General features: G+C 35.8%; 5 protein-coding genes and 2 pseudogenes across 8 annotated transcripts in view; 3 read left to right on the top strand and 4 right to left on the bottom strand.

Annotated features, from left to right (window-relative positions):
- LOC146906199 (uncharacterized) overlaps positions 1-7201 on the bottom strand; it is an 18780-nt gene extending 11579 nt beyond the window's left edge. The window contains exons 1-3 of the mRNA XM_085728764.1: positions 6675-7201; positions 5309-6605; positions 3527-4615 (exon numbers count right to left, since the gene is read on the bottom strand). Of these exons, the coding sequence (XP_085584890.1) occupies positions 3527-4615; positions 5309-6605; positions 6675-7201 (2913 nt within the window). The remainder of the gene's footprint in view (positions 1-3526; positions 4616-5308; positions 6606-6674) is intronic.
- A 558-nt stretch (positions 7202-7759) lies between these two features.
- LOC146906198 (LEAF RUST 10 DISEASE-RESISTANCE LOCUS RECEPTOR-LIKE PROTEIN KINASE-like 2.5 pseudogene) lies at positions 7760-8836 on the top strand (annotated as a pseudogene).
- Positions 8837-9742: 906 nt separating this feature from the next.
- LOC146906197 (protein SAR DEFICIENT 1-like) lies at positions 9743-13552 on the bottom strand. Its single transcript, XM_085728763.1, has 5 exons — positions 13138-13552; positions 12212-12372; positions 11430-11627; positions 11197-11296; positions 9743-10610 (listed from the first exon to the last, which is right to left on the bottom strand). The coding sequence occupies exons 1-5, from the start codon at positions 13550-13552 to the stop codon at positions 10324-10326; spliced, it is 1161 nt and encodes a 386-aa protein (XP_085584889.1). The 3' UTR covers positions 9743-10323.
- Positions 13553-38879: 25327 nt separating this feature from the next.
- Positions 38880-40517, bottom strand: LOC146906196 (protein SAR DEFICIENT 1-like). The gene is made up of 3 exons (XM_085725540.1): positions 40345-40517; positions 40106-40181; positions 38880-39143 (listed from the first exon to the last, which is right to left on the bottom strand). The coding sequence occupies exons 1-3, from the start codon at positions 40428-40430 to the stop codon at positions 38943-38945; spliced, it is 363 nt and encodes a 120-aa protein (XP_085581666.1). The 5' UTR covers positions 40431-40517; the 3' UTR covers positions 38880-38942.
- A 3270-nt stretch (positions 40518-43787) lies between these two features.
- LOC146906195 (RAF-like serine/threonine-protein kinase PRAF) lies at positions 43788-44530 on the top strand. Its single transcript, XM_085725312.1, has 2 exons — positions 43788-44070; positions 44157-44530. The coding sequence occupies exons 1-2, from the start codon at positions 43929-43931 to the stop codon at positions 44489-44491; spliced, it is 477 nt and encodes a 158-aa protein (XP_085581438.1). The 5' UTR covers positions 43788-43928; the 3' UTR covers positions 44492-44530.
- A 15049-nt stretch (positions 44531-59579) lies between these two features.
- LOC146906194 (uncharacterized) lies at positions 59580-64552 on the top strand (annotated as a pseudogene).
- Positions 64553-66593: 2041 nt separating this feature from the next.
- Positions 66594-69106, bottom strand: LOC146906193 (uncharacterized). 4 transcript variants are annotated; one of them, XM_085727428.1, is made up of 4 exons: positions 68477-69099; positions 68230-68352; positions 67930-68141; positions 66634-66986 (listed from the first exon to the last, which is right to left on the bottom strand). In XM_085727428.1, exons 1-3 carry the CDS (start codon positions 68576-68578, stop codon positions 67950-67952), a joined length of 417 nt encoding a protein of 138 aa, XP_085583554.1. In that variant the 5' UTR covers positions 68579-69099; the 3' UTR covers positions 66634-66986; positions 67930-67949. The 4 variants fall into 4 exon arrangements, with proteins under 4 accessions (XP_085583556.1, XP_085583554.1, XP_085583555.1 ...); XM_085727430.1 differs by lacking the exon at positions 67930-68141 and having other exon boundaries at positions 66594-66986; positions 68477-69097; XM_085727429.1 differs by lacking the exon at positions 66634-66986 and having other exon boundaries at positions 67800-68108; positions 68477-69106.
- Between the last annotated feature and the right edge of the window lie 2983 nt (positions 69107-72089).

Below are 72089 nucleotides of genomic sequence, written 5' to 3'. Positions count from 1 at the left end.
ATTTGCAAAAATCATGGAAAAGGGCATTTTAGTCATTTCCTGTGTTCAAACTCATTTTAGTCCCTGAAAATTGTCTCTGAGTCTTTTCAATTTGTTGTATAAGTCTTTGTTTCGATTCCATGTTAAAATCCATTTCAAAAATTACATTTGAGTCATTTAGGGTCAGTTTAGTCCCTAGGGGCATTTTGGTCATTTCACATAAAATTTTGACATAGAGAGGTTTTACTTTAAAGTACCTCATTTTTGTAGTTGGTTCATTTTAGTCCTTCTTGTATTTTTTATTCGTTTCACTTTACGTTTATTTCAAATTACCAAGTTTTAACCAAATTTTATTATTATTTTCATTTTAGTCCCTATTTTACTATCATTTTCATTTTAGTCCTTTTTTCATTTTATTTTCTCTTTAAGCTTTTTTCAATTTACACTTTAGTCCCCTGGATGTTTAAAATTGCACTTTAGTCCAGTTTATCCATTTTGCATTTTGGTCCTTGCACTTTCAGAAATTGCAGAATGGTCCAAACCCCAAATTCAATCCAAAAATATAGCAAGGCCGAGCCAAATGTTCCAGGACACATGTCACAAGCTCATTGGTCCAATGGTACACATGTCAACCTATATAAAGCCATCTCAGCCACCGCAACAGAGGCAATCAATCATTCAACGCCAGCTCAACAAACACTTTTCCCATTTCTCTCTCTTCTCAAGAAGATCAAAATCCTAACTGTTTCCAAAAATCTCCAGAAAAACCTCAAGAACATTCAAACCCTAATCTCAAAATTCATTATCAATTCGACAAATCCATAACAGTTCTCAGTGATTCATTGAAGAATCATCATCATCGAACCTCTAACTTCCGCAATTCAAGCACAAATTCGTCACCGGAGCAACGAATTCATACGATCACGGAGTTCGAGTGAGAGAAGAAGAGAGATCGAAGCTAGGCTTGAACCGGAGAAGAAGAAGCAGCTCACCGATTTATTTTCGGTTTCCGGAGACAACAAATCAAACACCAGAAGAATCAGAAGCAGTTACGAAGTTCTCGAGTGAAATTTCTGTTCGAATCTCCGATTAAGACAGGTAACATCACAAACCTTCTCTTCTTTTCTTTCAAAACATCAACGAAGGCGCGTGAGTGTGTCTAATCAACGAAACGATGTAGATTGGTGAACTTCGAGAAGGTTTCTTTTGAAAAAGTTTTAAGATCTAAAAACATTTTGAAAACCGTAAAGTTTTTCTCCGATCCACAACGTTTTAGTGCTTGCATGTGATTCCTGGCTTTGGATTTGTGTTTAGGAGGAAAAATAGAATAGATTAGGGTTTGTTTCGTTTAAATCGATGAAAGTTTCAACCTCGCCAGAATCTGGAGGTGACGGTGGTTTGGATGAAGATTCCGGCGGAATCATGAAGATTCCGGCCGATCTTCATCTTCTTCGGCCTGTTTATTTCCAGAAACCGTTGAGAAGGAGAGGGAACAGACAGCTAGAGTGAGAGAGAGAGAGAGAGAGAGAGAACCTTCGAGAGAGAAATGAAGGGAGGAAGTGAATTAAACCGGTCCTCCTAGGCATTTATAGGCAGTTAAACCGGACCGGTCTAGCACCGGTCCATTCCCCTTGCATCCTGGCCGTTGGATCTAGGTTTGATCCATCTGGATCAATCCTATGGCTCCTGTAACTTCCTGAGATCCAGATCCATGTTAACCTTGGGCTTGGGCCTAACTTTGCTGTTGAATTTCGTTTTGCTTTATTTTTTTGCTATTTTGGCACTGTTTCTTGTTGATTACACCCCTGTTTGCCTCAAAATGCATGATAAAATTCCTAAAAATTGGTTCAATATTTTCTTGTTATTTTCAATAAATTTTGATATGTTTTACATATTAACCTTGATTAAAAATACATGAAAGTAGTTTGTTCTTTGTTAATTCAATTCTTTTTCATTTCTTGTTAAAAATCTTGTTAAAAATTTCTAAAAATCTTGTGAACTTTCTTGCAACTATTTTTGAAGTTTAAGATTTGTTTCTCATAATATTTTGACATGTTAAAAAAATGGATAAAAATATAGGTGATTTGTTTGTGATTTTAGTGCCTTTTGTCAATGTTTGTGAAGTTTTTGCATGATTTGATTCCAATATTTTGTCTCATGATGATCGATACTTGATGATTAAATTTTGTGATATGTTTGTCTTTAGTGTAGTATATTTAGGTGCTGTTTGTGATGTATGGTATTAGTTTCTTGTTTTACAAGTCATGTAAACAATTGTTTGTGAAAATAAAGTGCCAAATGTATCTAAAAATATATCATAATCCTTGACTTGAATATGTTCTTATAATTCTCACATTATTGATGCAATAAAGCCTTTGAAAAATTATTATGATATGAGGATTATAGGTCATATACTTGTTTAGATGTTATGACAAATTTTAGGTATATTTTGCCACTTTCATGTTAAGAGTTTTGTTACTTTTTGTCAAGTTTTTTAGTGTTTCTTTTGCTTATAATTTCTATTCTATTATGCCTTATGCTACTAACCCTCTCATTTCATGTTTCATTCATCCATAAGCATCTCATCCTCCATCTTATATTCTTAGCTTTTATTTCTTGCACTTTAAACTTTGCTAAGACTTAGCATGTAAAGACTTAGGGATTTTGTAATGTTCTTTATGCTTTTAAATTCTTGCAAGACCATAGCATGTAAACTAGGGCATATGTAAAGGACAATGGACTCTAATGATGTACACCGACACAAGCACCGACACATGCACACACATCACATGGATACTTTAGATGTATGCTTTAGATGTATGCTTAGGAATCACGATACTTAGAAAAATTCTCTTTTCCAAAAAAACATGAACAACTTCACTCAAATAATTTTCCAAATAAACCTTGGGATCAAAACCCCATTGAATTTTCCCTTTATTTTCTTAAACAAAAACCTTAATGAACTTTAATCATACTTAGACCTTCTTTTGCAAAATAACTAATTCCACCTCACATTTTCCAAATCTTATGCCCTTGAGGCCTCTCTCTTATTCTTCAAAATTCCATTTTCAAAATTAAAATCAACCAACAAAAACAAAAAACATTTTCTGGAAGAGAACTACATGGAGTTTGATCCCTCACATTGTTGATCCCTCAAACACATTTTTCTCCCTTCAATTCTTAACCTAGGAAACCCTTAGGTGTAAATAACATTTTCAAATAAACATTTAAAAATAAAGCGCGTGCGTAGAAAGTAAAGACGGTTCCTATAGGGTACTATAGTCGTTATGGGTGCCTAACACCTTCCCATAACGAAAACAACTCTCGAACCTCGATTCTCAAGGGTTTTTCTTATTTTTCCCTTCCCAAGAAAAAATGAGATATCAAAGGTTAAAAAGGTTCAAACTTAATCAATGTTTGACACCCGAAAAACCAAGATAAAACAATGATGATGAGCTTGAGTTGGTTTAGAGAGAAATTGACTCAGTTGCTGGGTGATGAAAGTGATGTCTGGTCTGGTAGTATTAAGATATAGCAGTCTACCTACCAATCTTCTATAGGCAGGAACATCATCATATAGAGGACCAGAATCATGATGAAGCTTAACTGATGAATCAGAAGGAGTGGATACAGGTTTGGAACCTATAGTGCCTGAATCATCAAGTAAATCCAAACAATACTTTCTCTGACATAGAGAAATTCCTGATTTGGAATGTACAACTTTAATGCCTAAGAAGTATTTTAACTGACCCAAATCCTTGATTTTAAACAATGAATCCAAAACACATTTGATGTGAGTGAATTCCTGAAGAGAGTTGCCTGCAAGTATGATGTCATCCACATAAACCAAAAGAATAGTAAATGAGGATGATGTTTTCTTCACAAACAAGGAATGATCAGAAGCTGCCTGAATGTAACCATGATTCATGAGAGTGGAAGTTAATCTTTCATACCACTTCCTACTGGCCTGTTTCAAACCATAGAGAGATTTCAGAAGCTTGCAGACTCGATTTAGTTTGTCAGGTTTGATGCCAGGGGGAACTATCATGTACACATCCTCTTGTAGTTCACCATGAAGAAAAGAATTGTTAACATCAAGTTGATGAATATGCCAGTTATGCATTGAAGACAAAGCAATCACAAGTCTGACAGTTGTAAGCTTAGCAACTGGAGAGTATGTGTCAAAATAGTCCAAGCCTTCAATTTGATTGTAACCTTTGGCTACAAGTCTAGCTTTGTATCTCTCAATAGAGCCATCAGCATGAAATTTGATCTTGTAGATCCATCTGCAACCAATAGGCTTGACATTTGGGGGTAAATCCACAAGTTTCCAAGTACCAGTTTTCTCAAGAGCTTGAAGTTCAGCTTGCATGGCATGCTTCCAACAATCATATTTACTTGCTTCAGCATATGATGTGGGCTCAGGTTGAGAGTGAAGGGACAACACAAAAGAAGAATGAGCATTAGATAACATGTGATGAGAAACATAATGGGAAATAGGATATGTAGATGCATGAATATTATTGCAAACATAATCTTGCAAATAAGAAGGAGCATTGATGTTCCTGGTGGAATGTCTGGGAACAAAGGGAGTAGCAGGTGAAGATGGAGGGATAGGTTCAACAATGTGAGGAGGCTGTGAAGAAGAAGTAGTGGTAGAGGGAGAAATAATATCATCAAGAATAGGAGGTTATGAAAGAGATGTATCAACAGAAGGAGAAGGAGACTGATGAGAAAAATATTCCCAATCAGGTGAGGTGGAAGAAGGTGAATGATGATAAGGAAGATGGTTTTCATGAAAGGTTACATGTCTAGAGACAAAAATTTCTCTGGAATGAAGATCATACAAGGTGAAACCTTTATAACCTGTCTTATAACCCAAGAAAATGGATTTTCTAGCTCTAGGTTGTAACTTTGTTCTATGAGATTGTAAGGTGGAAGCATAACAAAGGCATCCAAAAACCTTAAACAAAGAAATGTTAGGCAGTTTATGATGAAGCATGAAATAAGGAGAGTGATTTTGTAATATAGGTGTTGGAACTCTATTAATAAGGAAAACTGCATGATGAATAACATAGGACCAAAAAGAAGGTGGAAGTTTGGATTGATACAATAAGGCTCTACCAACATTCAAAATATGTTGATGTTTTCTTTCAACCCTACCATTTTGTTGTGGGGTTTCAACACAAGATTTTTGATGGAGAATACCATGAGATGCATAAAAGTTGGATAAATTGAATTCAGGGCCATTATCAGATCTTATGAACTTAGGGGTTATATGAAATTGATTTTTAATCATGAGAATGAAGTGCTGGACATAACTTGGTACTTCAGATTTGGTTTTAAGAAGAATAACCCAAAGGAATCTGCTATGGTCATCTAAAATAGTAAGAAAGTATCTGTGTCCATGAACAGAAGTAACAGATAAAGGACCCCAAATATCTAAATGTATAAGCTCAAAATTGATAGAAGCATATGAAGAACTAGGAGTAAAAGGTAAATGCTTGTGCTTGGCAAAATGGCAAAGATCACAAGTATCTTTATTATTAAAGGTAATATCAGGATATAAAAGAGACATTTTGGATAGTATTTGATGAGACAAATGACCAAGTCTAAAGTGCCACAAGGCATCATTAGGTACAAAATGATCATGTTTATTACAACTGAAAGGTAAAACAGCATTACAAGAAGCACTAGAAATGGAATATGACTCAATATTTGAAGCTTTGCATGAAGGATTAAACTTGTATAAGCCATCCATTTGTTTAGCCAAACCAATCATCTTCAAAGACTGTTGGTCCTGTATGATACATTTGTCAAGATAAAATTGAAAGAAACAAGACAATGATTCACATACTTTGGCTACAGAAATAAGGTTGAGTTTAAAATGGGGTGAATAAAGAACATGATGCAATATAAACTTGGAATTGAAAGAGACAGTGCCAGCATGATAAGCTAATACCAAGTTACCATTAGGTAAAGAGACATACATAGGTTTGATTCTATAAAAGGAACTGAAATATGAAAGATCACAACAAATATGCTCATTTGCACCTGAGTCAATGAGCCAAAATGAAAGTTTACTTGTGGAAGAAGAAACAGAAGCAGATATACCTGCAGAAGCATCAGGTGTTGCAATGCTGGTGGAAGTGACATGATTTGAAGTAGCTTGTGAAGGAGGAGATGCTGAAACAACTAAGTTTGATTGTTGTAGCATGGATACAAGCTGAGCAAGCTGCTCTTGAGAGAAACCAGCAGAAGGAGAACCTGCAGAAGCACCTGAACCAGAAGAAGATGAAGCACCAGTTTCTATATCTTCTTGACAAGCAGCATTTGCATTGGCACGAGGCATGGATCTATTAACATTGGGGTAGCCATGCTTCATGTAGCAAAAATCCACAATATGATTTGTACGGTTGCAGAAAGTACATAATCTAGTTGGTTTATTACCATAGGAACCTTTACCACGCCCTTGAGGTTTCCTTGAATCAGAGGCATTAATTTGAACAAAGGAATCTTCAGAAATAATTAATGAAATGAGAGAAGCATGATTACTCTCCTCTTGAACAACCAAAGAGTAAACTTTGTTCAAAGAAGGAAGAGGATCAAGAAGAAGAACTTGAGTTCTCACCACAGAGAATTGATCATTTAAACCAGTTAAAAACTACATTATTTGATCTTCATTTCTATGATACTTGGCAGTTCTAGAAGCAGCACAACGACAAGGATGAACACAAACACAATTAGGGATTGGTCTATGTGAAGATAACTCTTCCCAAAGAGATTTCATTTCAGTGAAATACTCTAAAACACTCTTAGAACCTTGCTTCAAGTTGTTAATTGATGAACGCAAATTTGCAATATGAATACGATCAACTTTGGAAAATCTTTCTTTCAAATCAAGCCATACCTCAAGAGCTGTGTCACAAAACACAATAGTTGGTGCAATAGATTCTGACACCGAATTGATGAGCCAAGATTGAACGAGATGATTACAACGTTCCCAAGCTGAACGGTTTAAGTCATCTTCATCAGGCATTGGAATTGAACCATTGATGAAACCTAATTTGTTCTTCATTCCTAAAGAACGCTCAACAGTGCGACTCCATGCAATGTAATTGGAACTGGTGAGCTTAGGAGTAATAGAAAGAGAATTAGGATTCTCACTAGGATGAACAAAGTAAACTGATTCAGTGTCAGGAGATGAATTACGAGGCGCCATGGAAATTCAGAGAAGAATTCAAGTTGCAGAAAAACAGAGTATGAAAAGCTTCAATGAAGAAGATGAAGAAAAGCAAGAAAATGGTGCAACGGTGAAAGTCAATGGCGTAACAAGGTTGAAACAACCACAAGAAGAAAGAATCGCGGTGGAAAACAAAAATCAACACCGGAAAAAGCAAGAATCAACGATCAAAATGATGATCGGAGAAGAAAAATGCAGCGGAGAAAAACGGTTACAAAACCGTTATTGGATCGTAACAACCTTTCTCTTATGGAGAAAAGGTGTGTGATACCATATTAGGAAACAAGAGAAATGAGAGTAAAATGATTTTTTATTGATGAAATGTGAGTTACAACTGGTATATATACAAGTAGCTAAGTGTATAATAAGCTATCATGTGCATACAATAGAGCATATAAACCCTAACAGCTGTAACTTGCTCAGCAAGTAATAGAAACTAAGTGATATCAAGATCACTGTGTAATAACTTATATATAAAGAAAAATGTAATTCTTTTCTATATCATAATGCATTAACTAAGCCTCCTAACAGGAAGTGCAGGTGCAACATTAGTAGGATTATCGATATGCATCGCTATCTTTTGTTTCAAGTACATGTCAAGAAAGAATAACAAAGACATTGAAGCATTCTTAAAAACTCATGAAGCCTTTAGTGTTAGAAGATACAAATTCTTGCATATCAAGAAAATGACCAACAACTTCAAAGTCAAATTAGGACAAGGTGGTTATGGTACAGTATACGAAGGAAAGCTCCTCAATGATTGCCCTGTGGCCGTAAAGATACTGAAAACGTCTAAAGGAAATGGTGATGAATTTATGAATGAGGTTTCTAGCATTACTAAAACCTCTCATGTTAATGTTGTCGCCCTTCTTGGATTTTGTTTTGAAGGACGGAAAAAAGCTCTCATTTATGAATTAATGTTGAATGGTTCCCTTGAAAAATTCATCTACAAAAAGGGACCTAAGACCACTCCATCTTTGAGTTGGGATATTCTTTATCAAATTGCGAAAGGGATAGCTCGAGGGCTAGAGTACTTGCATAGGGGATGTAGCACTCGAATCTTACATTTTGACATCAAACCACATAACATTCTTTTAGATGAGAATTTTTGTCCCAAGATAGATTTTGGACTTTCAAGACTTTGCCATAAGAAAGAGAGCATTATTTCCATGTCAGACGCTAGAGGGACAATGGGGTATGTAGCTCCTGAGTTATGGAATAGAAATTTTGGAGGAGTTTCGCACAAGTCTGACATTTATAGTTATGGAATGATGTTGCTAGAAATGGTTTGTGGGAGGAAAAACATTAATGCCGATGCAAGTCAAACAAGTGAGATATACTTTCCTCATTGGGTATACAAGAATCTTGATCTACGCAGTGATTTGAGACCGGACGAAGTGATTGTCTCGGAAGAAGATGAAATTGCAAGGAGATTGGCCATTGTAGGTTTATGGTGCATTCAAACATTTCCAAATGATAGACCAACAATGAGTAGAGTAATTGAAATGTTGGAAGGAAACAAGAATTCTTTGGAAATACCACCAAAACCTATTCTTTCTTCTCCTACTAGATCAGTACAAGAATCATCAGCTTCATGAAATTTTGAGGTAAATGTTCCACACTGCATTATTTATCATACTTGTTGTATATGTTATTATATTGTTATTCAGATAATAAATCTATTGTTGCAAATGGAGGGTTAAAGTAGAAATGACATGGATGAAACAAATTAGAATATATAGTAGATAACATATTTTCTATTATGGTTTATTCTTTTCAGGACATTAGTAAAGAAATTGGACAAGAATTCAAACCACTTTGCAGGATTTCAAGATATAGCATGCATCAATTGCTAAATAATGAAGTATTTAGAATGTCTAATATTGGCCTAATCAAAAAAATTATGCACTGTATTGTACCCCAAAAAAATTATGCACTGTATTGTACCCCAAAAAAATTATGCACTGTATTGCACTTTATTGAAATTATCATGAGGATTTTACATATATACTCCAATACATCATGATGGTAACTCAGATTAAGGTCCCTCAAGTCTTTTCGGTATACCAAGTATTCTCTATATGCAACTGTAGGGATTAATTTTTTGAGTCAAGTAAGGTCACAATAGACGGCAAAACTCTCTCTCAAGTTTTAATGTTGCTGCATTACCAGAACTAGATTTGAACCCTAAACTTCGTGCATGTTAAACATAAAGACACGAAAGATCTCATTTAAACGCTTTTGATTATGTTGTTGTGTTACTAGTTATTAGACATAATAGTGTATCATGAGTACTATATACATTGTTAACAAAGTAACAGCTCTGCCCTAATAGGTGGCAGGTTGGTTTATTCCATAACATGATCTCAATTAATTTGTTTCCTTCACTTATTGTACTTGGCTTCTTTTATCATTCTGGTGTTGACACATTATTTAGGGGCACACCACTTACAAGTAAGTGTAAGTTACAAGAATTATAAAAAGATTATATTTGCTAAATAGAAAATTTGTAACACTAAATAAGAGAATGGAATTAGGGAACCATATTATAGAGGATGTGCTATTAGCTACTAGACATAATATTGTTTCATGATTATAAATACATTAATATCAGAGTATTAACTCTTCCCTACAAAGTGGCAGGTTGATTTCTACATCATTAGCCCCTGCCACATTTACACTAATCCTAATTTGTTTTTCTTCAATGCTTGCACTTGCTCTTATGTACATTACAACCCAAAATCAAAGTAACTTCTTTTTCCATTTTCACTTTGACACATTATTTATGGGTACACCACTTGCAAGCAAGTGTATATATGTTACAATAATTATAAAAAAGAACTTATACATACTTTTAAGTAGTTTACCTATTATATTTTCTTACTATAAAATTTGTAGGAATTTAATGGAGTAGGATTTGGTGATGTAACAGCGTCCTGTTGTAATAGATCATGGTCGTCCGATCTCCAATCGGTGGCTTAGATCAAACTATGTGAAAAATGACCAAATAAATCTGAGTTGTTGAATCACTTTCCTACGGCTAAGATCGACTACTGCGTGAAGCAGTTACAACAGGCGATCCTGATCCGCATATAATACATCTAAAGTTGCCTTGTGAACCCATTAATGTCCCTAGGGACAGAACTTGAAGGTGTCATGTCCCCATCTGATTGTGACCGTGTGAAGCCAAAAGGTAATCCATTTGCATTTGGTGTTGTGATATAGGTTTGATTCAATAACCACTCACTGCTAGCCATTTGTACATTATTGCTTGGCACATAGCTAGCAATATTTTCTATAGATGGATCACCATAATATTGATTCTGATGATATGTTGTTGCTACTGTTGCTGGATGATTGTTTGGATATTGCTCCACAGTTTGATCACCTAAAATTAAGTTCATATTAAAATAATTTCATTGTAGAATTAAAATGTCATTAACTATTTGTCAAATTGATAATTGAAAGTTTTTGAGATACTTAATAAAATGGAACTATATATACAATCTAGTTGATATTTTTTTAGATTAATATCAACTAGTTTTGTATGAGATTTGTATTCATTCACCACTCTTAACATGAATTTGTTTTTTGCACATGTTGAATTAGATTTGGATTTGCTGAGGTCGGCAAATTCACACATTCAACATATTAGTCATATCGGTTAAGTTTGAATTGAGATCAGACAATCGATTATATATTTTGATATATATTTCGATTTCTTTTTAAAAATGAAATGCCGAGTTCAAAAACTAATTCATCTGATCAAAAGTCAACGATCACTAACATGCCAACTACGTGAATACATGGATTGTTATCCACTACAACATGTCTTGTGTGGTGCAACAAAGCCAACCAGTATGAGTATCTTATTTCTATTAACAAAATAACAACTAATATTAGTTATTTCAAAAAAAAATATGAATAATTTAGCTTATTGAGAACAAAAGTCATTGATGGTTAATTGAAAATACCTTGAGTTAACAAAGCAATGTTATCATTTAAAACTCCATCAATTTCCTCCAACTCATTCCATTTTGTGTATGCTTCTCCAACCAATTTGTCTATATAACTCTGAAAATTTTGAAATGGTATGGTACCAATTAAAATGAATTAGAGGATCAATATCTAGCATATAATGTAATCCACAAAGTAAAGTAAGACTACAAATGTGAGTCTTGAGTAGTAGATGGTTAATATATTGTACCTTATTCATTTGGCTCAAGTACTCTCTGCTGGAAAATTCTTGTCCATTGATATTAGCTTTAATTAATTTGCATATTGGATTCAGAAGAATGATAAATTGAGGTCCACGGTACCTATAGATCTTGCTCCCCATGTCACAAGTCATTGCATGCTTTATTGTGACTTTCCACATTCTATCAGACATCCCCATGCCCAAAATCTAATTTCAGAAAAATTCATCAATAAAAAAGTAATAAGTTCATTTTGTTTCAGAAATAAGAATCTAATATATTTAACTAAAGGGAAATGCTAGTAGAACATGTTAAAGGGAATATATATAGTGATTCTATCTCAAAAGTAGTCTAATCAATTTCTTAAAAGTACTAAAGCTATTATTTTCAATGTAAAATTTCGACTTTTGAATTCATTAACATACTATGTTCTAAGAGTATAAGTTAGCAGACCCTTAAATAAACAAACGAGTTAATAGGTCATTAAGTTTAAGTTCAAATTTGAGGTCTAACTTAATCTTTTGAAGAAATTGATCTTGTATAATGTTCTATGTAGTTTAATATGTTTAAATTATTGCAAATATTAATAATATATATATATATATATATATATATATATATATATATATATATATATTCAAATATGTTGACCTAATAGAACTAAAAGACTTTTTTATGAACTAAAGTGTGATTTTTTAGATAAATAGATCCTAAACTAAATTAGCATAAAATAGGCTCTAGGAAATGTGGTGTAATCTATATTATTTTCACCCCTAATTATAAAGACATATACCTCTCTTAGCTTTGGAGTATCAATAACTGCTAATTTAAGAAAGTCTTGCACTGTTTTGATCCCCTTAGCCATCATTTTGTGGTGGAAAGCTCCATCTTTCCCTATCTTCTCTAGGCGCCACACATCATCGCCAAGCATTGGTGGATGATGTTTTTTGTACACTTCATGATAATTATGAAAACAATATTAATAAGAAATAAAATTTAGATTTTTAGCATGTAATACTTTCTGCAAAAAGAAACTAGTAATACACTAATCTATGATTCCATTGAGAGGCAAAAATGCTTATATGCAACTCATAAAATTAATACTACATCAAAGTAAGTTTTAAAGTACTACTTGTTGCGACACATTTTTGTAGGAAATAGATTTTCCTTGTGTAAATACTAAATATAAACAATATTTACACATTCAATAACTAAACTACACCAACAAAAATCATTTACCCTATTATACAAAGGCAAATGTTAATGCATGCCCTTAAAAGCACATGTTAAGGAACTCAATATAGAAATATATGTATTAATAGTCGTACATTCAACTTTTTAAAATTTTAAATATTATGTTTTTCAATACAAATTTTTTTAACATGTATTATTAGGACACAAGTTAGCTTGACGTAATTAAATTCCTTAACTAGCAGCTATACAATGATGAATGACTAGTCAAACGCAAAAAATAAATTGCGTTCCTATTTCATAGTCTACAGGACAACTAAAAGTGGGGACCATCTTAATAAGATATTTAAGGGTGTAAGAACAAATTTAAAAAGACCAAAGTTAGTTGGAAATAAGTATTTACTAATTGTCATCAAATATATTCCAATCTATATTGCAATAATATATCATGCTACACAAAAAATTAAGTCATGTTAAAGATATTAGATATAGTTTATAGTATACCAAGTATATAATAATAAAACTTACATTCTCCACGATGATCCTTAACAACAAATGCCTCAGTCATGCCTTCTTGAATCCTAACACTTTGATTACTCCCATGACTCACCTTAATTGCAACCCTAAACTTCCTGCACTTTATCCAGCTAGAATTATTTGTGAACTCTATGTCCCCAATTGGTGCAATTCCACCTCTCATAGTAAGGTTCAATTCTCCAGAAAGTAATGGTCTCTTCCCAGTTCTTTCCTTCACTATGTATTTATTGAATTCCTCACTAGTCCAGTTCTCATTTTCATCATGTGGAAAATCTCCATCAAGTACCACAATCTCTAGCTTTATAGGGTAAGGAAGACTTGTTGGAACAATTTGGTTATTGTTTGTTTTGTCAACAAGACTTATGCTTATAGGCTTACTAATAGAATTTTGTCTGTGATGTTTCATTATACAGTAATGAGTATATATACAATGATGTGGAGTCATGGCTGACTCATCAAAATGATATGCTAATCAATATACATCAATACCTATGATAATGCTAATCAATATACATCAATATCTAACTAAAGGCTAATAATGCTAATCAATATACATCAATATGTAACTAAAGGCTAATAATGAATATTTTTATATTCTAACACGCCCCCGTAGTCGAAACAGGAGGTTGACGAATGTTGAGACTATTCTTGAAATCATCAAATAATTGCTGCGGAAGACCCTTTGTAAAAATGTCAGCTATTTGATAGCGAGACGGGACATGTAGAACACGTACTTGACCTTTAGCAACCTTTTCACGTACAAAGTGGATATCCATTTCAATATGTTTTGTGCGTTGATGTTGGATAGGATACCTAACAAGTAAACAGCACTAATGTTGTCACAGTAGACCAAAGTGGCTTTCCTGATCGGACACTGAAGTTCTAAAAGTAAGTTTTGAAGCCAGCAAGATTCAGCAACAACATTGGCAACACCACGATATTCGGCTTCAACACTAGAGCGGGATAAGGTTGGTTGTCGTTTTGCAGACCAAGAGACCAAATTATCCCCAAGATAGACACAATATCCAGACGTAGAGCGTCTAGTATCTGGGCATCCCCCCAGTCAGCATCCCTATATGTAGTGAGACTATCAACTAGGGAAGGAGAGATATGTAGTCCATGGTGGATGGTACCCTTAATATATCTAATAATGCGCTTCAAGGCAATCATATGTTGTGTGCGTGGATCATGCATAAAGAGGAACACTTGTTGGACGGCATAGGCGATATCAGGTCTTGTGAAAGTTAAATATTGCAAAGCACCTGCGAGACTTCTATATTCAGATGGAACATGATATGGGTTACCTGAAAGTCCACTGAGCTTTGCTTTAGTGTCGACGGGAGTGGAGACTGGTTTGCAAGAAGACATGGCAGCTCGCTCAATGATCTCTTCTACATATTTATGTTGAGAGAGAAAAATACCATCTGAATGTCTAGTGACTGAGATACCCAGAAAATAACAGAGAGGTCCTAAATCTTTCATAGCAAATTCACCACTAAGCTTAGACATGATGGATTGACGAAGAGTATCAGATGAGGCAATGAGAATGATGTCATCAACATATAGGAGAATGTATGCAGTATCATTACCATTGTGATATATGAATAACGAATGATCACAAGTACTATGTGAGAAGCCCAATGTCGCAACAAATTCAGCAAATCATTGGTACGAAGCACGAGGTGCTTGCTTAAGGCCATAGAGGGACTTCTTGAGTAAACAGACATAGTCCGGATGGTGAGGATCATGAAAGCCTGGTGGTTGATGCATATAAATAGTTTCATTTATGTTTCCATGCAAGAAGGCATTCCAATTGATGAAGACACCATGATTTTGATATAGCAATGCTGAGAACCGTCCGTATAGTTGCTGGTTTTACCGCCGGACTAAAAGTTTCGCCACAATCAACACCAGTTTGTTGATTAGAACCATTCCCCACTAGGCGAGCTTTGTATCTTTCAAAGGAACCATCTGATCTCTTCTTATGCCTGAAAATCCACAAACTACGAATGACATTAGCATTAGCTAGACGTGGCACTAAATCTCACGTCTTATTTTCAATAAGAGCATCATATTCGTCTTTCATAGCCATTTTCCAGTTATGATCTTGTAATGCATTTATAGGGTTAGTAAGCAAAGGAGAAATGATGGGTGAAGTATAAGTGTGTAAGTTAAAAAGTTGGCGAGGTTTGTAGAGTAGTGTTGTTTATGGTGGTGATTGGTGTTATAGAAGATGGGGTTAATGTAGGTAAGGTTGAGGCCGAGAAGTTAGGTTGGGGATTGGTGGTGATTTGTGGCGTTTGAGGTGTAGGGATCATGTGATAAGGAAAGGGATCATTGCTTGTATTCAAAAATTCATAGCATGAGGATGCGGGAGCAGGAGAGGTAGAGAATAGAAATACATTTTCATCGAAAGTAACATGCCTAGAAATGATGATTTTACGACTATACAGTTCAAGGCACTTATAACCTCTATGGTTAGAGGGATACCCTAAGAAGACACATGGTGATGACCTTGGTTGGAGTTTATTTCTAGTGGTGGACGGGATTAATGGATAACATAGACACCCAAAGACTTTAAGATGAGAATATGAGGGAAGTTTTTGATAAAGGATTGTAGTTGGTGTTTGAAGAGCTAATTGTTTATTTGGAAGAATATTTAACAAATAAGTAGCCATTTGAAGAGCATGATGCCAAAAGGAAGGTGGTAGGGAGGCATGTGCAAGTAGTGTACGAATGATATTATTTATAGTACGGATTTTTCTTTCGGCTTTTCCATTTTGAGGTGAGGTATGAGGACATGAAAACCTAAAGCTCATTCCATTTTGTTTACAAAAATGATGAAAGGAAGTATTGTCATATTCTTTTCTGTTATCACATTGAAAACATTTTATATCTCGTTCAAATTGTGTTTTAATGTGACTACGAAATTGAAGAAAAATGGAGTAAACTTGAGATTTATTTGAAAGGGGAAAAGTCCATAAAAAATTTGTAAGATCATCAAGAAATAAAATATAGTAACGATGACCACCGGAACTAAGAGTTGGTGATGTCCAAAGATCACTATGCACAATATCAAACGGAAATAAAGTATGCGACAAAGATTCATAGAAAGGCATTTTTATTTGTTTTCCAAACTGGCAAGACCGACAAACATGATTGTTCTGGGATTTATTACATAAAATAAAATTGTTTCGATTAAGAGAATTTAAAACAGCTGCTCTCGGATGTCCTAAGCAATTATGCCATAAATTGTTGGATAAAGCAACGAAAGTAGAGGGTGTTGGACTTTGATGAGTTGATTTTGGAGTTAAAGGATAAAGTTCACCCGAGCTATTACACCTCATTAAAGGCATCCCTGTCTGAAGATCCTTCACAGAAAAACCAAAAGGATCAAATTCAACAGAAACTTCATTGTCAATGATAAATTTTCGTACAGAAACAAGGTTTTTGATTAATTTAGGTGCATGAAGGACATGATTCAAGGTTAAGGGAGTATGGGAATTGGCTAATAATGCATTGCCACGACCAATAACTGGAATATTATGACCATTACCAACAATAATATGATTACTGATATTGGAATAAGACGTAAGAATACCTCGGTTTGCCGTCATGTGAGATGTAGCTCCTGTATCCATGTACCACTGCTCATCAGGAGGAGCCATAGACAGAGTGTGCATTGCAGCCTGAATGTCAGTTGGCATGTATGACGTTTGTGCTGAAGCAACGTGTGCCTGTTGAGGTCGCTGCCCAAGAATGCCGAGTTGACGGTTTGGAGTGACTGGCTGCTGCCAATTTCCAGCTGTGGGATATGGGCAAGGAGGAGTGGCCCAAGGCTGCCACTGTGAAGCCCATGCAGGATAGGCACACGGCTGATTCCACGCCCCTTGTGGATAATTGTGTGATCGTCCGCCACGACCACTACCACGGCCGCGATTCCGTCCGCCACGATGGTTACCTGAGCCACCGCGTCCGCCGCGACTGTTGGTGTTGTTGTTGCTTCGGTTGGCACGAGTAGGTGTAGAATTGAGAGAATTGTTCTCTTGAGAAGCAATAAACGCAGAGTTGTCAGTTGTGTTCTGTGTGCGTTTAGCCAGTGCTGTTTCTTCCAAAACAACCATAGACCGAGCTTTGTAAAAAGGAGGCAGAGTTTCAGAATGACGGATTTGAGTGCCAACTGCAGCATATGCATCGGATAGGCCAGAGACAAGTTGAAGCACCATACGTTCGTTGGACACAGGTGCACCAACATTAGACAATTGATCAGATAGAGATTTGATCAGTTGGCAGTATGCAGAGGCATCTGGAAATTGTTCCATGGTGACACGATAGAATTCTTGCTCTAGATAGAGAGCACGAGAATTCTTGTTATCAAAGAAGATGTTGAACAGACGTTCCCAGGCAGATTGTGCGGTAGAATTACGCTCAAATATTGTATGAAGAAGGTCAGTGGATATGGTTCCGTAAATCCATTGTAGAACAATGGCATCAAGACGTTTCCATAGGGCTGGATCAGTTTCTTTGAGAGGAGGAGAGGAAGAAGTGGAAACGATGCTGGGAATGATATGGTCGAGAACGTCATAGGCTTGAGCGTGAATGGTAAACAATTCAGACCAGGTAGTGTATTGGCTCTTTTCAATATCAAGAGTAATTTTGATAAAGTTTGTGATATTGTTGACAGTGAGGGCAGGATGAATGGAGGGAGTGGTGGTTTTGACAGTGGTTTCGGGTTGTGGTTGTGTTTTGGTAGGAGAGTTTGGGGTGGAAGAAGACATGATTGAGAAGATTTGAGGGTGAGAGGAGGAATGGCGGCGCTGCTAAAAGAATAGGGGGCGGTGTTTTATCTTGGTTTTCGGGTGTCAAACATTGATTAAGTTTGAACCTTTTAACTGGTGATATCTCATTTTTTCTTGGGAAGGGAAAAAGTAAGCAAAACCCTTGAGAATCGAGGTCCGGGAGTTGTTTTCGCTACGGGAAGGTGTTAGGCACCCATAACGACTATAGTATCCTATAGGAACCGTCTTTAATTTCTACGCGCGCGCTTTATTTTAAAATGCTATTTTGAAAGATGATATTAAGCCTAAGAGTATTCTAAGTGAAGAATTGGAGGGAGAAGAATGTGTTTGAATTTTTATTTTATTTGAATTGAAGGAATTTTGATTCCTTGCCTACGTACCCGTTTAAGGGATCAAATCCACCGTAGTTCTCTTCCAAAAATGTTTTTGTTTTTGTTGGTTGATTTTAAGTTTGAAAATTGGAATTTGAAGAATGAGGAAAGAGGGCCTCAAGGGCATAAGATTGGAAAAAAAGTGAGGTGGAATTAGTTATTTTGCAAAAAGGTCAAGTATGATTAAAATTCATTAAAATTTGATTAAGAAAATAAAAGAGAAAATCAATGGGATTTTGGATCCCAAGGTTTATTATGAAAAAAAGAATTTGAGTGATGTTGTTCATATTTTCTTGAAAAGAAGTTTTTCTAAGTGTAAAGCCTAAACATTCATCTAAACATACAATCCTAAACATACATCTAAACATGCATATCCTAGCCATATACCTAAAGTGATGTGTGTGCATGTGTCGGTGCTTGTGTTGGTGTACATCATTAGAGTCCATTGTCCTTTACATCATTGGCCTAGATACATTCTATGGTCTTGCAAGAATTTAAATTGTATGAAAGTAAAGTACAAGAATTCCTAAATGTTACATTCTAAGTCTTGGTAAAAATTTAAATGTACAAGAAATAAAGTGAAGGAGGAGATGAAGTATGGAATGCTTATGAATGAATGAAACATGAAATGAAATGGTTAGTGGCATAAGGAATAATAGGAATTGAAAATTATAAGCAAAAGAAATACCCAAAACTAGGCAAAAGTAATGAAATTTTTAACCTAAAAGTAGCTAAATTCACCTAAAATTTACCACAATATCAAGACAAGCATATGACTTATAATCCTCACATCATGACAATTTTCTAAAGGTTTCATCACAATTAATGATATGAGAGTTATAAGAACACATTCAAGTCAAAATCAATGATATATCTAGGCATATTTAGCATTTAATTTTTCCACATAACTTGCAACACAAGAAAGTGACAAATCACATTCACAAACAGTAGAAAAGAGATACAAATCAGAGGCAAGCACATCACAAAACTACATAACAAGTACATGTATCATTTTAACAAAATATCACATCAAAACCTTAGCAAAAATTCTCAAGAAAAACAAACTAATCACAAGTAATATCATGCACATTTTTATCAACTGTTATTATGCAAAACATTCAAAAAAAAAACACCAAGAAATATACTAAAACATAGGAAATTTTTAGGAATTTTAATAGAATTTTTTAATGAGACAGGGGTACAAACAGCAGGATACAGTGGTGTGGTTAGCAAAAAAACGAAGAAAAAATGAAAAGAGGTCCAGGCCCAAAGGGGAAACGGATCCTGGACTATCCAAACGTATCAGGGACGTTGGATTGATCCAGGATCCTAAAAACCCTCGATCTAAAGGCTCACATCGTGCAGGACACAATAAGGCACATCAGGCACACAGTAACATCACATCCACACCGTACACATCATCACTGCTCGAATCTAATGGTGAAAAACGAAAGAGAGACCGGTCTGGAGGTGAACCAGATTGGTTCAGGCAAACCGGTCTGGTTCACGCTCCTATATAAGCATGAGGACCGGTTTATCTCTCATTCCACTCCTCTCTTTCTCTCTCTAACTACGAAAATCCTCTCCCTCTCTCTCTAAAATTTTCGACGTCTTCTCTGGCGGAATTGACCACCGCCGGTGACGACGAAGCCCTAAACTCATCAAAACCTCACGATCTAAGACTTTTCACCGTTCATTTTTCAATCTAAACACGAATAAAAACACTAGAAATTGCAAACGAAGCTTAGATCTATGCAGATCGGAATTTAAACCTTTCGGTTTTCGGTCTTTCAAATCTCTTCGAAATCTTTTGAAACGAGGCTCTAATCTATGTTATTTTTTCTGCTGATGATGAATTTGAACTCAATTTTGTAAAACGAACGGTGGATTTTTGCAGATCTAAATCTTAGGGTTCGGTTTCAACGTTTTTTAAAAGTTTTTCTTCATATCTTGAAACGGAACCCTAAACCGAACCACTTTATCCACTGATGACGATTATGAGCCTCGTTTTGTGAAATAAACGGTGAATCTTTGAAGATTCACATCTTTAGGGTTTCGTTTCACAGTACTTCGAATCTTTTCGAAGTTCTTCTTCGATTCACCGTTTATTTGTGTTTGTGGATCTTCGTTGAGCTTTTGCGATGAAAACGAAGGGGTTTCTTGAGGATTACCTGGTTTTATTTGGAGATTCGAACGGAAAGATCCTTGTTGAAGCTTCTGGTAAGTTCTGGAACCGAATATAAATCGGTTATCCTCTTCTTCTTCTTCACTGGTTCGAAACTGCTTCGGTCTCTCTTCTTCTCTCCTCAAAAATACCCTCTGTGATCGTCCAGTTCATTGCATTTGTGATGAATTTGGGCTCGAATTGCAGAGGAAGTGATTCGATGATGATGATTCGAACTTGAATCACTGAGAATCGCACTGAATTTTATCCAATTGATGATGAAATTGATTTCTGGAATTCTAGGGTTTGAGAATTGTTCTTTGTGTTCTTGGAACTTTTTGCTTTTTGATCGTAACTGAATGAAGAGAGAATATGAAATCTGTTTGTGTGATGTGGCTCGTTGTGATTGATTCTGACCCTGCATTGAATGATGTGGCCTTTATATAGGCTGACATGTGGACTCTGAGCCACTTAGGACCTGCCACGTGTTCTGGAATGATGACTTGGACAATAACTTGGACAAAAGGGCCAATCTGCAAATTCTAAGACTAAAAGGACCAACCTGTAAATTAAAAAAAAAACTATTCTGCAAAAAAAATGAAATTTCGAAATAAAAAAGGACTTAAAAGTAAAATTTGAAACTAGGAAAAGGACTTGAATGCAATTTTAGAATTTTTTAGGACTAAAATGAAATTAAAGTAAAATTGAATTAAAATTGGCAAAATGGAAAATAATGTAAAGTTAAACGATTAAAATTGACACAACGGACTAAAATGAACCAATTACCTAAATGAGGTACTTTAAAGTAACCTCTCTCTGCCGAAATTTCGTGTGAAAAGACCAAAATGCCCCTAGAAACTAAACTGACTTAAAATGACTCAGATGCAATTTTAAAATGGATTTTTAACAGGGAATTAAAGCAAGAGCTCATACAAGCGAAATTAAAAGACTCAGAGACAATTTTTAGAAATTAGACAGGGTTTTAACACATGAAAAGACTAAAATGCCCCTAGGGGCTAAATTGACTCAAAATGACTCCAAATGCAATTTTTGAAATGGATTTTGACATGAGATTGAAACAAAGGCTTATTCAAACTTATTTGAAAGGACTCAAACAATTTTTAAAAGATTGAAAGAAATTTTAACATAGGAAATGACCAAAATACCCTTTTATGTGAATTTTGCAAGTGATATTGAAATAAAATGCAGAGAAAGATGTAATTGATCAGAGACATATCAAATGACTTGAAATGCAAGAAAAGAAGAATTGAGCTAGTATTTTTATGTCCAAAATTAGGGTATAACAGCTGCCCCTATTTAAGTTTCTTTGTCTGGAGAGTCAAGAGACGAAGTCTTTGAATTGACATAACGAAGATGCTTAAATATTAACATTTGCACTGTTTTTGGACATAAAAATACGCTCTCGGATTTTCAAAATCATGAATGTTATGCAATATTTTGATTATGAATGCAAGACAAGCAACTGGAGTCTATGGAGCATGTCATGTCACTGGGGATTCAGGTGGACACTGACAGGGTAGACAAACCAGGGGATAAAAAATAGGGTACAAGCTGTTCTTTGGATCGAACTAGCCACTTGACCAAGGAATACAAAACAAGAGATAGGTGCAAGCTGCTCTTGGGATCGAACTTGACACTTGACCGGAAACATAGACATATAGACAGATACAAGCTGTTCTTTGGATCGAACTTGACACTTGATTGAAGATACAAGCAGATAGACAGGTACAAACTGTTCTTTGGATCGAACTGGCCGTTTGGTTGGAGATATAGACAAAAGGGTAGATACAAACTGTTCTTTGGATCGAACTTGCCGCTGGATCATCACCACATCATGTAGGTAGGTGCAAACTGTTCTTTGGATCGAACTTGTCGTTTGACTGATAACAAAGCATAAGCTGGGTACAAACTGTTCTTTGGATCGAACTTGTCGTTTGTCCGGAAGTATAGGTATATAAGCAGGCGCAAGTTGTTCTTTGGATCGAACTAGCCACTTGACCAATACCAAGATATGAACTGGAAATGGGATTTAGAAAGATACGAATTGAGAGTAAGTTGATATTGACTTGATTTGGAGACTGGCATGACCATTTTGTTGGCCCAGAAGCAAACTGAGAGTGGATTAACATTGACATAGACATTGAATTGAAAGTTTGAGATTGAAAGAGAGATTGAAAGTTGAGATTGATCAGAGACACAGACATAGACATTGAATTGAGAGTTGAAATTGAATTGAATTGAATTAGAAATTGAAATTGGATTGAATTAGAGATTGGAATTGAATTGAATTTGGAGATTGAAATTGAATTGAATTGGAAGTTGAAATTGAATTGAGTTAAATTGACATTGACATTGAATTGAAGGTTGAGATTGAATTGAATTTTGACATTTGAAATTGAAATTGTGATTGGATTGAGATTGGAGATTGAAATTGAGTTTGACAGTTGGAATTTGGATTGAATTGAGATTGAGATTGAATTGAAATTGGAGATTGAAATTGAGTTTGAAAGTTGGAATTTGGATTGAATTGAGATTGAGATTGAATTGAAATTGGAAGTGGGTTGAATTGGAAATTGAAATTGAGTTGAATTGGAAATTGAATGTTGATTCAAATTGAAAGTGGAGATTGAACTGAATTGAAAGTGGAAACTGAGTTGGATTGAAAGTTGAAATTGGAAATGCAGCATGTATGTATGGTATAACAAGATTATTGAATGTATAAGCACATAAAATGCATGATTATGCATGTATGTATGCTTGAAATGCATGATTGGTTTGTAATTCGACAAGAAAATTTCACAGAGATAGACAAAACATTGGAAGATTGGGCACGTAGTGGCTCGTGCTGCAACATATTCACATAGAAATCCTCTTTGGAGAGACCGTCGTCGAAAGACATATCAAAACCATGGCTGAGGGCAATAAAGCTGTAGAGAAAGTAACTTTGGAAGATTCTTGGATTTAGGTCGCCATTGCTAGGCGTGTCAGTGCTGGGTAAACATTGGATGTTCGCATCTGTGGTCAATGCTTTTATTTCATTTTCATTCTTTCATTTTCAATCCCATTCTTGCCTGAACCGCCCTTTCGGGTTTTCGATTCACCGGGGAATAAATTCTTTTCATTGCCCCATTTTTGCCTGAATTGTCTTCATAGGTTGTCAATCAGCGGGGTGCTCATTTTTGCCTAAGCCGCCCTTTCGGGTTTTTAACTTAGCGAGCTTTTTATTTTCATTTTTTTCCAACTTTTTTTTTCATTTTCATTCTGTTTTTTCCATTCTTGCCATTGACCACTGATCATCCTGGGGAGTAACCTGTTTGTAACTTGTATTGAAATAGACATTGACATTCATTTATTCATGCATGTTTCATTGAAATGTACCCTATTGCTCAGGTTTGCTTTCAAAATAGACAGGAAAAGATGTTTCAATTTTCAAAAATGTTTGTTTCAGATATTGACATTATCAAATGGAAAGAAAATATTTTGTATATAGCATTGAAAGTAGAAAGAAAAATAGAGTTTCAAACAATAGCACAGACTCAAATTAATGTAGAAGAGTGAAAATTAGCCAAAGGCATAACTCCACGGATTTACAAGGCTTGGAAAATGGTAATTTTATTGGTTGGTGATACATTGAACACGATGACCGCTATACTTCATAGAAATTTTGAATTCACAAGTACAGAAGCTTCGGATGAAGACGATCATTGACAGTTGCAGATGCCCCCAGGGGTGATGGTGATTTGCCAGATATAGTTACTTGTCTTTTATTATCAACCTCATTTTTGCATGAACCGCCCTTTCGGGTTTTCGGCTCATCGAGGCGCTCATTCTTGCCTGAGTTGCGTACAATCTCAGCGAGCTTTTTCATATTCATTTTTTTTGTCCCTAACTTTTGCCTGGATCGCCCTTTCGGGTTTTCGATCCACCGGGAAGCGCATTTTTGCCTAGGCCGCCCTTTCGGGTTTTCGACCTACCATGCTGTTCTTTTCTTTTTAGACAAAGTATTTCTTGACTATATCGGCATTAACAGGATTTGGGAGTTCAACACCATCCATGTGTGTAAGAATCAAAGCACCACCAGAGAAAGCCTTCTTGACAACATAAGGACCTTCATAGTTAGGTGTCCACTTGCCCCTTGGGTCGGGTTGCTGACTTACCCTTCTTTTCAATACAAGTTCGCCTTCCTTGAATTCCCGAGGTCGGACTTTCTTGTCAAAAGCATTCTTCATTCGCACTTGATACAACTGTCCATGAGCCATAGCATCCATACGTTTTTCTTCAATCAAATTCAATTGATCGTACCGACTTTGACACCATTCAGCCTCAGTTAACTTTGCCTCCATGATCACTCGAAGAGATGGAATCTCCACTTCTAGAGGGAGAACTGCTTCCATACCATATATTAGAGAGAAGGGAGTTGCCCCGGTGGAACTACGTACCGTAGTACGGTAACCATGCAGGGCAAAAGGTAGCATTTCATGCCAGTCTTTGTAAGTAGTGACCATCTTCTGAACAATTTTCTTGATGTTCTTGTTAGCGGCCTCAACTGCACCATTCATCTGAGGTCTATAAGGAGAAGAGTTGTGATGTTCAATTTTGAATTCTTCACATAAAGCTTGCACCATGCTATTGTTCAGATTGGAACCATTGTCAGTGATGATCTTGTTGGGAACACCATATCGACAGATGATATTATTCTTGATAAACTTGACAACCACTTGCTTGGTCACGTTTGCATAGGAAGCAGCTTCAACCCACTTGGTGAAATAGTTAATTGCCACTAGAATGAAACAATGTCCATTGGAAGCTTTTGGTTCAATTCTTCTGATCATATCAATGCCCCACATAGAGAAAGGCCATGGGGAAGATATAACATTGAGAGCGTGTGGAGGCACATGGATTTTGTCAGCATAAATTTGACATTTGTGGCATCTCTTAGCATGTTTGTGGCAATCACGCTCCATAGTTACCCAGTAATAGCCGGCTCTTAGCAGTTTTCTTGACATGGTGTGACCCGAAGCGTGGGTCCCAAAAGTACCGTCATGTACATCATGCATCAATTTCTCAGCTTCTTGCTTATCAACACATCTCAGCAAGACCATGTCGTAGTTCCTCTTGTATAGGATTTCTCCGTCCAGAAGGAATCTGCTAGCCCATCGTCTCAAAGTCTTTTTATCCCTGTTGGAAGCACCAGGTGGATAGTCATGATTCTGCAAGAACTGTTTGATGTTATAATACCAAGGTTTTCCATCATTCACATCTTGATCAGCTCGATTTGGCATATTTTCAATAGTGAACACATGAGCGGGTCTATCAAGACGTTGTACTTTGATTATGGGCACGTCATTCCAATGATTCACACGAAACATGGAAGACAGAGTAGCAAGAGCATCAGCCATCTGGTTTTCATCCCGGGGGATGTGGTGCAGCTCAACCTTGGTAAAGTATGTCAACAGACATCTTGCATAGTCACGGTAAGGGATCAGCTTCTCATGATGAGTCTCCCATTCACCCTTTATCTGATTAATAACAAGTGCGGAATCTCCATAGATGTCAAGGTGCTTAATCCTCAGATCAAGGGCTTCTTCAATGCCCAGGATGCATGCTTCATATTCAGCTATGTTGTTTGTGCATTCAAAAGTTATTCGTGCAGTGAAAGGAATGTGATGCCCCTGCGGAGTTACAATGATGGCTCCAATTCCTTTACCATAAGCATTAACAGCACCATCAAACACCAATCCCCATTTGCTATTGGGGTCCGGCCCTTCATTGATCAGTGGTTCTTCACAGTCTTTAGCTTTCAAATACATAATTTCTTCATCAGGGAACTCAAACTTAATTGGCTGGTAATCATCAAGAGGTTGACAAGCAAGATGCTCAACAAGGACACTTCCTTTGATTGCTTTCTGAGCTTCGTACACAATATCATATTCAGACAACAAAATTTGCCAACGTGCAATCTTTCCAGTAACAGCAGGCTTTTCAAAGATGTACTTGATTGGATCCATTCGGGATATCAACCAAGTTGTATGATTCACCATATAATGACGCAGGCGTTTGGCAGCCCAGGCTAAAGCACAACAAGTCTTTTCAAGCATCGTATACCCAGTCTCACAGTCGGTGAACTTCTTGCTCAGATAATAGATGGCATGCTCTTTCTTTCCGGTCTCATCTTGCTGACCGAGAACACAACCCACAGAATCATCTAATACTGACAGATACATAATCAAAGGCCTTCCTTCCAGTGGCGGGACAAGGATAGGTGGTTCCAACAGGTATTCTTTAATGCTATCAAAAGCTTCCTGGCATTCATCATTCCATACAACAGGCTGATTCTTTCTGAGCAATTTGAAAATTGGTCCACAGGTAGTGGTCATGTGAGATATGAATCTTGAAATATAATTCAGACGTCCGAGGAAACCTCTGACTTGCTTCTCAGTTTGAGGGGCCGACATCTCTCTGATGGCTCGGACTTTATCAGGATCAACTTCTATGCCTCTTTGACTGACAATGAAGCCTAGCAACTTTCCAGATCTTACACCAAAAGTGCATTTATTAGGATTCAACCGCAGCTTGTACTTTCTCAGTCTTTCAAACATCTTTTTCAAATACACAACATGCTGCTCTTCATCACTTGACTTCACAATCATATCATCAACATATACTTCAATCTCTTTGTGAATCATATCATGAAACAGAGTGGTCATACCCCTTTTTGATAGGTAGCACCAGCATTTATCAAGCCAAACGGCATCACTTTATAACAGAACGTTCCCCACAGAGTGATGAAGGATGTCTTTTCTCTATCTTCAGGTGACATCCATATTTGGTTGTAGCCAGAGAAACCATCCATGAAGGAGAACACTTTGGATTGAGCAGTACTGTCAACAAGCACATCAATATGAGGCAGTGGGAAGTTATCTTTTGGGCTAGCTTTATTCAGATCTCTGTAGTCAACACACATTCGAACTTTCCCATCTTTCTTTGGTACTGGCACAATGTTGGCAATCCACTCAGGATACTCAGCTGTCATGAGGAAACCTGCATCAATTTGCTTTTGTACTTCAGCTTTGATTTTAAGAGCCATGTCTGGACGAGACCTTCTCAATTTCTGTTTGACAGGAGGACATTCAGGTCTTGTCGGTATCCGATGTTCCACAATCTTGGGATCTAGACCCGGCATATCTTCATAGGACCATGCAAAGACATCTGGATAATCATGGAGAAGCTGAGTGATCTTCTTTTTCACCTCTGGCTCAAGTGCAGCACCGATCTTGATCTCTCGCTTGTTCTCTTCAGTACCCAGGTTGATGAGCTCAATCTCTTCCTGGTGAGGCTGAATGGCTCTTCTTTCTTGCTCAAGCAGTCGAGTGATCTCATACGGTATCTCTTCATCATCTTCCTCATCTTCAGCTTCGTATACAGGGAATTCAAAATTTGGAGGAACCATAGGGTCACTGTGTTCAATGGGTTTATTATGGTTCAATCTGCATAATATGATTGGGATGATTTTAGAAAAATGTTTTCCATGCAGATTTTTGAAATTAATAAGAAAATACGGATGTTTTGGTTTTTCTGGCATTACCATTATTTCCAAGAAAAAGGCACTAAAAAGTAAAAAACAAAGAGTCGTGAGAAAGACGACAACTTTTATTGATAACGGCAATGCCGAAACAAACACGCCCTTACAATGATATCACTTTCGCCTTGGGCAGAGCGAAAGGATTGTTATTTTGAAAACAAAGAAAACATGAGCAACAAGACACATTACATGGAAGCATGCATGACTAAGGGAACATCAATGGCCTCCCAATTTCTCACAGTGCCTCCTGGTACAACAAATGTAGGCACATAACTACTCTCAGCAGTATCTTCAGCAATAGCATTGATAAACCCAGCACTGTAGAAAGCTCCTGTTTAAACGCTTGAGGTCGGGGAGAATCCAAGGCCCTCTTTACGCTTGTTTTCCAGAATCTGAATTACTTTGCCCCAACCGGCAGCTTGCCCTTCTTGAACAGCCCTCTGGGCGTCTTTCAGTGAAGCCATGCTAGCACTAGCTCTTCGGGGTTCTGCACTTTCAACAGTCAAGCCTTGAAATGACGTCCCTTCAGCGGACTCTGCTTCAACACAAGAGAAAGATGACACTTGGCTAACCAGATATGCTTCTTCACCATGTACAGTGACAACTGTAAGAAGCATTGATGTCCATGACCTGGAAAGTGATCTGGAATGTCTCAGGACCAATGGTGATTGGCAAGTCTACTTCCCCAAGAACATCTTTGCGAGATCCGTCAAAACCTTTAACCAGATAGCTACTTCCCCTCAGAGAAATTCCATGATGACTCAACTGTCTTAGGGTAGACTCAGGCATTACATTCAAGGATGATCCAGTGTCCACCAACACATTGGATATCATGTCAGACTTGCAGTGTACTGAGATATGCAAAGCTAAGTTGTGGTGTTTCCCTGCTTCGGGGAGCTCATCATCACCAAACCCCAAGTTGTTGCAAGCAGTAATGTTACCCACTATTCCATCGAACTGATCCACAGAGACTTCATGATCAACATAGGCCTGCTCCAGTACCTTCATCAACACTTTCCTGTGAGCTTCTGAGCTCAAGAGCAGAGACAAGATGGATATTTTTGACGGAGTTTGCAGCAGCTGGTCTACAATCTTATAATCGCTCTTTTTGATAAGCCTCAGAATTTCGTCCAAATTGGACTCGTCAATAGATTGGCCTAAGGGGCCGGGGCTTTTGTCAATAGGAGGAGCAACTGGTGGAGCTATTGTGGCAATAGGTGTAACCACCTTCTTTTGGAACAAGGGTGGACGGACTTTCCCGCTTCTTAGAGCTGTAATTTCACTAGCAACGTTATCAACCGTAGCTGGGGATACCAGAGGCACTTCCACTCCATTCTCAATCATGGTTGCATTGTACTTGTAAGGAATTGCTTTTGTAGAGGCATAGGATACAGGCCCAGGTAACCTGATCACCAAAGGTTCAACATTACTTGTCTGGGATGCGCTTCCAGCAGGAGAATCATGAAACACTGGCACAATCACACAAACATCACTGGCAATCAAGTGTTTGTCATCCATCAGGCTCTGTATATCATCTTGCACCGCACAACAACCCATAGGATTCTGAAGACATTCTGAACAGGAAGCATGATCGTGATTGAACAAAGAAGCTCGGCAAAGTTTGACATGTAGCGGTACCAAGGGAGTAATAACATTGCGGACATCCAACTTGGGATCCTCTTGAGGAACGGGAACTCTTTCGAAAGCCTCGATCATGTTAACAGCAGCATGGTTTGGAAGTGGATTGTCAAGAACATGAGGAACAATATTTTCAAAAGTCAACCGTCCTTTTTCTATCAGGTCTTTCACAATATATTTCAGAGCATAGCACCCTTCAACATCGTGGCCTTGAGCGCCCTGATGGAATTCACATGTAAGATCCTGTCGGAACCTGGGAGGCAATGGTGTATGCGGAGGCTTGCCTGGTCTAGTAACACAGTGGCCCTTAGCAAGTAGGGTTGGGAGCAGCTCAGCATACCGCATTGGTATTGGTGGAAAATAAGTCTTGGACCGAGGACCCTGTTGTTGCTGCTGCTGTTGCTGAGCAGGAGGCTGGGGTTGTACTTGCTGAGCAATGGCATTAACGGGCACTGGTGGTTGACCCGGCGGCAGAGGATATTGCTGATAGAATGGTGGGAAGAAAGGATGTTGAGAGTACTGCATGTATTGGTAGGGCAAAGGTAACTGAGTAGCATTAGCAGGTGTAGACTGATTACCGGATACCATCCCTACTTCAGATTCTTTCCTCTTATGGTGGCCATTAGCATACTTCTTTGGTGTACTGGCTGAAGATTCACCCTTTTCAAGAACAATGATACCCTCTCTGACAGCCTCCTCTAGACGAGTTCCTATAGTAACCATGTCGGCGAAGTTGTTTGGAGCAGAGACTATCATTCTTTCCTTATATTTCTTCTTCAGAGTCTTCAGGAATGTCTGTGTTAATTCTTCCTCATCGAGTCGAGGAGAAACACGGGCAGCTGCCCCTCTCCATCTCTGGGCATATTCACGGAAGGTTTCATCTGATTTCTGAGACAAGGACTTAAGAGAGTCCCTGTTTGGCTTCAGACGGGTGTTGAACTCATAATGACTTTCAAAAGTAGCAGCAAGATCCTCGAAAGTATGGATATTGTCTTTGCTCAAACCAGTGTACCAATCTGCCGCATCTTCTGCTAGGCTGTCTTGGAAGCAGTGTATCATCAGTGCATCATTATCTGCATAATTGGCCATCTTTCGGACGTACCGAATGACATGGCTATGTGGACAGGAAGATCCATTGTATTTGTCAAAATCTGGCACCTTAAACTTCTTAGGAATCTCAAATCGGGATACCAGGCATAGATCACGAGCCTTAGCAGAGACATTGTTTCCACGGCTAGCCTTGACCTCACGGAGTTCTCCAGCCAATTCCCTTAACTGTTGTTTCATAGCCTCCATTGCAGGGTTCTGTCCACGCGGAGTATCGACATCAATCACCTGTTGCACAGTGCTTACAATAGGATCGGTAACAACAGTAGTTACTTGAGGCATAGAGGTGGATACGGGAATCTGTCCTTGACCAGCAAAACCAGAGACACCAGCAGCAGTATTAGGAGGATAGTAAGCTGAGAGCCCATAAGGACGCCCATTGGGCATAACAAACCGAGCATCAGTAGCCACAGTAGACAGTGGGATAGAGGGAATCCCTTCAGTAGAAGCTGGAACAGATGTGGCTGGTTGTTCTTGTGCAGCCATCATGGTAGACATAGCGTCATGAGCCTTAGCCAAGTCTTCTTTCATAGCAGCCAATTCGGCACGGAGCTGAGCATTTTCTTCTTCAAAGTTAGCCATGATTCTTCTCTTGTAAAATCTTGTTTTATGAACTCTATCTGGTTGGTAAACTTTGCGAGCACGAGCCACTTTTCAGACTGCGGCGGACAAAACCAGGAGGCAATGAGCACGAGAGAAGTCTTTTGTGACCAATGAGTGCATATGATGCATGAAATGTGTAAATGCATATGCAAAAAGACTCTTTTTTGTGTTATCGAAGGGTTTTTAGACAAATTAGAACTTTGTAAACATTACTAAACAACAATTAACATAAACGGGAAACAAACAACTAACATATAGTTTTACAAGACGATTCCCTTTGAAATGCTAAGCCAAGGGATAGACTTTGAAATGTAAAACAACATAAATAACTGGAAATAACAACAGGAAAAAGAGATCCTCAAGCATAGGAAGTGGAAGCATCATCCTCGAACTCAGACTCAGACTCATAAATGCAGTATCGAGCATAGAAGTTACAGGCACCCCTAGCCCTCTTGGAGTCCCTCATAAGCAACTTATCTTTCTCTTCAATCTCTCTCTTAGCCTTAGCTAACTCTTTCTTCAATGTCAACACCTCATGAGTCTTCTGCTCATCCTTTCCATCCAAAGTCATAATCAAATTCTCAGCCTCATAGTATCTAGCCCTCCACTGATGCTTCTCCCGACTCTCCATAGCTAGATGCTCCTGATACATCTCCTGGGTAGGTGGGAGTAGAGGCAAAGGCATGGTAGGAATAGATGCAGACACATATCTCATGGAGGGATAAGGCATGCCAATCTCCTCGGCTTGGTTTATCACCCACTGTGTATAGGCCTCATGAGCAACACCGGACCTTACACCCATATGCTTCACCTCTTTCTTTCGAAGTTTAGACCAAGCTTCCATGAAATCTTCTCTTATTCCCGTGGGAGCATTGGAATAGTGGAAGAAGTAAGGAGATGTAGCAAGATTGATGGGCTTTCCTTTCATCGGGAAACCAAATTGTCGCAAGGCGAGCTCCGGGTTATAGTTGATTTCACCCCGGGTATTAAGAAACTTTCCACCACCAAAGATGATTTCCTTGACTCTAGAAGCTGGAGTGAGCCAAACCACTTCATTAGGAGTGAGAGCCATAATCCTCTGTGAAATAGGCCAATTCTCCGGATTGTCGTGGAAAGACTCCGGAAGGTGTGAAATAAACCACCTATAGAGAAGAGGCACACAACAAAGAATGTATCCACGACCCTTGCCAGAACGATCGTGAATAGCATGGTATGTGTCAGCTAGCAAAGTAGGAACCGGATTCTTGGAGTGGAAGACCATAATAGCATTCATATCCACGAAGTCATCAAGATTTGGAAAGAGAATAAGCCCATAGATGAGGAGTGCAAGAATAGCCTCAAGAGTGTCCTGACAAGTGGTATTGAGGTTGGCTTTCTCAAGAAGATACTTTGAAGTGAACCCTCGGATACGTGCCTTAGTGACAAGATTCTTGGAGACATCGGTGGTCTTGAGATAGAGATCTTTAGCAATAACCAATGGAGTAGGAGAATTCTCAAGTCCCGCGACAGGTATCCCCTTAGCAATAGATAGACCCATCAAGTGAGAATAAGCCTCTAGTGTAGGCACCAACTGAAAGTCGGGAAAAGTAAAGCACCGATACTCCCGATCATAGAATTGCACTCGAATGTGCACAAGCTTCTCATCCACATTAGTCTGGAGAATAGTAAGTAAAGCCCCGTAACGATGACGGAAACTAGTCGGATCCTCAACCTTGAGTGCCAAATCTCTCAAACTAGCCAAATCCACTTCCTTGAACTTGTAGGACTTAGTCTTCCCCATTCCTACAATGTTTACAAACTCAATTTGTCTGAGCCCTTCGATAACAATGCATGGAAAAAAGTTTATGCATGTATGCATGAATGCATGATTATGTTCACGTTCGGAGAAAACATGGTGGGTTGAAGTTCAAAATCGAGGAGTCATGGGTGGACACGGTGTCCGGTGAAACTAGGGCTTTAGGAAATAGTAACCGGGTTCTAAAAAGGTTCCCAAGTTGCAACCTCTCTTGCGTATATCACGGTGTCACGAGACAACACTCGCTCCATGATTATCCGTAAGGAGGTCTAACTTGAGTGTAGTATCGCGTGACGACTAAAACTCGAGACAACACTCGATTTAGCCTCCGCACTACGTCCTAGAAAATGGCCATGGATGGGTTTGGTTATCTACGGTTCATAGCGTCAATTAGAAGTAAAGTGCCTAAACGCGACAACACGCGCCGACAACATCACCCCCAAAATGCCTTAGCTATGTGGGATTGATCGCATAATCCAAAACACGAGGCAACCCCCGGAATGAATTGTCGATTATATCCCTCCTAAATCCTAAGTTCACTCAGCCCGGGTGCAGGACTTTTGATATTCTCACCCCACACGTTTGCAAGAAATTAAACACTTATTCACATAGGAAAGCAAGTAAAAGAAACAAGTAAAAACGAAGCGCAAGCGTGGAAATAAAGACTAGGCGTAACTCTCGATACTCCCCAGTGAAGTCGCCAGCTGTTTTATCTTGGTTTTCGGGTGTCAAACATTGATTAAGTTTGAACCTTTTAACTGGTGATATCTCATTTTTTCTTGGGAAGGGAAAAAGTAAGCAAAACCCTTGAGAATCGAGGTCCGGGAGTTGTTTTCGCTACGGGAAGGTGTTAGGCACCCATAACGACTATAGTATCCTATAGGAACCGTCTTTAATTTCTACGCGCGCGCTTTATTTTAAAATGCTATTTTGAAAGATGATATTAAGCCTAAGAGTATTATAAGTGAAGAATTGGAGGGAGAAGAATGTGTTTGAAATTTTATTTTATTTGAATTGAAGGAATTTTGATTCCTTGCCTACGTACCCGTTTAAGGGATCAAATCCACCGTAGTTCTCTTCCAAAAATGTTTTTGTTTTTGTTGGTTGATTTTAAGTTTGAAAATTGGAATTTGAAGAATGAGGAAAGGGGGCCTCAAGGGCATAAGATTGGAAAAAAAGTGAGGTGGAATTAGTGATTTTGCAAAAAGGTCAAGTATGATTAAAATTCATTAAAATTTGATTAAGAAAATAAAAGAGAAAATCAATGGGATTTTGGATCCCAAGGTTTATTATGAAAAAAAGAATTTGAGTGATGTTGTTCATATTTTCTTGAAAAGAAGTTTTTCTAAGTGTAAAGCCTAAACATTCATCTAAACATACAATCCTAAACATACATCTAAACATGCATATCCTAGCCATATACCTAAAGTGATGTGTGTGCATGTGTCGGTGCTTGTGTCGGTGTACATCAATAGAGTCCATTGTCCTTTACATCATTGGCCTAGATACATTCTATGGTCTTGCAAGAATTTAAATTGTATGAAAGTAAAGTACAAGAATTCCTAAATGTTACATTCTAAGTCTTGGTAAAAATTTAAATGTACAAGAAATAAAGTGAAGGAGGAGATGAAGTATGGAATGCTTATGAATGAATGAAACATGAAATGAAATGGTTAGTGGCATAAGGAATAATAGGAATTGAAAATTATAAGCAAAAGAAATACCCAAAAACTAGGCAAAAGTAATGAAATTTTTAACCTAAAAGTAGCTAAATTCACCTAAAATTTACCACAATATCAAGACAAGCATATGACTTATAATCCTCACATCATGACAATTTTCTAAAGGTTTCATCACAATTAATGATATGAGAGTTATAAGAACACATTCAAGTCAAAATCCATGATATATCTAGGCATATTTAGCATTTAGTTTTTCCACATAACTTGCAACACAAGAAAGTGACAAATCACATTCACAAACAGTAGAAAAGAGATACAAATCAGAGGCAAGCACATCACAAAACTACATAACAAGTACATGTATCATTTTAACAAAATATCACATCAAAACCTTAGCAAAAATTCTCAAGAAAAACAATCTAATCACAAGTAATATCATGCACATTTTTATCAACTGATATTATGCAAAACATTCAAAAAAAACACCAAGAAATATACTAAAACACATAGGAAATTTTTAGGAATTTTAATAGAATTTTTTAATGAGACAGGGGTACAAACAGCAGGATACAGTGGTGTGGTTAGCAAAAAAACGAAGAAAAAATGAAAAGAGGTCCAGGCCCAAAGGGGAAACGGATCCTGGACTATCCAAACGTATCAGGGACGTTGGATTGATCCAGGATCCTAAAAACCCTGGATCTAAAGGCTCACATCGTGCAGGACACAATAAGGCACATCAGGCACACAGTAACATCACATCCACACCGTACACATCATCACTGCTCGAATCTAATGGTGAAAAACGAAAGAGAGACCGGTCTGGAGGTGAACCAGATTGGTTCAGGCGAACCGGTCTGGTTCACGCTCCTATATAAGCATGAGGACCGGTTTATCTCTCATTCCACTCCTCTCTTTCTCTCTCTAACTACGAAAATCCTCTCCCTCTCTCTCTAAAATTTTCGACGTCTTCTCTGGCGGAATTGACCACCGCCGGTGACGACGAAGCCCTAAACTCATCAAAACCTCACGATCTAAGACTTTTCACCGTTCATTTTTCAATCTAAACACGAATCAAACACTAGAAATTGCAAACGAAGCTTAGATCTATGCAGATCGGAATTTAAACCTTTCGGTTTTAGGTCATTCAAATCTCTTCGAAATCTTTTGAAACGAGGCTCTAATCTATGTTATTTTTTCTGCTGATGATGAATTTGAACTCAATTTTGTAAAACGAACGGTGGATTTTTGCAGATCTAAATCTTAGGGTTCGGTTTCAACGTTTTTTAAAAGTTTTTCTTCATATCTTGAAACGGAACCCTAAACCGAACCACTTTATCCACTGATGACGATTATGAGCCTCGTTTTGTGAAATAAACGGTGAATCTTTGAAGATTCACATCTTTAGGGTTTTGTTTCAAAGTCCTTCGAATCTTTTCGAAGTTCTTCTTCGATTCACCGTTTATTTGTGTTTGTGGATCTTCGTTGAGCTTTTGCGATGAAAACGAAGGGGTTTCTTGAGGATTACCTGGTTTTATTTGGAGATTCGAACGGAAAGATCCTTGTTGAAGCTTCTGGTAAGTTCTGGAACCGAAAATAAATCGGTTATCCTCTTCTTCTTCTTCACTGGTTCGAAACTGCTTCGGTCTCTCTTCTTCTCTCCTCAAAAAGACCCTCTGTGATCGTCCAGTTCATTGCATTTGTGATGAATTTGGGCTCGAATTGCAGAGGAAGTGATTCGATGATGATGATTCGAACTTGAATCACTGAGAATCGCACTGAATTTTATCCAATTGATGATGAAATTGATTTCTGGAATTCTAGGGTTTGAGAATTGTTCTTTGTGTTCTTGGAACTTTTTGCTTTTTGATCGTAACTGAATGGAGAGAGAATATGAAATCTGTTTGTGTGATGTGGCTCGTTGTGATTGATTCTGACCCTGCATTGAATGATGTGGCCTTTATATAGGCTGACATGTGGACTCTGAGCCACTTAGGACCTGCCACGTGTTCTGGAATGATGACTTGGACAATAACTTGGACAAAAGGGCCAATCTGAAATTCTAAGACTAAAAGGACCAACCTGTAAATTAAAAAAAAACTATTCTGCAAAAAAAATGAAATTTCGAAATAAAAAAGGACTTAAAAGTAAAATTTGAAACTAGGAAAAGGACTTGAATGCAATTTTAGAATTTTTTAGGACTAAAATGAAATTAAAGTAAAATTGAATTAAAATTGGCAAAATGGAAAATAACGTAAAGTGAAACGATTAAAATTGACACAACGGACTAAAATGAACCAATTACCTAAATGAGGTACTTTAAAGTAACCTCTCTCTGCCGAAATTTCATGTGAAAAGACCAAAATGCCCCTAGAAACTAAACTGACTTAAAATGACTCAGATGCAATTTTAAAATGGATTTTTAACAGGGAATTAAAGCAAGAGCTCATACAAGCGAAATTAAAAGACTCAGAGACAATTTTTAGAAATTAGACAGGGTTTTAACACATGAAAAGACTAAAATGCCCCTAGGGGCTAAATTGACTCAAAATGACTCCAAATGCAATTTTTGAAATGGATTTTGACATGAGATTGAAACAAAGGCTTATTCAAACTTATTTGAAAGGACTCAAACAATTTTTAAAAGATTGAAAGAAATTTTAACATAGGAAATGACCAAAATACCCTTTTATGTGAATTTTGCAAGTGATATTGAAATAAAATGCAGAGAAAGATGTAATTGATCAGAGACATATCAAATGACTTGAAATGCAAGAAAAGAAGAATTGAGCTAGTATTTTTAGGTCCAAAATTAGGGTATAACAGGCGGCGCTGCTGGAGAAAAGAAATTAGGGTTGCTAATAGGTTTAGACTCGTGATACCATAATAGAATTTAGTCTGTGATGTTTCATTATACAGTAATGAGTATATATACAATGATGTGGAGTCATGGCTGACTCATCAAAATGATATGCTAATCAATATACATCAATACCTATGGTAATGCTAATCAATATACATCAATACGTAACTAAAGGCTAATAATGTTAATCAATATACATCAATATGTAACTAAAGGCTAATAATGAATATCTTTATATTCTAACACTTACCTTCAGCGTCGAGTATTCTACTACCTGTGAAAGTTGGAACGAAGTTAACTCAGTGGTAACTCAGCGTCGAGTATTCTTGATCACTACAAGAAAAATTTAATAACGACGAAGAGTATAAATTCGGTAATCAAATTCGGCAACTCTACGATTACTAAGGGTGGGAATAGATTAGGTCGAGTTAGACTTTGCAAGGCCTAAGTTTATCTTGTCAAAAGTTTTAAGGCTTAAGCATGGTCAGCGGCCTGTCATAGGCTTATTTTTTAGGCTTAAGTCTGGTCTCTTGAAAGCCTGATGTGACCTGCTAGCCTATTTAAAAGCATGTTTCATATGAACATCCTTAAATAAATAATGTGATCTGAGTTTGAATAGACCAGCGAACTAATAGATTAATTCGATTAAACTCCCTTTTGATATTTACAAGACTATTTAGAGTATTTGATTGTATGTTATATCATATCTCAATTATAGTTTATAATAATATACTTAAATATACTAAAAAAAATAATGTAATACTAATAAACTTAAATTACTGAAAAGATTAACAAATTTACAATTTAATTAAAAGTACAAATTATCCTTCAAAAAAAATGTAAAAGTACAAATTATAATACAATTAATATTAGTAATAAACAATATTATTCACATTTACCTAAGTAGGGTGGCTTGATAGGACTAAGAGGTTTTTTATATGACATGTGACCTTGCCTTTTTAGTTAAATAGGCTTCTGAAAAAGTTTAACCTTCTCTATTTAAGAAAATTAATTGGCCCAGTCTACCTGTCATAGGCTAGGTCATATGCCCCTATAGAGCGGTCTGGCCTATTCCTATCCCTAACGGTTAGCGTCTAAATTAGAGATGGATTTTGCCTTTTCTATCTCTAAACTTCCGTCACTATTTCAAGTTTTAACTTTTGTTTTTGTAACTCTAACTATCTAAGGGTTGGAATTCAAATCTTGTAACTAATGTAAGTATCATACCTGTCAAAATTGGGAGGGAAAGCCTTTTGTTGAATGAGAGTTGTAAGATTGGTTGTTGATCCCTTGGTGCTTGGATTCTTAATGAAGGTGACCTATTGATGAAAGGTGGAAAGCAGTTTCCAATTGCTCTATCCACCTCTTCACTCACCTAACCAAATGAATCGTATAATAAAGTAAGCTTTCATGAGAAAATCAACTATATAATGAGAAATACAAATGTTCGATATTTTTAGACTAGTTGTAGTATTCAAATTCAAATAATTAATGCAAGCTTCATAGTTAGGTGAAGTTGGTTTTTTGTGGTATGAATAGCTATGCGGAGACTACTGCAATTGAAGATTTCATATTGACGGTTGATACAGTTGACATTGCAGTTAATTACAAGTGAGGACAAATTTTTAAAATTCTCAAGACTCAAATAAATTTTAAGGTTGTTTAATATGGATCCGGTTTAACATTGGACCATCTTATTTTTAATAAAATATTATTTCTAATCTCTATTTTACATTATTATAAAATTCATTTTTTTATTAAAAATGGTAAAGGTCTATATTTAAACCATTTTTTAGAGAATCATATTAAACACGCCTTAAATTTTAAGATAATATCAAATATTTACAGTCATGTGGTGACCTAACAACAATATTCTTGTGCCTTATCGCTATAAGCTTTTGCCTCTCTAGTTTTGAGCTTTATCAAGCAATGTTAGGTAAGATGGGTTTATCTATAGGGGCTCGAGCCCTTTCTGTTTTTTTTCTAAAGATGAAAAGAATAGCTCTTTCGGTCAAAGTCGATAAGGATCAAAGTCTAATAGCTAGGGTGGGATTGTCCTCTGTTCTCAACTCGGGAAGGAAATAAATAAGCATGGATTCACCTATTCCAGAAAAAAATAAATATGCACTTTTTTTAGGTATACAAATATATTGTTTGTTGGATCATCTCTTAATTCTTATTAGGCCACCCCAACCCTAACCCATGAGAAACAAGTTAACCACATTAACTTCAAATATGTATGCTTTTGGAAACAAGACAAAAAAAAAAAAAAAAAAAAAAACTTCAAATATGTATGCATCTGTGTCAAATGTCATGGTAAAGTTTAACTTGACTTACAACTCTTTTAAGAAAAGGTTCCAAAGCTCCTAAAAGGTTCTGCATGTTTTGCACTTTAACTGCTCTTTCTAGCACACTGCCAAGAAGAATTCAATATATCATGCATAAGAATAAGGCTAGTAAAAAAAAAAAATGAAGTATAAAATGTAGATAGTAGTTTTTTGCATGGATCAAACTTCAAAGTATTAAAGATTTATCAAGAAAAGAGCTAGAAAGTAGATTAGAAAACAAGTGCATACGAAGCTAAAGAAGGTCTCATTCGTTTGTCGTTTGGATTGTCTTGATCTTTATCATTAGAATCATCAAATACCCTTTTAGTAGCCATTTTTGCAAAAGTGTTATTATGAACCAAAGAGTTAAGGTTTTGATGTGTTGTATTATGAAAAAGATGAAATTTATCAAAGGCAAGAGTAGAGAATGGAAGATTGTCCAATACCTTCCTATTTATAGCCCAAAAAATTGAATAGACTTTAGAATTTTGAAATACATATTAAAATCATAGTTTTAAAAACCGGACCGGACCGGCCGGTCGGACCGGTCCAACCGGGACTCGGTGGTATGTCCGGTTCGAGCGAGTAGTTGGATCGGGCATGTAATTGGCCCGTCGAAAACCGGTGTGAACCGGACGATTTCCGGTCAAACCGGTCACTCGGTAGGTATATGAACCGGACCGGTTTTCTGAGAGAGAGAGAGAGAGAGAGAGAGAGAGAGCGCGCGCTACAGCTGCTACATCGCATAGAGAGAGAGAGCGCTTCATAACATTCGACTATGAAGAGAGAAGATAAACACTCAAAGAAGAAGAAGTATGAAAGGATAAAACATTGAAACATTTAGTCAAAAAGAAAAGGAATGAAATGAGCACCGGCGGCTGCTGTAAGTAAGTATTACAGCTATTAGGGTTTCAGGTTTGTAGTGAGTAGCTGGTGGTATAATGGGCCTCTCAATAAGCCCATGTTTTATGTTTCATTTTTTTTATTTATATTTTTTGGTCATGGCACGAGTAATATTTTTTGGTTATGGTGCATAAGGAATCCTTATGCACCGTGCATAATTGCTTTCTACACCCAACATAATTGCTTTCTACACCCCAAGTAAGCCCACTATAAAATCTATTTATTTGTGGGCCTAATGAAGCCCCATATTATAATTTTTTTCTTAACAATTTATTTATGCAAAATAGCTTATTCGAAATAGTTTATTTATGCAAAACAACTTATTCCGATCTCATTTTAAAAAACAACTTATTCAAAATAGCTTATTTATGCAAAACAACTTATTCGAAACAACTTATTAGGATCACTTTTTTTAAAACCGCTTATTCAAAACAGCTTATTTATGCAAAACAGCTTATTTGTGCAAAACAACTTATTCAAAACAGCTTATTTATACAAAACAGCTTATTCCGATTTCATTTTAAAAAACAACTTATTCAAAACAACTTATTTATGCAAAACAACATATTTATGCAAAACAACTTATTCAAAACAGCTTATTTATGCAAAACAGCTTATTCGAAACAACTTATTTATACAAAACAGCTTATTTGTGCAAAATAACTTATTCAAAACAGCTTATTTATACAAAACAACTTATTTTGATTTCATTTTAAAAAACAACTTATTCAAAACAACTTATTTATGCAAAACAACTTATTCAAAACAGCTTATTCGAAACAACTTATTTATACAAAATAGCTTATTTGGGCAAAACAACTTATTCAAAACAACTTATTTATACAAAACAGCTTATTTGTGCAAAATAGCTTATTCCAATTTAATTTTAAAAAACAACTTATTCAAAACAACTTATTTATGCAAAACAACATATTTATGCAAAACAACTTATTCAAAATAGCTTATTTATGCAAAACAGCTTATTCGAAACAACTTATTTATACAAAATAGCTTATTTGTGCAAAACAGCTTACTCAAAACAGCTTATTTATACAAAATAGCTTATTCCGATTTCATTTTAAAAAACAACTTATTCAAAACAACTTATTTATGCAAAACAGCTTATTCGAAACAACTTATTTATACAAAATAGCTTATTTGTGCAAAACAGCTTATTCAAAACAGCTTATTTATACAAAACAGCTTATTTGTGCAAAACAGCTTATTTATACAAAACAACTTATCCCGATTTAATTTTAAAAAACAACTTATTCAAAACAACTTATTTATGCAAAACAACATATTTATGCAAAACAACTTATTCAAAACAGTTTATTTATGCAAAATAGCTTATTCGAAACAACTTATTTATACAAAATAGCTTATTTGTGCAAAACAGCTTATTCAAAACAACATATTTATACAAAACAGCTTATTCAAAACAGCTTATTTATACAAAATAGCTTATTCGAAACAACTTATTTATACAAAATAGCTTATTTGTGCAAAACAGCTTATTCAAAACAACTTATTGATACAAAACAACTTATTTGTGCAAAACAGCTATTTTGCACAAAATAAGCTGTTTTGAATAAGTTTTTTATGAGTTAGAGAGAGAAATGAGTATGGATTATGAGTTTCTTTACTGGAACGTTGTTTAACATGTTATACACTGAAATTATTACTGAAACCATAATTATGGTTTAATGGTTTTGATAATCATGTATGTGAAACCAAAATAATTGTGTAATGGTTTTTAATGAAATTATTATTGTTAGATGGTTTTGAATAATGATTAAGATGTTATATACTGAAATTATTAGTGAAACCATAATTATGGTTTAATGGTTTTGATAGTCTTCTATGAGAAACCAAAATAATTGTCTAATGGTTTTTCTATGGCTATGGTTTCTGTGAGTTGGTTTTAAAACCATTTTGCAGTGGAAATGGTTTCTATGAGTTGTATTCCAAAACCATTTTGCAGTGAAAATGGTTTCCGTGAGTAATGGTAACACCAGATCTGAACCGGATTGATCATAAACAACACAATTCACTGCAAAATGGTTTTGAATAATGATTAAGATGTTATACACTGAAATTATTAGTGAAACCATAATTATGGTTTAATGGTTTTGATAGTCTTCTATGAGAAACCAAAATAATTGTCTAATGGTTTTGCTATGGCTATGGTTTCTGTGAGTTGGTTTCAAAACCATTTTGCAGTGGAAATGGTTTCTATGAGTTGTACTACAAAACCATTTTGCAGTGAAAATGGTTTCAGTGAGTTAGACTCCAAAACCATTTGCAGTGAAAATGGTTTCCGTGAGTAATGCTAACACCAGATCCGAACCGGATTGATCATAAACAACACAATTCATCACAATATTCTCAATAATTCATCAAATCTGAATTCCAGCTTATACCAACAGATTTCACATCGAAGCATTTCGTACTTCGCAAATAACCGACTGAACAGCTTTGTGAATGTTAATTAAATATAAAATACTCAAGCACAATTAAATTAACAATAAAAAATTACATTATCATGATCCATGTGACAGAGAAGTTTAATTAAATTAACAATGTAAAATAATCCTAGAACATCATATGGGCTGTTGATCTCAACTTCCATTATCCTGGTGACCTGATACATGAACAGGTGATTACTAATACTTCCACATTCAATTACAAAATAAATATCAACAATTTAATTCAGTAATGAATCAACAGGAACAAATAAACTGAGAATCAACAAGCTTCCCCCTGACTAGTACACCCGAAAATCACATACCAAAGTTTCAAGCCTCAACCTTCTAACGCAGAAGAAAACACTTCTTCTCCTCTCCTCACTCCTTTCTCTCTTTCTTTCTAGAATCTTCGAATATTCTTTTTAATTTTCAATACAACTCACTGAGTCACAACAACGAGTCATGGAATCTAAACCCTCAAACACTATTAAGATCCTCTATAGCTACGGTGGCAAGATCCGCCTTCGCTCCACCGACGGTGAACTCCGTTACGTCGGCGGTCACACCAGAGTCCTCGCCGTCGATCGTTTCATTTCATTCTCAGGTTCGCATCGTCGAATATTATCATCTCTCTCTTACAAATTGCTCTATTCGTTCATTATACTCATCGATTTTGTTGATATTTTACAGAATTGATGGTGAAGCTTGAAGAATTGTGTGGTTCATCTGTGACTTTCCGGTGTCAATTAGCTAACAGAGATTTAGAAACGTTGATTTCCATCACCAACGATGAAGATTTAGCCAACATAATCGACGAATACGAACATGCCTCGTTGAAACTAACTCATCCGTTGAAGATCAAAGCAATTCTTTCGCAGCCGAAATCGAGTTTGAAAGTTTCACCTGATCTATCATCTTCGTCATCAAATGCCAGTTTTTCTGCGGCGGTCCTTTTCACGGCGATGACGTCGGCGGCGGGAAGAGTGGTCGGAGTCAGAATCGGAGTCAGTGCAGGGAGAGGATGAAGAAGGGGAGGTTGAATCGCGTGACCCATTTTGGGATGCGGAAGCAGAGAAGAGGAGTTTCGTGAATCAATCAAAGCAGTGTTTGTATGTATCTGGATCATTACACCTGTCCTTGATCTAATGGTTCTGATTTGCTTATGCAACATGCATAAGGAAATCCTTATGCATAATAACTTTTGCCCATATCAAATATGCCATCTGAATCCATCACATAGTGTATTTTTATATGAATAATTTGACAATAATATCTATACAATAATTTTAGATACGGTCCCTCAAAAAAAAAAATTAGATACGGGATAAAGTTTATTGACAACTAATATAACTTATTTTTTTGCTAATATTCAACTAATTTATTTTAAAAATATATATTTGTGAAATTAAGTTAATTTATGTGTCATGATTTTTTTTAATTTTTTTTAATAACATAGTCATTTGGCTCAAGTAGGATAATATCTATACAATTATTTATTTTTATATGGACCGAGTTGTACATCCGAGTCATCCGATTCAGTCATGCGGTTCAACCAGTGACTCAATGGTTCGACCATTGACCCAGTGACCCAGTACCCCACCGAGTCGAGGACCGAGCCGGTTTTTAAAACGATGATTAAAATAATTAAACATGCATAAAATAGTAATCCGAAGCTTCTTAGAATGTCGGAGGAAATATCCAAGAAAATAGGATATAGGTCCCAAAATTAACAATGTTGTTGAAAATGATGTGCTTATGTGTAACGACTTGGCATAATTTTCAAATATAACACTGTTCGGTGATTGTGACCATTGACTATCAATGTTATGGAAAATTATTTTAATTTTTTGGCTTAAATATGGAAATGGTCCCTGCAAATATCTGACGTTTTGGTTTTAGTCCCTGTAAAAATATTTTTTTGGTTTTAGTCCCTGCAAATATAGAATATTTGGTTTTGGTCCTTAGTATTTTGTTTTAATCCTTGTAAAATCATTTCATATTGAAATTGGTCCCTATAATATTCATTTTAGTCCTCATTTTGAGGGACTAAAATCAAATATTATACATATTACAAGGACCAAATCCAATAAGAATCAATTTTACAAGGACTAAAACAAAATATCAAGGACCAAAACCAAATTTTTTATATTTACAAGGACTAAAACCAAAAAAATATTTTTACAGGGACTAAAACCAAAATGTCAGATATTTGCAGGGACTATTTTCATATTTAAGCCTAATTTTTTAACATCCATCATTCATTTAACACCATCATCTGAGGATACCAATGGAGAGACTTATGTGATAAGTATACAACGAGTCTTATTTGAATAACCATTTGAGACAATTTTTATGACTACTTTCTTTTTCTCTATTTTCATTGATAAAAAATAATAGAGAGAAAAAAAACATAATCTAAGTATGAGAAAGAGAAAGTTGTTATAAGATAGTTGTACAAATATCATTTCTCATATACAATATAATAAGAAGAAACACAGAGAAAATAAAGTGTTGATTGGGCGTTTGAGAATTAAGTGTATCAAAATGTAAGGGTTGCATTGCATTTTAATGGAACAAGGATCTTGATCTTATTTTATTAAAAAAAAAAAAAAAAAAAAGGTATGATTTTATATAACATAATTCTAAGATATATTTTTTTGTTCGTCATGACAAATTTAGAGTAATTTTTTTTTTCATTAAGTTGCTTTCAGTTTGTTTTTCTTTTTTTTACTATTGTCTAAAATACAAAATGTTTGTCTTCTTTATGGTTTGACACTTGGATATGATTACCCGTCTAGTCAAAATACATGTTTCATGGAAGGATCGAATACGTGTCATTAAGTTCGGGTGCCAAAAGAAGAAACTCACATGCAATTCCTTAGCTGCAAATTAAATTATCACAATTAATCAAAGGGAAGTTATCATTCATTGGTTTTTTGAAATAGACTAATATTCAACTATGAAAATTGTTTGAACTGTTCATTTGATGTATTCTGAACTCAAACCACATTTCTTTGGCATTATCCATTTTGGAGTCTTATGCAAAGTCTTCGTGATTTTGTCCTATAAAGTGTCCAAATGGATTTATGAATCTGAGTGTTGTTTTATAAACTATCTTTAATCTCAATTATAAAGAAATGGGTTATTTAATAAGTGTTCTAAGGACATTTGTTAACGAGTCGAAAAATAATATGTTTGCGTCGGATTCAACAATATCTTGGATTTTTGAAAAGTTAAGTTCATGACTTTTCATCATTTTTAATACAATATTTTTATGGGTTAATTATGTTTCTAGTCCCTATAAAATAGCGACCTTGTAAGTTTAGTCCCTACTTAATTTTAATAGCATTTTTAGTCCCTATAAAAAAAAAATTACTTATAATTTTAGTCCCTGCTAAAACAAAGTTTGATTAATTATCCTTAAACTCTTAAATTTTTGAACGATTTTTTTGAGACAAGATTAGAACACTATGAAAGGTTCGTTTACTAAAATTTAGAATTTTCTGACATGAAATGAATTAAATATGAATTTTTTAAAACGACAAAAGTTAAAGATAAAAAGTAATAAAATCTGGATGTAGAAATCAAATTTTGCAATAATTTTTTGCGGACGAACTTTTAGTAATGTTCTAAACATGTCTGCAAAAAATTGTTCAAAAATTTAAGAGTTTAAGCATAAATTAAACAAATTTGAATTGAGTAGGGACTAATACTCAGTGCAGAAAAACAAAATTAGGGACTAAAAATGCTATTAAAATTAAGTAGGGACTAAACTTACAAGGTCGCTATTTTATAGAGACTAGAAACATAATTAACCCTATTTTTATTTGTATTATCTTAACAAATACCTCCAAGAACACTCTTTAGTATTACCATAAAGAATGACAGTGAAAAATTCATAACAAGAGATCACGATGAACAGTAACCCTCTAAGGGTTTGACGTCGCCGGCAAAGGCTGGCTTTCCCGTTCACCTTCTGGTGTGATTCGTGTAGGGATTCCGATTTGGGTTCTCTCTCCGTGTTGTTTAAATCTTGGCTCCGCTCTCAACAAATCAATCTCCGATTCTCGACGTCTTGGGCTCTCGATTTGGGTTCTCTCCGTTCTGGGTAAGGTGTTCTTGCTCCTCTCCTTTTCTCTTTCAAGTTGTTTGTGGGTCACGTTCAGCTTCCGTTTTCGCTAGTTTGAACTGGTTTTGGGTGTCACTTGGATTGTGGTACTCGGTTCTGTGTTGTGTTTTTGGCTATTATGGTGTCTGTTGTTCCGTGGCCGTTCTTGGCATATCCGACATCAACTCCAACGGGGAGCAACAACCGCTTTCTGCACAAGCAGTGACGAATACTTGCAACACTCAGCAGAAGCAATTGGCGAAGCCTGCAATTAAAGGGGATTCTCTATGTATCAAAATCTCACAGGTTGAATATGAGAAAGGCTTTGAAGATTGCCAACATAATCTTCGTGGAAGACTATTTTTGAGCAAAGGCGATAAACCTATCTCTGTCAGTAACCTTCAGGAGAAATTACTTGCAATATGGAAGCCTAATGGAAATTGGAGGATCATTCCTTTGGGGAAAGGTTTTTTTGATTTTGAGTTTTCTTCCATGGAAGACTTGAAGAAAATATGGGCAGCGGGTTCTTGGAATCTCAAGCCAGGTATTCTCCGTCTCTCTAAATGGTCTCCTGATTTTAGCATTCGCAATCATAAACAAACTCATGTGCAAGTCTGAATTAGATTGGTAGATCTCCCTCAAGAATATTGGAGACATACAACTTTGTTTGAAATTGCCAATGGGGTGGGCACCCCTATAGCTTTAGATATTGCGCCTAAGAATCGCACTTTTGGCCATTTTGCGAGGATCTTGGTTGATCTTGACCTTTCTAAAAGAATTTTTAATGAGATTATGGTGGAACGTGAAGGGTTTTCCTTTTATGTTGAAATTCAATATGAAAGGCTTCTTGATTTATGTAACAATTGTGCTACAATCGGTCATTCTATTGGTCAATGTAAGTGGTTGCATAATATTTATAATGCCTCCAAGGAGGTTGCTAAGAAACAAAAAGAGAATGCTCACAAGGGTGAAGCATCTGATACTGTGAAACAACCCATTCCTCAGCAAGTTAGACAACATGAGGTGGAAAAAACTGATGCTATTGTGCAACAATCAGGATGCAGCAAAATCGTTGTAGATGAGGATCCACTTACTATTGATATTATAAGGTCTAGAGAGATGGCAACTACAATGAATGTATTTAAATGCTATTAAGTTTGTAGAAGAGGCATCTTCTACTGTTGAAACTCTTCCCGTGCATGTTGTGCAGGTGGAAGACACCTTAGCACTGGCTGAGATACACAATGGGAACCAACAGTGCAATTCTTTTGCTGATATGCGTTGGCCCTTGGTGTGATGCGGTCACTAATATGGATTACGGGAATGATCATACTCTGGATGAATCTGAGCAGGAATATTTGGGAACGAATATTTCCGTAGTTGGGACCGACCCTAACTTGTCAAACTTTAGTACGAATATTATTCATGATATGCAAGTTTTAGGACTTGTCCCTTCTGCAGCCCAACAAACTATGGATTTTTTGAGTGATTCCTGGGCTAACATGGGTCAGAATAATGAAAGTGTTGATTTAGCAAGGGACACTGGCCAACCTTTTCAACTTGTGATCCCAAGAAGAAGAAGAGCAAGAAGCAGCAGTCTGAAGCGAGCAAAGGTTTCAAGGTGGGTACCTCTAGCCGTTCTCCTCGCTAGCTCTTTTGCAGGTCTATTCTCTCTTGTTTCTGTTTTGGGTTTCTTTTTTCTTGCATCAGCTTTTAATTTTCTTGAGAGTTTTGGTTTTGTCCCCCCTCACTCTTTGTAATTCTTTCTTTTTATATATGACTAGGGTTCTGTGGCAGGAGACCCCTCTGCACCCCTTCTTTTGCTTAAAAAAAAAAATTACCATAAAGAAATAAAAGACTTTTTTAGTGTACCGGAAGTTCATATTGGTAGCCCCTAAGTCAAGGTAAAGGGGCTACCCTCGATTTCTATAAACGACGACAATATTCTGACCTCAAGCCGCATTTCAAAGTGGAATCATCTGTTTTAGGATCTTGTGCAAAGCCCTTAGAATTGTATCCTTGTTGAAATTTGCTTCACTGTAGATAGAGTGTGAATGTTATTCATAAACTGCGCTAAAATTAAATATGTTTTTAGTTCGTATAAAACCTTTAAATTTTATTTTATCCCCATAAGTAAATCATGATTTTTAGCATAAGAAATTTGAAGAGAGACAAATATTAAATTCGTGTTTAATTCCATTGTTAAATGCTAAAGTTGAAGATTAACTTTATTTTTTCCACCTCTGATTTCTCTTGACAAAAAAAAAAAAAGATGATTAAATGTATAGGCCTCTATAAATTTTATATTCTGTAAAGAAAATTATAAAATTTAGTTTCTATGTAATTTCTTTTTTTATTTTTAGTATTTGAAGAAAACCACTTAAATAAATATTTTTTACACTCGTGTTGAACTCATTCCAATCAAAAGGACTCTTGTTGTTAAGAGATGGTGATACTCTCTCTGTTTTATTTTGTTTCCAATAAGTAGGACTTTATTGAAAAGGTCTAATCGAAGTACAAACGATTTGCAAAACAAAAAATCAACATGCAAACACCTTCTAAAAATTCGTAAATGTGAAAGAAACAAAAAAAATAAGAAACTCCAACATAAAACAACACTACAAGTCCCCGTGAGCATAGCTCAATTGGCAGGGATATGCATTATTATATGCAGGGGTCGGGGTTCGAACCCCGAACACCCCACTTATTCACCTTGAAAAAATGTGAATTCTAGCCACTAGACTACTTGACTAAAAATAAAAAATAAAACAACACTACAAGAAATCTATCTATTTCACAAGGAAAACCCTTTGAGAAACGTAAAATTACCCTTGTCAAACATAAATTTGCGAGGGCCTATGCAAGGAGCGAAAAGCCTTGCATAATTTAGAATGAATAGAGAATAACACTTATATTTTTCAGTAATTACTTTTTCCACACTGCGTCCTATTCAGATTGTAGAATTCAAAATGTTTCAACATGTTTTTAAAAGTTATTATGAAAGGTTTATGCCGTTCAGATTATATAATTCAAACAATATAGGACGCGCAAAAAACTCATATGATGGAAAAAAAAAAAAAAGCAGTCATATTTTTCTTAAAAAACATAAAATCCAAAGGGGAATCTCTAGTGTGACAGGTCCACCTGATTTGTATTTTGGACATGGAAAGTTTGATAGCTCCTTTTTGAACTTTAGTGACTGTTCACGTATATAAACACAAGTTTTATTACAACAGGCGAGCTGCTCAGTGAGACGTCCTAGGTGGAGTCTCAAGAGCACTCTTAAGAAGTAAATGAATGATACACTGTTTTTTCTATATGGAATCTGTCCCCTCAAGCATCTAAGTGTCCCCCTTTTATAGTCCTCACTTTCTTGACCTAATGGGCCTTTCTTTGGATGTCCAGGCCCATTAACTCTGAGATCCATAAGGCTCATCTATCCCAGGCGCGTGGAGTTGATCGAACTTTCCTTGCCCTGCTCGTCCGTACAAGGCGCGTGGAGTCGAGGATACACAGCTCACGTCACTTGTCTGTGCAGGACGCGTGGCATGTTATGAGATGCCTTTGAGAGGAGGACCACAATGTTACTTGGACAACGACTTGAGAGTGAGCTAGTGACGTTGATGATGGAGCTCACACGACCTGGATGACCGAGCTGAGTTAAGCAGACAGAGCTCACATGACCTGAACGATCAAACTGAGCTAAGCAGATAGAGCTCACATGACCTGAACGATCAAGCTGAGCTGTTCATGTTGAATAGTCAATGTGTATGAGAGTCCACGTGGTATGGTCCTCCATACCAGTCCACAGTCCACCAAGCGTCAAGCCTGTTAAGGCGTAGACGTTTGTTCTTGTTTTTCATTAGGTCGACCTGAGCCAGTCCACAGTCCACCAAGCGTCGAGCCTGTTAAGGCGTAGACGTTTGCTCTTATTTTTCATTAGGTCGACCTGAGCCAGTCCACAGTCCACCAAGCGTCGAGCCTGTTAAGGCGTAGACGTTTGTTCTTGTTTTTCATTAGGTCGACCAGATCCAGTCCACGGTCCACCATTGGTTTGACGTTTGCTTCATCGGTCAGCCTAGTCCTCTACCTATCCGTTAATCTGTAGCGTCGCGGAACGCCGAAACCGAATTAACTTTTCAAACCCATATTTATGAGTTTCGTCATTGATGGGACTGCTTAGTCTTGTCACATCGCTTGTACTATATTATTTATTTATTATAGCCTTCACTTCACTCCTATATATACCACTACTTTCTTCATTCACTTTCACCATTTCACTTATTACCTCTCCAAAATTACCTTTCTTTCCATGCGTTGCTCTCCGTTCATAGCTTCTCTTCATCGACGGTCCTCTGAACCAACAACTAACACAGGTATAATTTCATTCCTCTTATCTTTTTTGCAATCTGTACCTCTATATATATTTCCCTTCACATGTGCATGTGCGTGTAGCTAGTAGCACTTTTCCCTCCACATGTGTACTTATATGATAAGCTTATGTTATACATATTTTGGATCATGCTTTTGTGAGCTCCACTAGCAATACACTGTGGCGACAAGAAAGTCTCATTTCTAATTAAATTGAGCTCATCCTTTTTTTTCTCTCTTTTTTTTTTAATAATATTGTTGCATGTTTCATCCTTTGACATTTATGAGACCACAACAACATAGCTTGTCCTACTGATTCTCTTGAGATGTTGTTCACTGCTCTTCATTAGCTCAGCAGCTCAACAGCCCCACACCTATTGTAACAAGACTTTTGTTTAATATAATTTATCGTTAGTTCTATTGAATGAGAAAGCTTTCACACTGCAATACTACTTTCACACGTTTTCCATCACATGTATTGTTTTATGTGCTTGGTCATTGTAATAGTCACTTAGTTCATGTAAAGTAGCAAACTCCAAGTAGAAAGCACATATATATTTTTTGGTGTTGTCTATCATATGCTGCTATGCTCCTATGCTCCTATGCACTATATTCCCAACACTTTATCTTAATTATTTCAAATAAAAAATACTTTGTCAAAGCATTGAGTTTTAGAAATTCATGGTGTCACTTTCTATCACATCATCTCCTCTTCTCCTCTTCTCCTCGGCTCCTCATCTTTCTTTCTTTTTCTTTCTCTCTTTTTTCTTTTTTTTTTTTTTGTTTCTTTTCTTTCTCACACAAGAGTAATGTCTTCCAACTACTTCCAATTGGCACTACCTCCTTTACTTTAATGTTGTTGTTGTTGTTACTAGCTACTCCCTTCAATGCCATCATAATAACCACAATACTATGTGACCTTTATATCACTTCATGCCTCCATATTACTTGAAAAATTCCAAGGTTCCACCTAGTGCATTGAGCAGCACATATCATAGCAGAGCACGGCACCCCATCAGCTTAGGAGGTCGGCATCCCATCAGCTTGGGAGCTCTGCACCTTTTCTTTCTCATATCACCTTACAACCCTTCAACAATTTTTATTCTCACCAACTACAACCTTAACACAATAACATGTCCTACAAATGATTTGAAAGGCAACCCAGCAGCTTGGTTTCGCTGTCTCTCCCCTCCATCTCCTCGACTCCTCTCCTCTCCTTTTTCACCCGGCTCGTCATCCTCCCTTCTTAGCATTACACTTTCTCCTAAGTTGAGGTGAGCTTATGTTCTCAATGATATACATGAAGTAATATTTCATAATCATTTTTTTTTTTTCAGTGGCCACTATTTTCTTTCTTTCCATTTCTTGTAGTTCCTGCTAGATAGCAACTAGAATAATAACAATAATAAATATATATATATATATATATCTTAGTGGCTATACTTCTTGTGGAACACCCACACAGTACTAAGCTCCTTGCTTACATGGTTGTAGCTTGATATGTGTAGATTTTGATAGAGAAATGTATTTACACAATCTTATAAATCTGCTCATCTCCTCCTCCTTTTCTCTTTAGTGTTTTTGTCACGGTGAAACATATAGTTGTTTAGGAGTGTAAATTTGGGGATTTATGGTTTTGATTTTGGACTTTGGTTCTAAGCTGCTAATATGTAGATGAAAGAGTGCCAAAGCATTCACGTGTTCTCCAAGTAGAGAAGAGGAATTCTTTTATTTTTTAGTATGACACAACTTGCTTTATCCCAAAGTACTTAGTATGCATCCCTTCACAAAAATATAGGACTTTTTGTTTTATATGGTACAAGTGGGTCCCACGTGCCCTTATACTTCCTTTGAAACATAAAGTGCCATTTTACCTTGTGTTATGAGCACCTTTTCACGTGAAGCAGAGAGCTCGGTTGCTTGGATCCAGCTTAGAGCTCCGCAGCTTGGGAGCTCAGCAGCTCAGTTCCAGCTTATTTTTATATACCCTTTTTGCATAAATTATTTGTCATCAAACGCTACTCTTTAAGCCTCACACTTTGCATCCGCACACCACATGTTTGATTAAAGGATACACCACATAAAGCCAATTAAGTTTAACAAGTCTTTGTGACCAGCTCGGTCTCCATGAGCTACAACGAGCTCGACTTCGGCAATGTTCACGTATATAAACACAAGTTTTATTACAACAGGCGAGCTGCTCAGTGAGACGTCCTAGGTGGAGTCTCAAGAGCACTCTTAAGAAGTAAATGAATGATACACTGTTTTTTCTATATGGAATCTGTCCCCTCAAGCATCTAAGTGTCCCCCTTTTATAGTCCTCACTTTCTTGACCTAATGGGCCTTTCTTTGGATGTCCAGGCCCATTAACTCTGAGATCCATAAGGCTCATCTATCCCAGGCGCGTGGAGTTGATCGAACTTTCCTTGCCCTGCTCGTCCGTACAAGGCGCGTGGAGTCGAGGATACACAGCTCACGTCACTTGTCCGTGCAGGACGCGTGGCATGTTATGAGATGCCTTTGAGAGGAGGACCACAATGTTACTTGGACAACGACTTGAGAGTGAGCTAGTGACGTTGATGATGGAGCTCACACGACCTGGATGACCGAGCTGAGTTAAGCAGACAGAGCTCACATGACCTGAACGATCAAACTGAGCTAAGCAGATAGAGCTCACATGACCTGAACGATCAAGCTGAGCTGTTCATGTTGAATAGTCAATGTGTATGAGAGTCCACGTGGTATGGTCCTCCATACCAGTCCAGTGACACAAACAAGTAATGATATACCACACGCTTCTGGCCATTAATGCTTGTCCAAAAATATAATGGAGACATAGAAGCATCAAGTATTTATTATAACTTATCATAGTAGTTGGTCAAAAAAAAGGGTCCTGTTAACTTGTGCCCTAAGGGCACAAGATAAGAAACTAAATAAAGAAATTTAACCTTGGAAATTGTGCATTCATAACCTTAAAATCCTAAAAGTTTATATTTTCAATACAATATTTATTATTTCATTCTATTTTAATATCCTTATCTTGTGCCTTAAGGGCACAAGTTAACATTTCCCAAAAAAAAAATAACTTATCATAGTATTTTTACTTTTTGGTGAAACTTACTTATCATAGTATTTAATTTTGGCTAGAAAATAGAATGTTGCAATTCAATTTCAAGAAAAAATTCTATGTTAGGTAATTAATATTACGCGGTTATAAAACACGTCTTGTGGAAAATATTGCATTCATTTGCTATTATTAATTATCAACAACCAAAAATAAATGTGGAAATTTTACTAATATATAGAAAACTTGTTGTTCAAGCCATAAAAGGGGTTTTGCATTTGAAACCGAGTGAAAACATTCAATCAGTTTGGTCGTGACGTTTTGAATCAATTTTGAGATTTTTAATTACTTTTAAGTTGTCTAGTCTAGAAGACTGCAGGGTAAACTACATCAGTATTTGTGTCAATTACAAGGAAAATCTTAACTTTGTATTCTTCTAAGACACATGCAAAGAAATTAAATATTATTTCAAAAAGATATTAAGAAACTTAAATATAGAAAAATAATTTTGGAAATTATGTATTAATATATTAAAAATTTATCTTTTCACTATAAAACTTTTCTTTGAATTTATTTTTTAACTTCTTAATTTGTGTCCTTTCGAACACAAATTAGCAAGATCTTAGTTTAAAAACATGAGTTTATTTATCATATAAAAAAAAAGAACTTATTTTTTTAAGTTTCAAATATTTTTAGGTTTGAAGTATCTTTCTTCCAAAGTTTTAGGTTTGTATCCTTTCGATGTCAATTTTTATGGATTACTTCATAGTTTTGACTTTCAACAAATCATCCGCAAGCGGTTGATGTGATTAGTTCCTCGAATTAGCCAATCTCTTTGCTCTAACTTTAAGTTTGTGGAATTAGTTCTCCAAATTAGACAATCATTGACTGTATATCATGTAACGTTAAAATATCATGTAACGTTAAAATATGAGTTTAATCTCTTAATTGGACGAGTAAACTAAATTCTTTTGTTTTTTCTTTTCATGTTGATGATATCTTCTTTAGGTTTTTCTATCGCATCTCTTACAAAATCGACTCAAAAATTATAAGTCTAAAATCTTCTTTAGGTTTTTCTATCGCATCTCTTACAAGATCAACTCAAAAATTATAAGTCTAAAATTTATACAACTTTTTAATCCACATAATAGCAAAATGAAATTGTTTTTCAATTCATCAAAAAAAAAAAAAAACGTTTGTCAATTATTCATAATTGTTTTATTGGACTCAAACTTAAGCCAACAAGCCTGAAGCGTTACTCACTATCAATCTCATTGACAAATAACTTTAAATAATTCCTCTCAGAAAAACTTTAAATAATTTGTAATTTATTTATGAATAGCATAATCTTTTTTTTAAAGATTTTTCCGTTCAAAGTAAGAAAATTGCTCTGTGAGCCCCCTGCACTGCTCTAAATATAGTGAAAACACCGTCCTCATGAGTTTAGTTCAGTTGGTAGAGACAATGCATAATATATACAAAGTCCGAGGTTCAAACTTAAGCCACCACCAAAAAATAATATAGTGAAAACACCTATCGAAACTTCCAATAGATTTTAAGAGAAAAATATTTCTATTGCAAGATACGTTTTGACATGATGAGCAACTCAGGGGGCTCAAGAAATAGAGTATTACTTTTCCCACCTTATAGATTTCTCACGTGCCCTTTTTTTCTTCCAAAAATAACCCTGTCCGGAACATTTTAAGGTCATGAAAAATAACCCTGTCCGGAACACACCTTTTGAACATTTTTCTTGTCGTTGAAATTTATGTTTAAGGTCATGAATATTAATATGGTCTCTATTTGAACTTGTCTATGATTTATTGAGCAAAGGTTTTGAAGTTGAGATTTGGTTGCATACACTACTGACATAAGTTTTGAGATATGTTTTTTTTAAGAAATATGTTTTTGTATTGAAAATTATTTTAATACTATTATACAGTTCATTTGGATTTGGGTTTTGGATTTACCTAAGATTTATAAAGCAGTCAATTTAAGAATTGAAATTTGATTGCATGTATCTTGACACTAGTTTTTCATACGTTGTTGGAAAGATTTTATATTAATATGTACGCGATTTGGATTTGATTTTGGATTTACTTATGATTGTAAGTAGTAGATTTTCCATTGAATTTTGATAATACAATTTTTGACATAAGTTTCGTTATGCTGCGAAATATGGTTTTAGACATGTGTGTTTCCCTTCTAGTTGGTGGTGGTTGTTGCCTCTCACTAAGTCTCTCTGACTTACTCTTTCATTTTCTATTTTTTTCGGTTTTCAAAGCAGCTAAGCAGAAAGATGTAGCATATTCAAAGTTTTCGCAATGTCACTTTTGGTAGGCCCCTTTGGTTGTCTTCTCTTTTGTATGTTTATATTTTAGTGTCAATTGATGTAGCTGCACCTATATGAAAGTCTATGATGTTTTATTTTAAGTTGTACAAGTATGAAAATAAATGATATTTTGAGATTCTGGCGAATGAAACTAGTTTTTAAAAAAAAGATTCAAATATTAGTAATGTTGAAAATACAGAGGAAACTTTGTCGAATATTCAGTGAATTATTTTTTTAAGTGAAATTCATATTGGAAATTTTTTTAATTATAATTTGTCAAGTTTGATCAATAGACTTGTCGTGCTAGAATGATCTAGTTAGTGCGCCGGTCACGATTAGTGCTTTTGGTTCGTGACAGTTACGCATTTTCAAAATAACTAAATGGTGAGTAGCATACGCTTCTGCGATTGGATTTCGTTTTTGTGGTCATTCGCGAGAAAATGTAAGGGGTTTGAATTTGATTTAGGTGTTGTCTTTGGCTTTTGTGGTTAGTTTTTTCTTATTGGTGTTAGGTGATAGCCTCAAGTAGGTAGCATGTATCGATGTTTTTATGAGTTTTCTTTTGGATGTTCCGTTTATATACAATGTCTTTGTTTGGAAATTTCTATCTGTTGGTTCTTATTCATCTTGTATAGAGACATAGTTATTAATAAATTTTGCCGGTAAAAAATATATATACGTATTTTTGTATGTTTAAATCTTGTACATAGTAGTAGGAAGTTTCGATTAATACATATAGCCCCGTTTGGATAAATAGCTTATAGAGATGCTTATGGCATTAGAGCTTATAGACTAGAGCTTACATCATAAGCGCTTATAATCAATAAGCTATTTATGTTTGGATATGTACACTAAAAAGTACTTACATAAATTGAAGTGTTTGGATGTGTCATTACATAATAACTAAAAAGCTGGAAAAAAACTATTAAATAATTTTAATATAAATAAAAAATTATCAATATTCGAATAGAAGAAATTAACATTAAATAATCAAAACATCACCATTCACAAGAATTTTATATATATATATATATATATATATATATATATATATATATATATATATATATATATAATCAAACGTATGTAAAAGTTTAATAGTCATAGTTCATTGTTGAAAAAAAATAGTCATAGTTCATTGTTGAAAAAAATATCATGTAATTTTCTCAAGTTGTGAGTCAAGTACTCTTTATACTTCTCTCCTTTCTAATAAATTTGTTTGTAAAAATAAATATCAGCAAAAGGCAAAAAAAAATTATAAGAAAAAATGTACGAGAGAAGAAACAAAACAACTATAAAAAATTTACCTGGTATTTGTATTTGTATTGTGTCAACTCTCTGTGTAAATTATTTTGAGAAATATGGTTGTATAAATTGAATGAGTGTAACTTATATCATATATGCATATACTTTGTAAAAAAATAAAAAATATGTACATATAGATTAATTAAAGATACGTGTGTTGATTAAAGAATAAGGTATTCTAGTTAGGTATTCTACTCATCACCAACGTATAAAAGACATGTATATAATAAATAAAATTAAAAAATATAGGCTTTGAAGAAAAATGGTAAAGCGAGTATCGAAGGAGGTCATATATATATAATTGGCATAAGCTCCGTATAAGTTATGTGGTAAGCTCAAAATTTTGGCTTATTAAAATATGGTATAAGCGGCTTATGAAATTGTTATAAGCTATTTTTATTATTTATCCAAACACATTTGAAAGGGCTTATGTTAGTAGATAAGCTCACATAAGCTCAAAATAAGCCAATCCAAACGGATAATTGTTGACAAGAGCTTGTAAGAGCATGTGGTTGAGATATGAGACGCAAAACCGGAAAGGAAAAATGGTAAGTTTTTCAAATAAATCATACACTTTTTTTTCACATTGGACCAGATAACGGTCACTTTAAATGGATATATTTTGGCTAAATTGAAATTTGTAGTAGTGCTATTAAAGAGTGTTATCACTTCTTGGCCAAAAAAAAAAGTGTTATCACTTTATACATAAAATAAGATAATTTAAAGTTTAGTAACATGTACTTTTATGTCATTTATATTTTCAACAGTTAAATTTATCAATTATTTCAATTTTAGCTTCTCATTTATAAGCCAACATTTCACTATTAGATAATAAATATTCGTGATGCTGTTTATTGTCATTTTTCAGCTCATTACAAAGCCTTAAGTATGGATCGGCCAGGGGTGGAAAATTTACAATTTAACCGTTTGACTATGGCGGAGTCGAGTAATCTTATTCGACCTTTTACTATGGATGAGGTGAGAAAGGCGGTTTGGGACTGCGACAGTTTTAAGAGCCCAGGGCCGGACGGGATCAATTTTGGTTTTATAAAGCAATTCTGGTCGGAGTTGAAGGATGACTTTATGCGTTTTGTTGTTGAATTTCATCGGAATGGGCGGTTGACTAAGGGGGTAAATTCCACTTTTATTGCTCTTATTCCCAAGGTTGAGAGTCCTCAAAGTTTAAATGACTTTCGTCCTATATCCTTGGTAGGATGCCTCTATAAGGTGTTGGCTAAGATTCTTGCCAACAGACTTCGAGATGTTATTGGAAGAGTGGTCTCAGATTCCCAGTCAGCCTTTGTTAAGGGGAAACAAATTTTAGACAGTATTTTGGTAGCGAATGAGGCGGTTGACGACGCACGTCGCCTTGATAAGGAAATGTTGCTCTTTAAGGTTGATTTTGAGAAAGCCTACGACTCGGTTGACTTAAAATACTTAGAGGCGGTTATGGTTAGAATGAATTTCCCAACTTTGTGGAGGAAGTGGATGTTAGAATGTGTCGGTACGGCCACAGCTTCAGTGTTGGTTAACGGCTGCCCCACGGATGAGTTTCCCATCGAGAGAGGTCTTCGACAAGGTGATCCTTTGTCTCCGTTTCTATTTTTACTGGCTGCTGAAGGTTTTAATGTTCTTATGACGTCGTCAGTAGAGTCAGGATTGTTTCATGGTTATCACGTGGGTCGAGGTACTGAACTAAGTCTTTCTCATTTACAATTTGCTGACGACACTTTGATTATTGGCGAAAAATGTTGGGCGAATGTGCGATCTATACGGGCTGTGCTAGTGATTTTCGAACACTTGTCTGGTCTTAAGGTGAATTTCCAAAAAAGTTTATTGACTGGAGTGAATGTATATGATACCTGGTTGAATGAGGCATCTCTTTTGTTGAATTGTCGAGTTGGGACTTTTCCCTTTGTGTATTTGGGCCTTCCTATCGGAGGGGATCCTCGTAGGTTGGATTTTTGGAAACCGATTGTGAACAATATTATCTCCAGATTGTCGAACTGGAAAAGCAAATTTCTCTCGTTTGGTGGTCGCCTGATTCTCCTAAAATCTGTCCTATCATCTCTTCCGGTTTACTTTCTTTCCTTCTTCAAGGCCCCCACAGGTATAATTTCTTCTATCGAATCTTTATTTAAAAATTTTTTTTGGGGGGGAAGTGAGGATTATAGAAAAATTGTGTGGGTTGACTGGGATTCTGTTTGTTTACCGAAGGAGGTGGGAGGTTTAGGTGTCAGAAGACTAAGAGAATTTAATATTGCTTTGCTTGGTAAATGGTGTTGGCGTATGTTGGTTGATAAGGAGGGTTTATGGTACCGGGTCTTAAAAGCTAGGTACGGGGAGGAGGGTGGAAGGTTGAAGGATGGGGGTAGGGAGAGTTCGGTGTGGTGGCGGATGATGACTGACATTCGTCAGGGTGTCGGTTTAGGTGTAAGGGACTGGTTTGGTGATAATGTGCGTAGGGTGGTAGGCGATGGTGATAGGACTTTTTTTTGGACTGATAACTGGGTGGGAGGAGTGCCCTTAAGGGTGCAATTCTCTCGATTATTTGATTTAGCCGTTGACAAGTGGGTGACGGTGAAGGAGATGGAGAGTAGGGGTTGGATGGACGGGGGCGGTGCCTGGGAGTGGAGGAGGCGCCTTTTGGCTTGGGAGGAGGAGTCTGTTACAAATTGTTCTTTCTTGCTGCATGATATTGTTTTGCAGGACAGTGCTCCAGACAGATGGCGGTGGCTACTTGATACCGTTGCCGGTTACTCCGTCAAGGGGACATATCAGTATATTACAACATCTGTTAACTCCATAGAACGGGGTAGGTTCGATGCTGTGTGGCAAAGGCAAGTCCCTCTTAAGGTCTATGTGTTTACTTGGAGGCTCCTTCGTCAACGACTTCCAACTCGAGATAACCTTCTTCGTAGGGGAATTATTCATCAGGATGGCACTTTTTGCATTGGGGGGTGCGGCTGTGCTGAGACTGCAACTCATCTCATTCTTCAATGTGAAGTCTTCGGTTCAGTGTGGCACTATGTTTATCGGTGGGTAGGCATTTCTTTTGTTGCTCCAGCTACAATAGGCGACCACTTTCAGCAATTTGGTCAGTTGGCAGGTTTGTCGAGGTCTACTCATTCTTTTATGACATTAATCTGGCATGCTTGTGTTTGGGTTATATGGAAGGAAAGAAATAACAGGATTTTTCAGCAAAAGTTATTGACTTCGGATCGTTTAGCAGAAATGGTCAAGATTATGTCTTTTAATTGGCTTAAGGCAAATATGCCCAGCTTTGCCTTCAGTTATAATGACTGGGGACAACATCCTTTATTATGCATGGGTGTGCTGGTGTAGCTTTTTGTTTATGTTCTTCTGTTATTCGTTTTTATCTTTTGAAGTAAGACTGTAACTAAACTCTGTTTATGTTGGGTGTTCTCTTTTGCACATCTTATGCGAGATGAATCACCTTTGGTAATATAATATATTCCATTTTGGCTTGTTCAAAAAAAAAACTTATTTTTTAAAAAAACAAAGTCTAAATATTGTGAATTATGAGCATTTATTTAAGTTTGGCCAATTTTCTTGATTGATTCTTAATCTTTTTATTTTCTCAAATTGGTCATTTATGCTAAATTGTGTTTGCTAGTGTTTTAAAACCCGGACCGACCCCGGCCGGTTGGACCGATTGGCCCACGAACCGGAGGGTGCAACGGTTCGGGCAGGCTATAAGATCAGATATACAATTAAACCGCTGAAACCCGGTGTGTCCCGGCCGGGTCAGTGGGCACCGCTGAACCAGTTTAGCCCACCCGACCCATTTTTCAATTTATTTATTTATTTATTTAAAAAAAAAGGCACGGCATATATAAAGACAAAGACCCTTGTAACACATACTCACAACCCAAATGCCATTTTCAACCGCCGTTCTCCACTCCCATCTCAACCGATGAAGATGATGAATATGGATATCAAGACTATGACAATTTGACTCCATGGGCATAAATAGTTTATTGATTAGTGAATTGTTATAACTTATTTGAGTTTCCGTTTTTTGTTGACTATGCAACTTACTTGGGTTTGTAAGTCTGTTATATTTTGATTTCCAACAATGTTTAGAACATACTCTGTTTTAAAGATGGAATATGAATTAGAACTTATTATTTGTGAGGTTTTTTATGCAGTGATATTGTTTAATGTATGAGCTAATTTGAATTTGGATTGGAACTAGCTTGAAGCAGTTAAGAAATTACCTTGCAAACTTGCAGCTGTGAATATAATTTTATTTAATGTACGAACTTTAAATAGAAAAAAAATGACAGGATTTTTTTTATCAAAATTTCATTCATAATGTAATTTTTTGTCATAAATATTTTTATATAGACCTGGTCAATAGTCATGCGGTCCGACCAGTGACCCACTGGTTCAACCAGTGATCCAGTGCCTTGACCGGGTCGATCACCGGTCCGGGTTTTAAAACATTGGTGTTTGCACTATTGATTTTTAACAAGGGTGGGTATATTTGTGAATATGCGACTAATATTTGGCCTTACAGTGTGTTGGATTATGCCTTGTGGCCTGTGGGTGATTTTATCGTCTCTAAATTGTTTGGAATAGGAAATTTTGACAATTCATCTTTTATTCTAATTCGCAGAGAATTGATCTCATGTTTTGCTTCTAAGATTAAAAAAAAATATATCATTTACTTTCAAAAAAGATAAGGCAAGGTTGATAAGGTTATATTTTGACCAATCTGGCAACGTATGGTTTAACTATAAATTCAGGTTTAAATATTTTTAATCTACTCAAAAAACATTTTTAATCTATTCAGGTTTAAACAAATTAGGTTTAAATATTTTTAATCTATTTCAAATTCTATAAAATGAGTAACTCAAGAGCCAATAAGTAGCTCAAGAGCCAATATTGGCTTCCAAAAAACATATGTTTTTTTGAAAGTTTTCCAAAAAATCTAATTGACTTCCAAAAGTTGCTCAACTATAATACATGTGATATACTAACAATATCGTTGCTTTAACTAATGCAAATGGCATTCATGATATTTATTATAACAATATATTAGAACTTTGCAGAAATTGCAAAAACAATCGATGGATAAGAACCAATAACTGCTGAAATTTGAGTGACAAAAGCTTGACATTCTCAAAATCTAACTAATCAAATAAATTTTGCAACTACTGCAATTGGGAATGTTTCAAATTAGATTTTGCTGCAGCAATAGTCTCCCTAACGCTCTTCAATTGAGCAAAAGGAAATACTTCATAAGACCATTGCAAGAAACCCTTCATTGCTATGTGAAAATGGCTAAGACATTGAAGGCATTGTTGCACAATATATATGAAGAGTTAGGCGTATTGAAAAGGGACTTGGTTCAAATCCTGATTTTGCGGCAGACGATCATTACAATGACTTCCTTTGATGATGAGAAGATGGTATAAATAAGCAGGACTAGGGTGTTGAAGGATGCAAAATTGTACAAGTATGTGGTGACGTTAAGAGGCATCTCTCGCGTGGAAATGATCCACGCAAAGGTGTTAAATCTTAAAAAGTTTGGTTTATCGGATGATGAGATAGTTGGTCTTTTTTGGTAAGTCTCCTGATATTATGACATTGTCAACTGATAAGGTTCAGTGGAACATTACTTTCATTTTAGGCACAATGAAGCTTGAAGCTAAGATAATCTTAAAGTACCCATTTTTCTTGTTTGCAGATATGGAGACTGTTTTGAAGCCACGAGTGCTTCCAGCAATGAAGATACAAGATATGAATTTTAAGTTGAAAACACGCTCAATACTTGAAGCATTGAGGATGTCAGGGAGAGGTTTTGAAACTTAATTGTCCAATGCCATGATAAGGAAATTGCTTATGATTTAATTCAATGGCAACATTACTCTTTGTAGTAACCATAGTTGTTTCAATCATTTCTGTTAATTTTTTTTTGACAAAACAATTACATTATGTTAATTGAAAGTTCTGTTGTCCAAAATGAGGAGCGCACTCACAGAAGTTGCAGGACTAGCTGGCTTGAATACTCGCAGTTTCAGGTAATCAACACTTATTCGAGAATAAAACCAATTTCTTGAGATTATGACGAGAGTATGCCATAATTTATGCCCATTGTTTGTTTTTATAACTATTATTACCGAAGGAGTGAAAGTTAACTGATAGAGAAACTTGTTCAGAACATTTTGACAAAACTAGATATCTCATTCTTGTTTATTGCTAAATATCTGATTGGATTGGAATCCCGTGTGCAACAAATTATTGAATTTATTGCTGATCAATCAAGCAAAGTTTGAATGATAGGATATGGATATGGGGAATGTGTGGCTCCAGGAAAATAACAACAGCAAAAGCTATATACGATCAAATCCATAGTAAATTTAAGGGTAGAACAAGTTTCATTGAAAGTATTCGAGAAGTTTGTGAAAATAATAGTAAAGGGATTATTCAATTACAACACCAACTTCAGATCCATTGAAAATAAAGGATAAGATACATAACATCGAATAGGGTATAACTAAGATCAAGTGAAGACTACAGGGACAACAGGCTTTTGCCGTACTCGAGTGAAGACTACATTGCGAACTGTATTGATTATTACAACTAGAGATGAATGCCTTCTCAAATCACTTAGTGCTGACCATGTTTTCACAACGGCAGAAATGAACGAAAACCAGTCACTTGAACTTTTCAGTTTGCAAACTGTTGACACTTATTGCGGAAAGTCCTTGATTGGTACTTATCTGAGAGGACAAAACAAGAATAGAGAAGTACACTATGGAAGTTAGAGAAAATTCCCAATGATCAAGTGCAACGGAAAATGAGAATCAGCTTCGATGGCTTAGAAGATAATACGCCAAAAGGATATATTTCTTGATATATGTTGTTTCTTGATATAATGGTTGTGGACTTCATGCTGATATTAGAATAGCTGTTCTCATAGAGCACAACCTCGTAATAGTTGAAAAGAATAACAAGCTTCAAATGCATGATTTGCTACGAGACATGGGAAGAGGAATCGTTGGTGAAGGTTCAGCCAAAGAGCCTTCAAAGCATAGTTGATTTTGGTTTCATAACGATGTGCTGAATGTTTTGTCAAAATTAACTGTAAGAACTTTTGAGCATCCTCTATAATCTTATCAAGCTCATGAGATTCTTCGTTTGTTTCTAGACTAGTTTTGCTCTCCATAATTGTGGACTGAAATTATTTGGATCCATGATTTGCATTCTCATGTTCGTTATAAATGTGCTTAGGTTACTGGACCTGTGCAATTAATATATGCATGAAGTAAATCACACGTGTCTGACACCGACTGTCATGTGATGTTTTTCTTTCTCTCGTTTGGTCTTGGATGTCACCAATTAGAAATTCCCGCCTCGTATTTCTCCATTTGGAGTCAATTCATTCTATTATTGTCTGTCACCAATTTTTACCATCCTTTCAAAACATAGAATTGTTTGGGTTTAATGCCACTCATAGATTCATCTAAATCAAGAATTAAGAAGATTTCTTGATTATCTATATGACGTGAATTTTGCTGAGTTGGAAACAACATCTCATGCACCACAAATCTCAAATCTTTCATTGCGAACACTGATTGGAAAGTGAAGTGTTCCCAGATAGTCATGGACACTTGTGATTGGAAAGTGAAGTTCCCAGATAGTTTAATGTCCATATTTGGCACAAAATATGTTTCACTTTAAAAGTATAATTGAATCATTGTTGAAGCTATATGTAGTACGTAGTTGATGTCATTTGGATATCAGAATAGTAAAATTATATTATTGTTGATGTGAGTTAAATATTCGATGATTTACTTGCTAGTTTCTAAACTCGACTGTGTGTGAAAAGAATCAAATTTTTATACATTATTGACAATTACACCATTCCTAATGCTTTATATATTCTCAGACACTGCTCAAAGAAGCTAATAAAAGTAGCAGTAATCTGCTAGTAGAGCAAGTTACAAAAACTCATCAGTATGGACTATGGAATGAACCGAGAGAGAAATTAATCAAAACCAAAGCCAATCTGCATGATTGACAATAGGCACAAAATTATAAAGATTCGTTAATAGTAGGGTTGTAACAATCTAGTACCCCATATTACCAATATTTCAAAATAATCTTTGAAATTGCAAAATGTTAATCAAATTCGTCACTCTGATTTAATCTGTTACCATGATGGAACATTAAACATGTAAGGAACTAGATTGAAACAGTCCTACAATGTCAAGGACCATATGGGCATTTACTCTTAAAATAAAGCTGGGGAGAAACTTGGAAGGTGAGTTACGACAAATCAACAATTGGATGCTGCAATATTCATATCTGAAAAGTGAAGGAAAATATCTAATTCAGATATGGAAGATACGAGAGAGCTCAACTCTAATCTCAAACTACAAAAGGCAATATCATATTTACTAAATTTTAAAATCAGCTTAAGAGTTAAAATTTGCATGAAAAGATGGGTAGCCAACATGATACAACAATACCATCGATTTACTAACAAAGGTATGCTGATAGAAATCAGAAAAGTGAGGTAACAATTGTGTATTATGTACTGTTACAATGGTGGAAATGCAGGAAAAACAGAATGTAAACCAGAGTTCTGTGAACTCCTAAACCAGCGAGAAATTTCTCCTAACTGACTCTAACGACTTAACAGAATGAGTCACACATTACCCTCGCACCTAATGCCACTACTCTCCTTCATTTCCCAGCTTAACAGTGCCCCTTGAAACGTTTACTATGATAAACATTCCAAAAATGGGGTCTATTTCCTCATGGTCCCTAACAAAAACACAATTTCCCTAATTTACCACCAGCTAGGAGTATTTTCAACTAGTGCCATGGACGATTGCAGTGGCAGATTTTTTTTTTTTTTTTTTTTTACAGCCGTGTGGCCAATTTGTGAAGCATAGTGGCACCAGGGCAGATTTTTTGTTGACCTCCATATGTGATTGATAACACCAAAATCCAAAACATGAAAAGAGGAGAGAGAGAGCCCAAATATCAAACCACAAAGGCAAGAAGATCACATTAACTTTAATTTCAGATCAGGTTAAGATCTAATACACGGTTTCAGCTTTCCACAATCATGAATTATGAGACATGAATTTAGCAATGGAAGTAATAAATGACTGTGACATAACAACTTCTAGTCATTCAATGGGAGAAAATACAGACAGACATAATGGTTCGCGGATCAAATTAAGAAAGAAATGAAACTCTAAAGGATTCAAGACATAGATATGTTGTTACGATTACTAACCATAACCATGGCGGAGTGTATTAGGTTTTAATGACACACTCTTTGACATCAACATCATCACCATCTTGAACTACATGAGTCTGGAAAGTTGTTAGATCAGGTTTTCCTTTCTCTGTTGCTTGAAAAGTAATGTAATACACCCTACCAGCAGTTAAAGAAATACCAGCAGGATGGGTACACTTGACAACATTATGAAACACAAAAGTTGGACCCTAATTAATAATAATAAATAAGTAAGAAGAATTAGTTTAGTTAATGAACAAACAAACATACTACAATATTATTAAGTATTGAACCAACCTGCTTATTCAAAGCAACCTTGCAGAGTTTTTCGAGAGTAGGGAGCTCATCTTCATCTAAATCGAGGGGTACAATACCGCCAGCTAAATCGCAACCAGGTGGATGGGCGATAGCATCGTAAACCTGTTTTGTGTTGTCCAGAATCAATCAAAATTAAGAGATTGTTTATAAGTGAAACAAACAACATGAAATGAAATTGAAATTGAAATTGAAATTGAAATTGAAATTGAAATTCATAGATGCCTACACTTAGACCGCGAGAGAGCTCTTTATACTCACGAACTTTAGCCTCACGATCCAACCAAGCCTGGTTCTTAAACACAGAACCATCAGAACGCCGCTTATACATAAATGGTTGACTGTCGTTCTCATACTTGGTCCAGTATTCCTCATAATCACTATAATCAGAATCTTCTTCTTGCGATTTCTCCCCCTTCTCCTAGTTATCCTCCTCTTCTTCTTCCGATTTCTCCTCCTTCTCCCAGTTATCCTCCTCCTTCGTGAAGTCCCGCTTATCCTCCTCCTTCGTGAAGTCCCACTTATCCTCCTCATATGAATCTTCATCATGTTTCTGTTGCGATCCCAAATACGATACCGATTTCAGTTCCTGTTCCTGTTCCGGTTCCGATTTCATACTTTCTTCGCAGTATTTGGTTGCGCGCAATTCCATCGTCGACATCAACATTTTGAAACACGGAATGAATGAATGAATCACAATCAGCAATTCACATATACCACCTAAACCTAAACCTAAATAAACGAGGACACCCCATTCCATTCCTTTTCTTTTGGTTTTGGTTTGGGCTGGTCTTGCTTTGTTTATGACCCGCAGTAACAAACCTTTCCCCTCCACATGATTGATCAGTGTTTACACATCTATATTGAAAAATCCGGTGCAAAATATTTACTTCAAAATTTTCATAATTTTTTACACTTTCTAATTGGCCAATCCAAAATAAAATATTCACTTCAAATTTTAAAACTTTTTACATTTGCATATTGGTCATTTCAAATGTATAAAAGTCATAACCCAAGAACCAAATTTTCACCACTTTTTTCAACAACAACGCCAAAAAAATAAAACAGGAAAATGTTGTGTTTTCTTTAAGAAAAACCTTTTTGTAATAATTGTAAATCGGATGGTCCATTGAGTGTGGAGAATACAGATAAATAACTAATTTTAAATATTAAAAAAAAATAATACTTTTGTATTTTTTTTGTTACAATGTGTATGTTCATATAAATTCAACTGCATCGGAAATTCCTCTATTAGCGACTATTTTCTTTAATGCTCAAATAAGTGTTAATGACGACAAAAATGTCTATGAATATCTAATCAATCGCTGAAAATTCAAGGAGTTGAGTTAGATTCTTGATCAGGGCCAAGTTTCCTGCGAAGCCAATGGTTGTAAGGTCACACTTCAACTTTGAGGTACACAGTTGGAGACTGGCACCAAGAGAAAGATTCTTGATCAGGATCAGCAGAAAATTGACCAAAAATATCATGACTAGATTCCCGGTTTCCCTTTTTCTCTGGTCTCCCAATATCCACCAACATAACTACAACCCTAACGCCCTAGATTTTGATCCAAGACATTATGCCTAATTCATTTTTATTTCTCGAAACACTGCTATTTTTTTTCTTCATCAATAATAAATTCTTAAACTAAATATCCTTCAAAATTACTTTTAAAATTTACAATTCAATCAAAAATCCAATTTCGTCCCCGTCCGTGCTTCAAGCAAAACACCAAAGCATACACCATGTCTTCTTTGGTAACTAAAATGTTGGTGTAAGGGGTCAATTTCTTTATCCAAATTGGTTCATACTCAAAGCACAAGAAACAATGTGATAAAATAGATAGTATCAAAACTTCTCATTAAAAAAGAAATAAGAAAAATAGAACCAAGTCATATGCTTTAAGATAAAGTTTACACCCATTTCCTTTACAATAAAATAATTTAATCAGTTATCAAATCACTGATATATAACAAACTCAAATGATACTATGCTTAAGATGCATGCACCTAAACATACATGATCCAGATATAATTAGCCCGCCACTAAGGCACCACACAGATGCATATGCTAATGCATGATCATGAAAATAAAGACTAAATCCCCCCACTTAGGCACAACAATGCAATATGATATTAACCCGCCACTAAGGCACCCCACATAATTTCTCATAATGATATATCTCATATCACCGTGAACATAATCAAAAACAATCTTTTCAATAAAACTCACATTTTCATCTCTTCTTCCTTTCCTTAATTAATTAATCAAAAATCTAACGTGTCATTCTCAGCATCACAAAAACATATAAAACATAATATATATATATATATATATATATATATATATATATAGAGGGTGTATCAAGTGAGAGGGATTTTAAAATGAGAGGTGAGAGGGCCAAATATTAGCCATAGGATCAAAATCAATGGCTGTGATCTAATTTTTGCTAAACATGGTCACACACTTTGTTTCCTTTTTCATTCAGGCCGTTTAATCTTCTTCTCCAGTGAATTGTGAATCTTAAAACAAACAGAAAAATTATCCCCCATTTTTAAGTTTATGAACACGATTAAAAGAAACTGCTTTTAGATACAATAATTATACAAGCTATCGTGTATGTCGTCTTCTCGCACAAACGAATATCTCTGTTTTATTACTCACAGATTCCATAATTAACCTCTTAAAATGTTTCAATGGTAATATGCTATTCAGTGTTGGATTTTACAATTAATCATGAGAAATTAAACAACATAAATTTTCCAAGTTTAGGAAACCTTGAATTTGGGATTTATAATTAATAAATAAAAATAGGGTTCACCAGAAATAGGGAATCAACGTGATTTTTTTAATTGAAGAAGTCAGTTTTGCAAAGGAGAAGGCATAGATTTAATAAAGGTGTGTATTTTTGCAAAGGAGAAGTTAGTTTTGAAGAAGTCATTTTTAATTGAAGAAGGAATGGGGAATCACCTTAATTGTTCATCTTCTTGTCCCTGTTCCTGTTCAAATTGGTATCGTGGACTCTAAACCCAAATTTCTCAAAAAATTGAACCAGGGAACAACAATAATCATCTATCAAGCCTTGCCAAGAATTGGAAAAATCGGAATTGAAAGATAACATATGGGAGAAAGGGATGTTTTATTTATTTTTGGTTGAAATAGAAGAAAGGAAAAGACGCAGAGATGAAGGAGACATAAGAGTTATGATACAGCTATTGCTATTGAATACCACCGTAAAGATTAATCCAAAGGTCAGAATTCAACCCTCTCATCTCTCACAATAGTTAGTCCTCTCACTTGATATGCCCTCTATATATATATATATATATATATATATATATATATATATATATATATATCATTCAACATCACATCGTAATACACAATTATCATATGTAACCAAAAAAAAAATACACAATTAACTTATAAAACACAATTAAGAATAATCACTTTTAGAAAAGATTAAATTTTACCTTGAAAATACATTCTAATTATTTTTCTTTTCAAAAGATAAGAATTGCTACCATTATTTAATAACACAGTCCTAGCACTTGGTTTAAAAGTATGGGAAAAAGCCCTTACCTTAAGAGCTCTTCTTCCTACCCAGACTCTAGAAAAGGAAAAGTAACACATGCTACAAAGAAATTTGAGGATTTAGGGGTGTTCCACGAGAGATTAGAGTAATAGGGGAAACTTAATTTTCTACTACTGTGATCACTAAAGCAAATAAATTGTCACGGATGGTTTTTATGGTGAAAAGGGAAGGAAGATTGAATGAGGATAATTTGGAACCAATATGAACCAATATCATATGACATAAAGGCAATTCATTTGTTTCACA

Source organism: Medicago sativa, chromosome 7 (genome assembly GCF_051527215.1).
Source record: "Medicago sativa cultivar Bolivia chromosome 7, Bolivia_mono, whole genome shotgun sequence".
Taxonomy (NCBI): domain Eukaryota; kingdom Viridiplantae; phylum Streptophyta; class Magnoliopsida; order Fabales; family Fabaceae; genus Medicago; species Medicago sativa.
The sequence above is the reverse complement of the archived record's forward strand: the minus strand, read 5'-3'. Positions and strand labels throughout refer to the sequence as shown.

Coding starts and splice junctions, on each gene's coding strand:
- LOC146906197 (XM_085728763.1), bottom strand. CDS start 13,552: ATGAAACATCACAGACAAAATTCTATTAGTAAGCCTATAAGCATAAGT. Junction 11,297..11,429: donor ACTTGAGCCAAATGAATAAG/GTACAATATATT, acceptor CAAAATTTTCAG/AGTTATATAGACAAATTGGT. Junction 10,611..11,196: donor CATTGCTTTGTTAACTCAAG/GTATTTTCAATT, acceptor ACTTAATTTTAG/GTGATCAAACTGTGGAGCAA.
- LOC146906196 (XM_085725540.1), bottom strand. CDS start 40,430: ATGGCTACTAAAAGGGTATTTGATGATTCTAATGATAAAGATCAAGAC. Junction 40,182..40,344: donor ATGAGACCTTCTTTAGCTTC/GTATGCACTTGT, acceptor TCTTCTTGGCAG/TGTGCTAGAAAGAGCAGTTA. Junction 39,144..40,105: donor AACCTTTTCTTAAAAGAGTT/GTAAGTCAAGTT, acceptor TCATTTGGTTAG/GTGAGTGAAGAGGTGGATAG.
- LOC146906195 (XM_085725312.1), top strand. CDS start 43,929: ATGGAATCTAAACCCTCAAACACTATTAAGATCCTCTATAGCTACGGT. Junction 44,071..44,156: donor TCGTTTCATTTCATTCTCAG/GTTCGCATCGTC, acceptor GATATTTTACAG/AATTGATGGTGAAGCTTGAA.
- LOC146906193 (XM_085727428.1), bottom strand. CDS start 68,578: ATGTATAAGCGGCGTTCTGATGGTTCTGTGTTTAAGAACCAGGCTTGG. Junction 68,353..68,476: donor AGCTCTCTCGCGGTCTAAGT/GTAGGCATCTAT, acceptor AACACAAAACAG/GTTTACGATGCTATCGCCCA. Junction 68,142..68,229: donor AGGTTGCTTTGAATAAGCAG/GTTGGTTCAATA, acceptor ATTATTAATTAG/GGTCCAACTTTTGTGTTTCA.